General features: G+C 49.9%; 1 protein-coding gene across 1 annotated transcript; it reads right to left on the minus strand.

Annotated features, from left to right (window-relative positions):
- Window positions 1–507: 507 nt before the first annotated feature.
- Window positions 508–37,336, minus strand: TNFRSF21 (TNF receptor superfamily member 21). Its single transcript, XM_065631352.1, has 7 exons — window positions 37,095–37,336; window positions 30,556–31,210; window positions 27,675–28,172; window positions 12,436–12,701; window positions 6,120–6,173; window positions 3,124–3,343; window positions 508–1,755 (listed from the first exon to the last, which is right to left on the minus strand). Exons 1-7 carry the CDS (start codon window positions 37,146–37,148, stop codon window positions 1,526–1,528), a joined length of 1,977 nt encoding a protein of 658 aa, XP_065487424.1. The 5' UTR covers window positions 37,149–37,336; the 3' UTR covers window positions 508–1,525.
- Between the last annotated feature and the right edge of the window lie 21,783 nt (window positions 37,337–59,119).

The following is a 59,119-nucleotide window of genomic DNA, read 5'->3' on the forward strand; positions in this document are numbered from 1 at the left end:
ACCACTATGGGGATCAACATGTGTCCCCCACCCCGGCTCAGCATGGGGACCTGCCCCCTTGGGATGCACCTGCCTCCGGCTGCAGAGAGCTCCAGCAGCCACCATGGAGCTCAAGGCAGCACTGTCAACAGAAAGTAACCACTTTTTGGCCCCAAGGCTAAAGGGGAGAACTGCCTCACCACCCCAAAAATCGCCCTCTTCACCCACCCCCCCAAGCAGCCCCTGCTCCAACCCAGGTGTCCCTGAGCAGAGGCAGGTGTTAAGCAGGTTAACACAGAATCATGTCAAGTAACAAACACCTAGTATTTATTAATAAATTAGTACACTGGAAGGCAATTTTTCAATTCATTCCCCTCTCCCCCCACTCCCACCCCTTCCCACGGGGTGGCACATGCCACCCTCATATCATGATTTCTTCAAATTGAGCGTAGTACAGACTGTTCATTACGGGAGCATAATAGTTGCAAATATAATCAGACAGACTTCTTACGATGCAGCTTTTTTTCCCCCCAACCCCACCCCCCCTTTGTTTTTCCTTAATAAAAAGTGAAGTGTGATTTGAAGAGACTATTAAGACCAGGTAAAGGTCTTTGGAAAACCTATCGGCCACGTCTGTATAAAAAAAAAAAAAAAAAAACCAAAACAAACCACCAACCAAGAGACACGAGTGTAAAAGCAGAGCTTGGTTTAAGTCCTACAGCAGGAGGAGAGCAGGAGCACCGGCGGCCGCCTTTGTCTCCCCACATCCAGCTCCCTCCGGGGCCCCGCCGCTCCCGCACGCCGCAAGGCAAGGTAATTCCTTACATTCGACTGAAGGCAAAGGACCTTTTCATCGCCTCGAAGGTTGGTGGGACTAACCCTTTTCTTCGCTGTTAAAGCGCTTCTGCTTTAGCTTATAGGAGTGCGATGCATTGTCCGGGTGAAAACCATACAATAAATAACCGTGCTAGTAAAATCTCGGCAATGGATATGAGCTATACAATAGTACATTAAAATAAAAAAAGTCAGCTCAGGTGGGAAGCTTAGCTGCTTTAAGAGACGGTAACCAGCAATGAATTTTTTTTTTTTTTTTGCGTGTTTTTGCCATCTGCTGCTCTGAGGCGAAGGGAGGCGGTGGGAGACGGTCACTCCGAGCGATAGCTTTGACAGAAGAAGTGTGTTACAGAGCAATCCCCGATTTGATGTGTTAAATTACACCAGATTCGTGGTCTTTTAGTTCGTTAACTGTTTCTTTTTTTTTTTTTTTTTTTTTTTTAAAGTGCATTGACTGATCTGATTGGAGTGAGAACAAGGAGCAGAGAGGCTCGGGGAAGGGGGCAGAGGGTGCAAAGACTTGGACTTAGCGATAGTTAAGGTGGAGGGGTGCAGCGCTGGCAAACTGCTCCCCCTCCAGAAACCAGGGACACCTCAACAAAAATACTGGCCATATATTCTACAACAAAACCTGCCTGCATATTGTCGGTCGTCTTAACGAGCGCCAAGCTAGCTCTAGCAGATATTCGGAGAGCGTGCGGTGACCCAGTGCCTACAGTAAGTCGGGAAGGTGGCTATAGACAGAGTCCAGGAGGGTCTGGCTGGCTTCCTGGCTCTTGACTCCGGCGATCTCAAATAGCCTGTCCAGCTTGTCTTCAGCCTGCGGGATCTCCTCTATCACGTGGAGTTCCTCAGGGTTGAGGATGTGCAACATGTCATCAAAGATGGGCTGCAGGTCACAAGGGTCCAAGCGCACCTGGCGCAGGACGGTGTCCTTCTTTTCTGTGGGAGGAAAGGAGAAGGTGGTCAAGAAACCCCTCCAGAAACCTCTGCTAACCAGGGCTTGCTCTCCTTGGAGACCTCGGTCCATACTCGGGTGCCACCTCTGAAGAGGGACACGCAACCAGGAGAACTGAGTGAAAAGGTGGAGGGTGATGGGGAAGGGAGAAGATGTAGAAGCCAACACTGCTGAGGCACCTAAATCCAGGATCCTGCTAGAGCAAACACAGCATCTATAAATGCTGAATGGCCAATACTGAAAAGTGAAGAGGAAGAGGAGCCAAAAAAGCTGAATTCTGCTCTTTTGTGTTGTTTTCATTGGATCAGCTTCATTTCTGCACTCAAGTATAAATTCGGTAGGTTGACTGAGCTCAGTGTTTCACCATCATCAGAAGTTAAAGAAGATTAAATGCAGCAAGTTAAATGCAGTAAATTAAACCTCCTCAGAAAAGAGGGGGTGGCTAATGGTGATTGACATGTCAAGCCACATGCTGCAGCAAACAGGACCAAGGGTGGAAAAAATTCAGTCTTGAAATGACATTTTTCTGGTTTCATCTCATGCAATAACCCACAGGACAATGCAACAGCCAGAAGTCATAAGAAAACCCCCTCCAACACCCAGGGATGCTACAACTGCACTGGCAGCACTTCAAATACTTAAAAGCCTTTAAAGGTGTTTTCCCCTCTCAAATCTGTATCATCTCTGCTAACAGGATGTTCAGGTGTGGAATCAGGATGTGATATACATATGCCAGAGAGCCAATTTTCCAAGTTATTTACTTAAATGATATAGAATCGTAGACTCATTTAGGTTGGAAAAGACCTTTAAGATCTTAGAGTCCAACCGTTAACCTAACACTGCCAAGTCCACCTCTAAACCACGTCCCTAAGCACCTCATCTATACATCTTTTAAACCCCTCCAGGGATGGTGACTCCACCACTGCCCTGGGCAGCCTGTTCCAATGCCTGACAACCCTTTCCATGAAGAATTTTTTCCTGATATCCAATGTGAACCTCCCCTGGTGCAACCTGAGGCCATTTCCTCTCATCCTATCACTTGTTCCTTGGGAGAAGAGACCAACCCCCTCCACACTACAACCTCCTTTCAGGCAGTTGCAGACAGTGAGAAGGTCTCCCCTCAGCCTCCTGTTCTCCAGGCTGAACAGCCCCAGTTCCCCCAGCCGCTCCCCATCACACTTGTGCTCCAGACCCTTCACCAGCTTGGTTGCCCTTCTCTGAAGGGCTTTCACAGCCCTTCTCTGCTGGGCTGAGCCACATGTGAGCTCTGCCGCACGTGCTGACCACAGGGGACATGCCGTGGCATCCCTTTGGTCCTCCTGCTTCCCACTCCCCAGAGCTGATCTCGGTACCTTTGGTAATAAAAGAGCCCGTCCGGCTGAGCGCGGAGGAGCCGCTGGAGGTCGAGTCGCACCGCAGGAGTGGCTCCGCTTCGTCGACGAAGAAGCATTTCTTCTCCGAAGGAGAGGGCTCCACGGTGAGGATGGCTGCCTCGGGGGGCTTGGGGCTGGGGCTGGGCACGGGGCTGAGCGGGCTGGGACTCACGGGCAGCGCCAGTCTGTCAACCTCCACCTTTGGGGGGAAGAAAGAGAGGGAAAATCAACTTGGGGGGATGCTAGGCAGTGAGGTCACACTCAAAACCATCTGCATCACGGCTTTCAACACACCCCAGCCCACCCTTGGCAAGTGGTCCACGAATTCAGGTGGCGGTCTACTCCTCCTCCCTGGTGACCTGCTGACCCAGAATGAGCACTGGAGATGACCTGGAGTGGCCATCAGCACTGGCATTTGGCACCCTAGATCTCAACAGGCAGGAGGGGCAACGTGACCTGCACTCTTGGTAGGAGCAACCACAGCAGAGCATTTTAACTTGGTTTTCCTTCTCACTCTTTATTGGGTTTGTGTGGAAAGGTCGTCGCAGCGGCGGGGCTACAGGGGTGGCTTCTATGAGAAGGTGCCAGAAGCTTCTCCCATGTCCAACAGAGCAAAGGCCAGATGGCTCCGAGACGGACCCACTGCTGGCCAAGGCCGAGCCCGTCAGAGATAGGGGTAGCACCTCTGGGATACCATAGTTAAGAAGAAGGGAAAACAAACAAACAGAAAAACCTCTGGGACATAGCAATTGCAGCCAGAGTCAGGAGTGAGAATAAGTGAGAGAAACAACTCTGCAGACACCAAGGCCAGTGAAGAAGGAGGGCAAGAGGTTGCTCCAGGCACCAGAGCGCCTGCAGCCCATGGTGAGACCAGCTGTCCCCCTGCAGCCCATGGAGGTCCATAGTGGACCAGAGATCCACCTGCACCCCACACCGGAGCAGGTGGGTGCCCAAAGGAGGCTGTGACCCCATGGGAAGCCCACACTGGAGCAGGATCCCAGCAGGGCCTGTGGCCCCATGCAGAGAGGAGCCCAGGCTGGAGCAGGTTTGCAGGCAGGAGTTGTGACCTCGTGGAAACCCACACTGGAGCGGTTCATGAAGAACTGCAGCCCATGGGAAGGACCCACATTGGAGAAGCTCGTGGAGAACTGTCTCCCGTGGGAGGGAGCCTACGGGAGAGGCTGGAGCAGGGGAAGGGCATGAGAAGTTCCCCCCCGAAGAAGGAGAAGCAGCAGACACAATTGACCACAACCCCCATTCCCCATCCCCCTGTGCTGCTGAGGGGGAGAAGGTAGAGAAATTGGGAGTGAAGTTAACCCTGGGAAGAAGGGAGGGGTGGGAGGAAGGTGATTTTATGATTTGGTTTTATTTCTCCTTATCCTACTGTGATTTGATTGGGCAGCATCCCCACGTCCCAGCCAGGCAGCTTGGGCACCTTTGCAGGTCACCAGGTCCCCCCAGGCAGGTTGCTCAGAGGACCATCAAATACAGGGGTGTCAAACTCACGTTCACCAGGAGCCACATCAGCCTTGCGGATGCCTTCAAAGGGCTGAATGTAATTTTAGGACTGTATAAACATAACTACTCCTATATTTATACAGTCCTAAAATTACATTCAGCCCTTTGAAGGCAGCCACAAGGCTGATGTGGCCCCTGGTGAATGTGAGTTTGACACTCCTGATCTAATATTCAACTTCTTCCCAAACCCTGCATCCCTGCTTGACCTGTCAAAGCAGATTTGGAAGCCCTGTCCACGTGGAACCCACTCTCTCAACCCTCTTCACAACCTTGTTTTCTCCTCCCACAGAAGAAAGACCTGGCAATTCCTGCTCACATGCTTTTTTTGCTCGCTACCCAGGAATTAAAATGCAAAATTCAGATTAAAGGCTGCGGGACAGGAAGCCACTGAGCCACCCCTGCACTGGCATGGATGTGCCTGCACATTCCTCATCCATGTCGAGGAATTCGCCACCCACAAATCACATGTCTGCTGAGAAGTCCATTAGTTCATATTAAATTACCATTGAAGACTGTTCATGGTAGAATAAAAGGGTTTTTTCCCCCCACCCCTCCTCATTGAAAATAAACAGGGAAGGATTTGTTCTAGCTCAGCATGTTATGCAACAGCCATGTTAAAAATAAAAGTCAGCTTTAATTTTTAATTAAAAGAATCTGCCTTCTCCTCTGAAAGTCCCTTTCCAATAGAGCTCATCGACGAGAATGAGCCTATTGCCACTAATGGGGGAAAAGCAAGGGAAGCGCCAGGACAGTGTCTGGCCACTTTCCAAATTGCAGCTCGCTCTGATTTCCCCTTTAAAAACAACAAACATGCTTTAGGGGTTTGTTTTTCCTCATGCAATTCATCTGTTAAATATCCAGCCATAAACTTAACTCCTGATTTCCAAAAAAGGACCCAATAACTGAGGATCAATATCTGGGAGGGCAGGGAACAGCTGGTTGCCCCAGCTCTGCCTTCCCAGCAGAGAGGAAAAACCCTTCCCAGAAGCTTGCAAGTCATTTGGAGTTTAATTAAACAGCTGCTAAAGCTGGTTAAGGTGGGGGGGGTGGAAATCACCCGAGGTTATTTGACTGTAGGTGTCCTGGGAGCCCTAAGCTTTCCAAATAGCTCAACGGTTGCAAAGCTTACGAGACAAAGTCAACAGGATGCTCGGATTTGTGTTAATATTTAAACCGCGGGAAGAAAGTGAGTGGGAATGAGGTTTTGAAAGGCCAGGGAAAAGCAAAAGGTTGCTGCGAGGTGAAGCCTCTGGAATAGGTGTAAAAATACACTATTCATAGCCCGTGACTCATTTGTTTGAAACCACCTTGGCCGTCCTATTTTTGAGAATGGTGGTGCTCAGGCGAAACCAAGCTCTGGCTGGAAAAAAAAAAATAAAAATAATAATAAAAATCCCCCAAACAAAACAAACCACTCTGCAGCCCTTTTGCCTTTCCAGAGCCGCCGCATTTCTCACCTTTCCATCGTCCTTGCAGGGGTCCTGCGCTTGCCACTGCGGCTGCAGCTGCACCTGCACAGACAGACACACGGCAGACTGTCAGACACACAGTCCAGCATGAAAACCCAAAGGTGCCACGGTGGCTTTGACACATCAGCAACCTCCTGCAACCGGTTAGTCGTACCAGGGCGCCCCGCCAACTTATTTTTGAGTGCTGCAGCAAGAGGTTTGCAACGCCAAAGAAAAATATTCCTAAAAGCTCCTGTGTACTCGCAGCCCTTCAGGAATGCGGCTCAAGCACCAACATCCTTCTGGATCCCAATGCATCTGGGAGGATGCCCTAGGTGGCTCGGAGTGTCTGAAGGTTTTTCCTAAAAGAAAGAAGAAGTGACAGCAAGGGATGGGTGCAGAACATGACACAGGCTTGGGACTTTGTTTTCACAGCTGCTCCCAACAGCTCTGTTTGAACTGGTTGGTCCCTCTTTCTGCCCATGTTTTACTATACAGCAATAAAAGCTCAACTCGGACAAACAGACATGGCAGCTGCTGTGCTAATATAAGGAAGGAGAAGCCGCAGGCACTAAATACATCCCTCTCTCGGGTGATGCTTCCCTGAAATTCCTGCTGCAGCAACCGGGCGGTGAGAAAAGCCGGTGGCAGGTTTGCTGCAGCATCAGCTCGGCTTTGTGCAGCCGTGTTTGGGTTGGGTTTTCTTGCCTCAACACAAACAAGACTCAAAACTACTGCTGATTTAAAAAAAAAAAAAATACAAAACTAGGAAAATTTGTCAGGGAGCTGGGTTTAGAGAAGCAACCTCTGCAGAGGCTGGCTGCACACCCTCTTGGGACTGGGGATAAACTTAGCACCGAGGCCACTGTTTCCCTGATTCCCTGCCAAAAAGATGACACCCAGCTGACAGCAGCCCGATTCCCAGGTTTGGTACGTCTCTGTAGCAGATGTGGTGGGAGAAACCCCGGCACACGAGGCAGGGTGGGCTGGGCAATGCTGCGGATGCAGGTGGTGTTGGGGGGGATGCTCTTGCTATGGTGTCCCACACACAGGGAGGATCTACCTGGATGAGTAGCTTCATGGCACACATGGCAGTTGGAGGTCCACCCTCAAGGCAGACCAGACCTCGGGAGACAAAACACCGTTGGCCAGGCCACGAGGTCTCACTGAGGTGGCAGATGCTGCAGAGCAGGAGGCAACCCCTTTGGCCAGGATGAGAAGAGCACGAGGGTGCTCAGCACCCTGGGGTGGGAAAGCCCAAATGTCCTTCCCATGTCCTTCACTTCACTGAATCACAGAATGTCCCGAGTTGGAAGGATCCACAAGGATCATCGAGTCCAGCTCCTGTCCCTGCACAGGACAACCCCACAGGTCACACCATGTGTCTGAGGACGTTGTCCAGTCTCTTCTTGAACACTGTCAGGTTGGGGCCGGGACACCTCCCTGGGGAGCCTGTTCCAGTGTCCAGCACCCTCTGGGGGAAGACCCTTTTCCTCATGTCCAACCTGACCCTCCCCTGGCACATCTTCCTGCCGTTCCCTCGGGTTCTGTCACTGGTCACCAGAGAGAAGAGCTCAGCCCTGCCCCTCCTGCTCCCCTTGTGAGGAAGCTGTGGCCGCCATGAGCTCTCCCCTCAGTCTCCTCTTCTCCAGGCCAGGTTTCATAAGACTGCTTAACACCATCTCTGTGGCGGAGCTGGTGTTCCTCAACACAAGGCAGCCCTGGAGAAGAGCTACTCAAGTCAAGCCTCACCACAACCCAGACAAAGCCAGGACTGGAGAGGGTTTAGACGCCAAGACCAAACCACATCTATCCATAGAGGAAGCAGCTCTTCCCCACCAGCCCCAGCCATTTGTGGGCCAAGTGCTTCTCCAAGCAGGAGAAGATATGTTCATGAGAGCTCCTGGTGACTTCTCCTGTTTATGGATTTGCACATCTACTTTTTTCAACTCAAACCATGAGGAAGAGTTGACGAAGCCATGATGAAGAGTTTCTAAACTTAACTCCAGGTTAGTCAGTACCAAGTTCAGCATCTTCTGACCCCACCATCTTCTAGTTTCACCCTATGCTCCCAAGCCCAACATACTGCAAACACACAGACCAAAGGAGATGTGGCTACCACAACAGGGAAACCTCATTAACAACCACTTCTACTAAAAAGTTTACATTTTTGTGTTTATATTATTTATATTACTTTATAAATTAATAAATTCTTGTTTATTGCACGTTGTCCAGGCTGGTTCAAACCCAGCCTTGGGTTTGCCAAAAAACAACTTGTGGTTTAGAACAAACCTAGTCGAAAACAGCGATGCTCACTCCAGCAAAACCCAACCAGCCCTACCCCTGCCCTGAGGCTCCGGCCACTTGATCCTACAGCTTTGTGCCTCAAATAAAACCTGTTTCAAGTCCAGAAGGGAAAACTGAATACAATTTTGGTTTTGTACATGGCAGCCTGGGCATTTCCCAGCCATCGGACCACAGCCAATCCCCCAACTTGGAAATCCACCCAACAGCTTCACCCTCACTCCACCACCGATGCCTGATGTTAACGCAGTGCAAAACTAATTGCTAATAACTGGGTCCAGCCCAGTTCTGCTTTGCCAAAAGATGAAATGAAGGGGATGGGCCTGAATTTGGGGAATGCTGCTCCAGGTTCTTGCCCCTTCCCCCTCACCCCCGACAGGGTTTTGACCTGCAAAAGAGGAAGAACAGGAGCCAAAGGCACTGCCACAGCCTGGACACGAGGCTGCTTTCACACCCTCTTCTTCTCCAGCACCCTCCAAAAACCCCAGGGCTTAACCTCACACCAGACCCAGCCCTGACATATCTGCTGATTCACGGGATCATCCGTGATGTGCAATTAGCCACAGACCTAAACCTCGTTGGGCTCAGGGCTGCAGCTCCCCCACCTCCATTTCTCAACATCTCCTTTATTATTAAATTATTTTTTAAGCTTTGCTGAGGCTGCGCTGCTGAACACCCTGAGCAAGGCTGTTTGCTTCCCCTCCATCCATTCCCTAAAATATTGCAGCCAAGCCCAGATGAGCCATAAATAAAAATATAACAGCTTCAAGCATTGCTCACGGTAGGACATTTATGGTAGCAAACATGGCCAGCTGTCCCAGCAACACCCCCAGCAGGCATAGACACCTCTGGCTATCTGCAAAATGCTGTTACGCACCCCAAAAAAATCCAGTTACCCAGTGCCTGCGTTGTACTGAACTTTTCCACTTTTAACCCCAAAATGGAAAATCGCAATTTACTGCGATAGCAGCGGAAAACCTCTCCCTTTCCCCCTTCCACCCTCTAATTTTGCTGTTGTCAGCACCATTAATTTGGGTGTGCCTGCGCTCACTAAACATTGCCCGGGCTTGTGTGCCAGTGCCTGGCGAGCCCGCAAGGGGAGAGATTTTGCAAACCTCGAGCCTGACAAGTGTATGTGGCTGGGGTCAGCCTTTAGCAGGAGCCTACAAGTTAAGTGCACCCCAAAAAAACCTTCCCACAGCTGCTGCTCTCACCATATTTTCTGGATCAGCTGCAAAAACAAAAAACCACAAAAAAAACACCCCAGCAAAGCAATTCACAGGGCTAATCTCGTTTTAACCTAAATTCATTCAGCGCGACGCAAAACCAGTATAATCTTCCGCAGCTAAGAAAACGCAGCGAGACTTGAGCAGAGCCCTTCCCCACCCGATAGAAAATGTTCCTGCCATGTACAGAAACGCCCCAGGGACTCTCATTAATTCCTTTATTCCTATTGGGGGATGTAAATATTTGAATTTCAGAGCCTGAAAGGCTGCTGAAGGAATAGGGCATCACAGGAGGAAACAGCTTTGCCTCTGCAGGTTTCACAGGCTGAAGCCAGATGCCAGATAAAGGATTTGGGATGAGGATGTGATAGCAGTGGGATGGGATGGCAAACGAAGGCTGGCTGGGTTTAGGGTACCAATTTGCTGTCCAAGAGCTATGTCACCCAGTAACACAATTTTTACCTATGAGTTGGGGGTGTTGGTGCTTTCTCAGGATACAGGGCCATGGGGAGAGATGGGGAAGCGACCGTTTGCACACAGGGATGCCAGGTAAGGGCCAAAGGCATCACAGAGGGCACAACCACCCACATATCCTTCCCAAGCTCATCTAACACACATGGCACAGGTGAGATGCTTGCTGCTGCGTTGGGTCACCCCACGGGCTTTGCCCTGCTAGCTGCCAGGAAGATGCATCCATGTGCATTGCTTATGAGAGTCCTCCCTCCCTTCACAGAATCAGAGAATGGTTTGGGTTGGAAGGGACCTTCAAGGGTCATCCAGTGCCACCCCTGCCATGAGCAGGGACATCTGCACCAGCTCAGGTTGCTCAGAGCCCCGTCCAGCCTGGCCTGGGATGTCTCCAGGGATGGTTCGTCCACCACCTCTCTGGCCAACCTGGGACAGGGTTTCACCGCCCGCATTGTAAAAAATTTCTTCCTCATGTCTGGCCTGAATCTCCCCTCTTTTAGTTTAAAACCATTGCCCCTTGTCTTATCACAACAGGCCCTGCTAAAACGTCTGTCCCCATCTTTCTTATTGGCCCCTTTTAATTACTGAAAAGCCACATTAAGGTCTCCCTGGAGCCTTGTCTTCTCCAGGCTGAACAACCCCAACTCTCTCAGCCTCTCCTCATAGAAGAGGTGTTCCATTCATAAAACAACAAAAATTAGAGCTTTTTTGTTTTATCTCTTTTTTTCTTAAGCCTGCTTCTGCAGGGCCGGTTGCTGGAGAGGTGCAGTTCAGCATCCCCACCTGCCACCAATGGGGCAACCCACTCCTTCCACCAAACCAGTTTGGTGCAGAGAGAAACTGCCTCAATTTGTCTGCGTTTTGGACAGACAAATTACCAAGAGTCAAACTTGAATTAGCTCTAATTAAAGGCTTTCCGACCAGCAGATTTGGACCCCGTTGCCCAAACCATTTCTCGCAGCTTTCTACATCCCTCCCACGGCCACTCCATCACCGCCCGCACCCGCAGAGCAGGAGCCGATCCAGGGAGAGGAGGCAGACAGGTTACAGCAGGTAAAACCTGGCAGAAACGCAGCGTGTTGCCGTGCTGAATCTGCACCCCGGGGTGATTTTGAGTTTTGACATCCCACGTGTCGCTTCAGCGCAGCAACTGGTCCAGGACCCTCAGGGCACAAGAACGGCCAACACCTAAGGCTGATCATGAGGGATGTTCATGCAAAAAAGTCTGATCGGATGCACGGGGGAGAAGGATGTGCCAACTCAGGTAAATTTGTTAAGAAAAAACAACATATCCTTTGCTGAAACGAGCCCCATTACTCATGTGGACCCACCTGAGTCACCTGCTCAAAAGATCAGCAACCCAATTTTACCAGTTTCTAGGCAAACAAGTGAAAGCTGCACGGGACCATCACCTTTACAAGACCACCAAATTATAAGAGCCAAAAACCCAAAAGCATAGTGACAGCCAAGGCAGTGGTGGCCAAAGCAAACATGACTGAGGAACCTTCCAATTACTTACAGTCAGCTGAGACCCTGCCGCAGGATATTCTGCAGCAATTTATTTCTTCTCCCTAAATATGGGACAGCTTGTTTTGAGGCCAGAGTTGCCACAGAAGGGCAAAAACTCTAGAAGACAGTACACATGGACTCCCCCATGCCACCAGTCACCTGCTTGGAGGAAGCGATTCATTGCTCCACAACAGGAACATTTAGTGCTCAAGGATGCTTGGCCCTTCTCACAAAATCCTGGGCACTTAGTTAAAGCATTTAAGAGGAAGCTGAAAGGGGGAGGCTTTTTCCTCCATGTCCCCAACACGAGGGCTCAAGCACCAGGTCCTCATGATGACCTTCAAAGACACATGGAAACCACAACACATGGGACTACGGACCTTGTCAAAACTTGGACAAAGTTTTGAGCAAAATTTGGCAAAGCTTTCCTCAAAAGTAACATAAGACTTCAATATAAGCCCCTGAGAAGTTCTGAGAGGGGGAAGAAATTTTACACTGAGGGTGGTGAAACACTGGCCCAGGTTGCCCAGAGAGGTGGTGGATGCCCCATCCCTGGAGACATCCCAGGCCAGGCTGGATGGGGCTCTGAGCAACCTGAGCTGGGTGAAGATGTCCCTGCTCATGGCAGCGGTTGGACTAGATGAGCTTTTAACGTTCCTTCCAAACCAAACTATTCTATGATTCTATGGAGTCCAGCTACTTGGCTTTTAGCTAGGCTCGATGACACAGACAGGTCCCACACACCCATATCCTCACCATGGCCAGACAAGACACGCACCACATCAGACAAGAGCACCCAAAGCCCAGCCCATGGTTACCGGCGTGGTGTCCTCCATCAGGCCTCGGATCTTCTCCACCACGTCGTTGCGGCGGTGCTGGCGGAGGGCGCTGATGAGCTGGGCCAGGCTGGCCTCGGGCCCGCGGATGGTCCAGTGCTGCAAGGCGGCGTAGGCGCGCTCGTGGTCGGCCGCGTAGCCGTTGGAGAAAGCCGCCACCTCCCGCTCGCTGGCGTTGCAGAGGAACTGGTAGATGTCCTTCCACTGGCTCCCCACCTGGGCTGCCACCAGCTTCAGGATGTCGATGCCTGTGGGGCAGAATTGCTACACGTGAGGGATGGTGATCTGCAGCCTCCCAGCATTGCAAATCTAAGCTTTAGCAAAGCTTTTCCCATCCCCAAATAGCCAGACTTTGCTTTTCTTTAGGTGGTGTTTGTTTGGAGATTTTTGGGGGATCTCATCAATGTTTATAAATATCTCAAGGGTAGGTGTTAAGAGAACAGACTCCTTTCAGTGGTGCCCAGAAATAGGATGAGGGGCACTGAGCACAGACTGAAGCACAGAAGGTTGCATCCAAACATGAGGAGAAACTTCTTTCCTTTGAGGTGCCAGAGCCCTGGACCAGGCTGCCCAGAGAGGCTGTGGAGTCTCCTTCTCTGGAGACATTCAAACCCACCTGGACACATTCCGGTGTGATCTGCTCTGGTGAACCTGCTGTAGCAGGTGGGTTGGACTGGGTGATCTCCAGGGGTCCCTTCCAACTCCAAACATTTGTGAAAGACCTTTTGAGTTCAGGCTGCAAGGAGGTCTGCAGACAAGCAGCACACGTAACGTGCTCGACACCTCCTATGCAAGTAAGGGGTGACAGACCCACGGGTTGCTCCAACTGAGGCACACCCACCCTAAAATTAACCATATTAATTTAACTGTAAAATTTCCCGCGCTTTCCAGCACAGGAAAAACCCTGGTACTCGGCCACCACACAGCTGCAGGAGCAGGGAAGATGACAACACACTCACCTGTACATCTGCACCGTGGCCACCACTTTGGATTAAGAGGTGAGTCACCAAAGCATCTCTATAAAGATGAACATTTCCACAGCAGAGCACCTACGGCAGCTATGATTGCATGTAGAGCCATTTCCAGCCTAGACTGGTGGGATGACTCAGTTACAGGACAGGAGACCCTACCCCAAGCAAGTGTTGAGTGAATGGAAGATCTGCTATGGGATCTGAAGAGCAAAAATGCAGAGCCTCCCCCAGAAAAGCCCTTGAGACACATTGGTTCAAGATGGGGAGGGTTTCCTCCCTTTAGCTTTGGCAGCCAATGCAAACAGCACCTCATCCTTGCATCTCCTCACAGGACAGGAGTTAAACCCTCACATAAAGCCATAGTAACTAATTAACCCTGTTTAATCAAGCCAAGCAACACCTTGTTTCAAACTACCACATGAAGTATTGGTGTAGGTGACCTGCAATTAGAAACTCACTTTTTCCAGAGGTAACCACACCTGGGGTTTCCTCGTGGACCAACACATCTCCATCGCTACAGGGACTGTCTCTCCATCCCTCCGCAGGCATGACAGCGGCGACAGCAAAACCAGCTGCTTACGGAGGATTATCATAGCCAGAGTCTTTCCTGCTGACCTAAAATTTCACAGTTTCTAACAGTTTAGACCAAACCTCCCAACTGCACCTTCGGGTCACAGCCCTGATATAGCCAAATAGATAGATATAATAGGTATATATATATAAATATATAAACTATACAGCCTGACATAGAAATATTGATATCTGTTTTTATAGATATATTTAAACTATACAGCCTGATATAGAAATCTTAATATATGTGTGTATATCTGTGTATACATACATACTTTTATATATCTCTCTATATATTTTATAACTGTATGTATATACGCTCATATACGCACACGCATATTAAAAAAAGCTATACAGCCTGATACAGATTTTTTGACTCAAACCCTCCTGACTAATAAATCAAGCTTATCAAGACCTGCTATACATAGACTTTAGTTATTGCTTCTGAGCCAGATAACGTAGCCATGACCCCATGGTGCTCAGAGCGCCCGCAGCCGGTGTTCGACCTGGTCTACAGCAGAAACGCCGAAATATAACCCGCATTTTGCATATCCCTACCCTCCTCCCACCGTAACCAATAAACCTCCCTCTGCCCTTCTGATTTGCAGCGATGTGCATCTCTCATCATGGATATAGGAGGGTCAAGGTCTCTCCTGGCATAAGAGCTCAGCCCAGCGTGAGGGATGCAGCCTCCCAAAAACCAAACCAAGCACAGGGCTTGGTTTTAGTTTCAGAGAGACTCAGAAGAAGAATTTAAAAAGAAAAATAAAAAAGGCCCTTTTCATTATTCAAAATAAGCCCAAGACAAAGACAATGTTCCCCAGCATTTAGGAACAAGAAAAGGCTGTGAATATGCTATTGAGATTTATGATGGGGCTAATTATCTGAGGCACATAAATACATACTATTGTCCATCATGGTTCAACATGCTAGCAGGAATTAAGCCTGGCCTTGTTAACTCCTCCCGTTTCTCAAAGACAAATTCTTCTCCCTTGACATCCTTATGCTGGGGCTGGCTGTCAGTCCTGCGCAGGAAGGACAGACAGCCCAGGTCACGCCGGCACCTTTGGGTATCACACCCCTCTGTCGGTAAGAAGCCCAAAAGCCAACTCGGGTTTGAAGTCAGATCCTTTAAACCAGCAAATTCAACCAGTTTTGGCATAAAAATCAGCAAATCACTGGGTTTACGCAGCCAACGTTTAATTTTATAATTTTATCACTCGACCCAGGAAAAAAATATTAATCCCTGACTTTGAGGGTACAAAGAGCTCTGCAAGGTTTGTGCACCAAGGTAACAACTGCAATGCAAAGAGGGATGAGCAGGTCTGCTGCTGCCTGTTATATATCTATATATCGATATAGATATATCTCAGTGCATTAGTTATTATCTCAGCGTATAAGTCGTTATGTCAGAACTTTTTCTACCCTCATACTCGGGGATTTTTTTTTCCTAGGTTGAGTGATATATAGATAATGCTGCCCATTTATATCTATACATGTATAGAGACATATTTAAAAAAATAAAATGCTGCCCATTTTATACATAAAACAAGCAGAGCCAGGTCCTCCCAACAGTGCTGTCCTGCAGCAAGACAAAGCATTACAGCCAGGTGGAAGCTTTGCCCACATCCATTCCCACACACATCAGCCATATAGAGGCATTAAAACATAATTTGCTGTTTTATGACCTCTGCGTGGCACACCTAGTCCTCCTGGAAAAGGAAAAGCCCATACACTACCTGCTCCCATCTACGTATTTAATACTAATAAATCTCAGTATTTACAGCTGCTGTACTGATGAGAAAAGTTTTCAGCTGGTCACAACTTGATTTGCACCAGTTTTATGCGGTGGCACGACATTTATGTCCTAATGTTCTCGCACAAGATTTATGACAAAGCACTCATGCTCCTACTGACATTTTCAAGTTCAGTATATTTAATCTCACTGTTCAATAAAGCGGCCCCATAAACATGTTTATATCCCTTAGCAATAATATCCCAGGGCATGAGAATGCACCAGGCAGCAGAGGACTTAATGGCGCGTAATAATCTTTGGAGAACAAATGTTCCATTAAAAACAAATTTGGAAATGTCTACCTTAATACTATAAGAACCTTAAACTCATTTTCTTGCAGCTATTAAATGAATTTAAGCCCATATGTTCGCTCCATCCACCACAATATTGTGCAAACAAAACCCCAAAGAGATATGGAAGAGAGACAGATGTGAGCGCAGATTTGGCTTCAGTCAGAAAACCACTGCTCCCTCTGTTCTTGAAAAATGAGATTATAACCATTACATGACAAGTTGTGGCTGCACGCTGCCAACTATTACTGCTCAAGCCATTTACAGTAACTTAATTCGCTTGTTCAAAAATAAAATAAAATGCTAATGCTTATAATAAGCTTACAGTCCTATTATTTCTATATTTCCGGAAGCCCTACAGGTTACTCTGTAGAGCACTAATAGTGCCAGAGCATCCTGTTGGGATGGAAAGGTGCACACCAGGGTGCATGGAGCAAAAAAACCATTTCCACCTCGGGTACCAGGTCCTCCTCACCCACCAAACCAGGTGGGCCTTCTCCCACCACACTCATCCACACGCCAAGGCTGGAGACAACACTCAAAGCCCTCCAGGCCCCAGTAACCCAAACTGAAGTGGCAGAGCTCGGCGGGGATGGTGCTTTAACCCACCTGTTTCATGTTTCACACGTGAGGCTGGTCACAGCCACGTCAGTGCGATGCTAAAGCTGCTCCGAGCTTGCAAATACCAGAGAACAGCCCGAGTCCCTCTCCTATTTTTGAGATGGGCCATGGGAATGGCCTGGGAGAGCTGCCACCGCCCTGCTGCTAATGCAGGAGGCACCACCACCCCCTTCATCACCACCAGCAGGAACCATCACCGTTTATCGCCCAGCGTCACTTGCCTGAAAGGACACCGGAATTAAAGAGGAGCCCTTGCTGTGAAGCCTCCTGAGATGAGTCCAGCAGAGCTGTGTGTGCAGTGGCCATCCCAGAGAGGGCAAAGGCAGCATCTGAAGGATGCAGGACATCCATCATGTCTTGGGTACCTGGACAAGTGGCATTTCAACTGGCATGGCCTAAACATTGCGATGAACCAACTCTGTATTATAAAGGTGGTAATAAGCCTGCAGCGGTGAAGAACTCCCCTTCAAGCCAGGACAAGGCCTGTACACAAGGAAAGGCAAAGCCTGAGGGTGGGTGTATGTACACGGGAACACGGGTGCATGCAGGGTGCACTAAAGTCACCGGGTTTGTTCATCCTGGAGAAGAGGAGACTGAGGGGAGAGCTCATGGCGGCCACAGCTTCCTCACAAGGGGAGCAGGAGGGGCAGGGCTGAGCTCTTCTCTCTGGTGACCAGTGACAGAACCCGAGGGAACGGCAGGAAGATGTGCCAGGGGAGGGTCAGGGTGGACATGAGGAAAAGGTTCTTCCCCCAGAGGGTGCTGGACACTGGAACAGGCTCCCCAGGGAGGTGTCCCGGCCCCAACCTGACAGTGTTCAAGAAGAGACTGGACAACGTCCTCAGACACACGGTGTGACCTGTGGGGTTGTCCTGTGCAGGGACAGGAGCTGGACTAGATGATCCTTGTGGGTCCTTCCAACTCAGGACATTCTATGATCCTAGGCAGGCCTACAGTCAACAGAGCAAATGTAGACAGTCCTGCTCGCACGGGCAGGATGGACAGATGCCTGCAGAGCAGTGCAAGCGAGCAGCAACGCTGAATATGTGTTCAGCTCATCTGATGCTGAGCTGAAAGAAGGACCTTTGTGGAGAGGCAGGGCAGGTCTATAAACAGGTCTCTCGCCTCCAACCATGCTGCTTGTCCCAGTCTTCCTCAGAAATGTTATTTCAACAACCTCCAGTTGCTTATTTTGGATCTGATTCAAGGTTTTCCCCACTTGTTTCCAACTCCTTTGGATGTCTCCTGCCTCACTGCATGTGCACAGTTTCACATAGACAAAGCAGTCACCCCTTCCACTCATGAACGTTGCTGAGGTGGTCATCACACAAGTGCATGGGACTCAACCATGCTTTAATGGTTTGTTCAGGATAAGCCTCACTCATCTCTGACATTGCTTTTTCACATCTTCAAGTAAACTTGAGAAGAGTGGAAGAGCTAACCCACCAGAAGGCTACACCCAAGCACCTGATAGCAGATACGGTAAAGTCTAACCACAGCCCAGCCACAGAGGAGCTTTGGTTCCTTCCTCTCCCCACCCTCTCACAAACAAAAAAACACTATTATTTTCATTTTCAGAGCTCAAGCCAAAAGTAATTTGTTATTTTTCAGAAAATTGGTCACTGAGAAGCTGCCACCTTCAAGGAGAAATCTCATGCTCAAGTCTACAGAGCCCTCCCAAGCCATGTGTCCTCTGGTCCCACTCATTACAAAGGGATTTGCACAGAAGGGTTAACACAACATCAGTTCAAGTCTTATACAGCTGGGAAGGAAAGGCCAGGAGATCCTTCACAACCTGTGGCACACATGTGGTCTCATCTAGTGAGCAGCCCATCTGCCCAGGCTTCCAGAGCCAGCTTCATGAACTTCCAGAAAGGCTGGATTTCAGGAAATCCACACTCCGTCCCTTCATTCACAGGGATGAGTCCCACCAGTGCGCCCATGACACCTGCGGGAACTGACCTCCACCATCCCAGCACCAACCTGAGCTAAAGCACCTGGAGCTTCCGCCACCTGCCTAGTAACACAGGTATCCCAGAGCTGGGCAATATTAATTGCTACATCCACTCAACACACAGACCAATGGCTTGTTCATCAACACGATCCAGACCTCTCATAATATAGACATTGAAATTCAACTTTTCTCTGCAAAAGGACACAATTTGCCATCACCGAGTCCTCACCCTACATGGGAAGAGCTGCCATTTCATCACTTTCTCCATCTGCCCATTCCAGAGCACATGACACCATGTGAAATGATAAATCCTGACCGCAACAAACTGGCTGGATTTCGACACTTGCACAGACCCGGAGGATGAAACATCATGGGTGGAGAGCACAGCTCAAGGGCACACAAGTCAGACAGGAGAACCACCACGGTGATGCAGCCCAACCCTCCCTTTTTCAGATAAAAGCTCCAAATCACTGCGAACCGAGCTCTGTGCCTGAGCTCATCCCACCCACCTCCTCCAAATATCACCCTGACTCATGCAAAACAGCCACAGCCTATTTTTACCTCCCAGCACACACCAAGCACCTGCATGAGCAACTGAGCCAGGATGCAGCACATCCCAGCTCCACTTGACAGGACACGACAGCTCAGCCAAACCAGCATGTAGAAATCCCAAATCCCTCACACAAATACCTTTCTGAAATGTGAAAGTTTCACCATTCTCCCCACAAAAACAGGGCAGGTTGTTGGAAACTAAATGCAAACCTCTCACCCAAATATATTTCATGTCCTAAATGAGGAGGTTTGGAAGATGCTCAAGGTCCTGCACTTGGGTTGGGGCAAACCCCAGTACCAGTACAGGCTGGGGATGAAGGGATTGAGAGCAGCCCTGATGAGAAGGACTTGGGGATGCTGGGGGATGAAATATTGGACATAAGCCGGCAATGGGCGCTTGCAGCCCAGAAGGACATTTGTATCTTGGGCTGCATCACCAGCAGCATGTCCAGCAGGTGGAGGGAGGTGATTCTGCCCCTCTGCTCCACTCTGGTGAGAACCCCCTGCAGTTCTGCGTCCAGCTCTGGAGCCCTCAGCACAGGACAGACATGGACCTGCTGGAGAGGGGCCAGAGGAGCCACAGGAATGATCCGAGGCTGGAACAGCTCTGCTGGGAGGACAGGCTGAGAGAGCTGGGGTTGTTCAGCCTGGAGAAAAGAAGCTCTGGGGAGACCTTACAGCAGCCTTCTAGTACCTAAAAGGACCTACAAGAAAGATGGAGAGGGACTTTGAACAAGGACATGTAGTGACAGGACAATGAGTAATGGATTTAAACTGAAAGAGGGTAGATTTAGATTAGATATAAAGAAGAAATTCTTCCCCATGAAGGTGGTGAGGCACTGGAACAGGCTGCCCAGAGAAGCTGTGGATGCCCCATCCCTGGAAGTGTTCAAGGATGGGTTGGATGGGCCTTTAAGGAACCTGGTCCAGCAGAAGGTGTCCCTGCCCATGGGAGGGGTGGCGGAACTAGATGGTATTTAAGGTCTCTTTCAACCCAGACCATTCTATGACTCTATGATATAAATATCCAGACACCCACAGATGCCAACCTAAGGATTAAATTCGCGTCCTGTATTTTTTTTCCCCAGACGAAGCCTTGGTAAGCAAGGAAATAAAAAATCTGCCTTGTTATTTGAGGAGTTATGTGTAAGAGCCATGTGAGAAATCACAGCCCACCCAGTGCAGAAACCAGCACTGGGGTTTTTTTGGCAAAAAACTCGTGGACTCAGTGTGTTTTTCTGCAAGGACAACCCTCCTCTCCCTGCCGAGCTGCCCTGCCTCCAACACTCACACCTACACCTTAATGGGCAAGGCACAAATCCAGATCCCCTATTAAATTAATCCAGGGGCCTCCTAGGAATTTTAACCATGGAATAATTTTTTTTTCTTTTTTTTTTCCCCCCATTTTTTAAGCAGATTTGAGATCAAATGTACCAGCTCCCCAGGGCAGATCTGCAGAGCCCTGCACACATTGGGGATAGATGGCTCAGTTAGCAACACGATCAAGCACTGGTCTTCAGGCCTGCTAAAGCAGCAAGGCTGAGTAGCAAGATATGATAAACCTGCACATGATTCAGTTTCCTCCTCTTTACACAGAACAGCAGCCTCCCTCATTTGCATTTTCCAAGGCTCCCTTTCACCATTGAGCCTCGGTCAGCTCCTGCATATGCCCTTTGGAAACCACGCAGCTTCCCAAAAGGTCAAGGATGAGTTTGGGGCCAATCTGAGCAAAGTTTTAAACCAAGTGCTTTAAGGAATATGTTTTTTCAAATAGTCCTGAGACACCACCCCACAGCTCCCACAGCAGAGCTCTGCGCTGCAGATGAAGGGTTGTTTCATCCCACCCTGAAGTGGAGCATCATGTTAATGTTGGAGCAAATATAGCTTAAGACACAGAGCTCCTGTGCAGCCGAATAAGCTCCAGCGAGGGAGTATCCCTGTTTAAATGCTCAGCTGTGCCACAGCATCCATGTTGTGCCCAGCATACCCCTTCCCCTTCCAATTTAACAAGCTCCTTTTCTGCCTAGGTCTCACTTTGCAGAGGTGGACAGGCTGATGTTAGAGGACCAGCAGTCATCCGTCTGTAGATCATTAAGCTGCAGATACCAGAAGAGAGACTCCTCTGAAATTAAAAAAAACCAACACAACCACAAACAAAACCCAACACATTCTGCCTCTCTGTTTTGGCAGGTAGACAAGACATTAATCCCTCATCTCACGCTCTGCCTGCCAGAGTCATATTAGGGTTTGCAAACAAGCACAAGGCTGCTCCTCGCCAAGCATAACCGCAATTACCAAATTATGTGAGCAGCAATGGGCACACCTGCCCTCCTGAGACGCTGCCAGCCATCTCTGCCCTACCTGTGGTCTGGGCACAAAACCTTGAGGTCACAGTTGGAGACTGGTGACGCTTTTAAACCCATCGCTCCTCCCCATGCTCTGCAGATTTGCAGAAGAGACAGAGTCCCCATGGGTGTGTTTCCACAGCAGCTCCTCCACCCTCACCCTGCTTCCCAGCGTGATGCTCCTGCCACCAAGCTGTGACCTGCTGGGAAGCTGATCGAAGGGAAAGAACACCTCTGCAAAACAAAACCACTACACTAGGTGCCTTTCATCTCATTTACCCATATGAGCACTAAGGAAGGGTCCTGAAGTAGCATCCAGTGCCAGGGAGTCACCCTGTAGACCTGCAAGTGCCATCCCTGCAGCTGGGTTTCCCTATTTAAAATCGCAGTTGACTAGGAAACAACATCAGGCTTAAGAATATCCACTGCTGGGTTGTTTCCATGCACTCTCTTCCCTTCATTAGGGGATGGATCTACAGAAGAGATTACAGTTATGCGTGGGCTTGTTCAGTCAATGTGCTGTCTCTTTAAAAGAAGAGAATCAAGTAATTTTACTCTGATAAGCATCTTCCAACACTAAACATAAATGAGTATCTGATTCCACATGAGGACAAGCCTTCAATGACCCAAGATGTCCTGATGCGAACTGCCAATACACCCGCTGTTCGTATTCACAGGGGATGCCCTGGAGCTGCAGCACAGGGCCAGGCTCTCCAGGGCACAGGGCTTTCCAGCAAAGCTCTTGTCCCTCTTCCAACACCCTTACCGACCTCTTTTGGAGCAGACCAAGCTCAGGCTTAGCCCTGGTTCTACAGCAACTGAGCTACTCCCTACAAATCGCCAGCAGAGATGATCCCAGCTCCAAGTGTGATGACAGCTGAGCATCTCAACAGCTGAGCAACCAAGACCCCAAATCCCAACACTCTCCCCATCTTTTCAGCCTCATCCTTCAACTCCCCACTCTGCTTTCGATCCTGAGCCATTTTCAGTACATGCTCGTCTACCTGCAGTCAAGCCTCAGCTCCATCTTGGCTGCAAAGAACAGTTTATTTCCCCGATTATTCAACCAGAGGCTTTCTGGCTTCACTCTCACCACCCACTGCAATAATGTGCAATTACCAGACTTGAAGAAAAATAAAAGGGAAGCGGCATCTCATGCCAGGCCAGCACTGCCAAGATCTGTTCTTCAGCCTTTTAACTCAAAAAAAAAAAAAAAAAAAAAAAAAAAAAAATCACCAAACTCTCTTCTTCCCTCTTAGCATGTCACTTCAGGTAGCTTCTTCTATACACAGGAGGTTTCATCCAAAACCACACCATTTTACAGTCTTTGCCTTTCATCTTCTGCTACTCAATGGCTGAAAGTCAAAGGCAACACTACCAGCAATGTCTGCAAGATTACTTCAAGTCCATCTCCATGTTTGGCATAGACTGATGACAAATTTAGCATTCCCAAGACATTCAGGAGAGAGGCTTCAATTCTCCATTTTTATTACAAGCTCAATTCCTTGCCTTTGGCAACAGATGAAGAAAGGAATTGGGTATTTGCTAAAATGAAGGGATTGTTTAGAAGAAAGTGCTTCCAGTGTGTAGGCTGTTCTTGATCTCCTAAAGAAAGCCGTCATACAAGGTTAAAACCGCAGAGCTCTATCAGCCCAGTACCCACGTCATTCAGGCACCACACTGATTATTTTTTCTCTGGAAATCTTTGGCAAACTGCTTTTCCCCTTTGGATTCCCATCTGCGGGGCTACCATATAAGAGCCAGTTGAAGCAGCAAGAGGTCCATCTTCTCCAACTATCACTACACCACTGGTGTTTGCTCTACCTTCTTGATTCCATGTAGGCGAGACCTTGGGGCTCTTTCTTGGGAGAAAGAGGACACTGGGACAGACGTGGAGGTAGGCTGGCTGCTAACTCAGACCATTAGTCATCAGCAGCTCTTCCCAGACCTCTGAACCATTTAATCCTGGGAGAATCATCAGCATTTGCCGCCTTGGCTGGAACACGTCCACATTGAGGACACGGGTCTTGTTTTAACACTGGCCTCCCAAGCTACTGCTATTTTTAGGTCGGGGCTGTTATTTAAGGCATGTATTATGACCAGAGGGAGCACAAGGCAGAGCCACCAGCTCATGGGAAGATGAGGACAAGCAAAACGCCCCATGACAACAAATGCTGCCCAAGACTGCACACATATCTCAACTATTTAAGCAATTCAGTATATCAAGTGCCACCAGGAACTAGCCAAGAATCTGAGCAGCTGCTTACACCCTAAAATCCTCCTCTTTTGGGATGTAGCTCAGCCACAGCGAGATGTCTTTGCTCCAGCACTGAGCAGGGCTGCTGTCACCCAGAACTGATGGCCTTGAAGCCATCACTAATAAAATCCTCCAAACAGGCAAAGCCTCGGGTGCCTGACCAGCGTGACGGGAGGTGCGAAAGGTGCCAGAGCAATGGCAGCCGCCCAAGTACAGCTCCTCAGAGCAGAGGCTGCAGCACCTACGTCAGACCCGGTCTTCCCTTTCAAAGGTTAAAGCTGTTTACTGAAAGGATTAGGAGGGAGGAGATGGTAAACTAGGAGGAAATGGGGGGAGACTGCGCGCAACAGCCACGTACACAGGCTTCGCCCCAGCAATAAACACACCCCAACCCCTTGTTGGTGTGACCGCCAACGTATAGGTGGGGAGGTTATATGGATGTTGGCACATGGTCAGCACCAGAGCCCAGGACTTCAGCCCCAGAAGATGATTTCTTGCCCTCCACACCCCTAATGCAACCACAAACGAGGCTGGCACCTGAAGACCTGTGGAGAAGCTGTGGTCCTCACGTCTACGGAGGCTTCGCTCTGGCTGCTGACCATGAAGGGATCCGCATGGGAGGGGCAAGATTTCCTCTCTGTGACAGCCTGAAGTTTGCTCCTGGCTGTTTTCACCCTTATCTGAAATGCTGCCTCAGGATAAAGCCTGATTTGGGTACAAACACTGCTGGAGCAGCAGAAGGCTGAGCCATGACACTGCAGCTCTGCAAGTACATCTTAGCGCAGGGGTGTCAAACTCACATTCACCGGGGGCTGCATCAGCCTCACGCTTGCCTTCAAAGGGCCGAACGTAATTTTAGGACTGTATAAATGTAGGAGTAGTTACACTGATACAGTCCTAAAATTACATTTGGCTCTTTGAAGGCAATCATGAAGCTCATGCAGCCCCCGGTGAAAGTGAGTTTGACACCCCCGTCTAAGCAGAACAGGCAGTTAATAAAAAAAAAAAAGTCACTCTATCTTCTCTTGTTTCAAGTAAACAGAGTCTTAAGAGTCAGATTCTTCAACAGGAAAACCAAAGAGGGATTTACACACCATCACAGAGGAGAACAATTTCCATATCTGACACAGCAGAGTACCATCACCAGGAAAGAACTAATGAGCCATGCCCTTCCAGCTAAACCCAACGCAACTTATGCAACACCAGTGCTGCAGTAAAAGCAAGACAAAGCATTAATTGGTTTGCGCTCGTCTGTCTGCCTTCATTGCACAAAGTTCAGCTGAGGATATTCAGAGGCAGGAGGAAGTCATGGAGCCACCCAGGCCAACACGGAACCAGTGTGACCACTGCAAGAATGACTGGGAGGGATGTGCCAAACCACCCAGCCCGGAGCCCCGAGAAACAGGGCTGAGAGAGCTGGGAGTGTTCAGCCTGGAGAAGTGAAGGCTCTGGGGAGACCTTATTGTGGCATTTCAGTAATTAAAAGGGGCCCATAAGAAAGATGGGGACAGACTTTTTGGAAGGGCCAGTTAGAATACGACAAGGGGTAATGGTTTTAAACTAAAGGAGGGGAGATTCAGGCCAGACATGGAGAAGAAATTTTTTACGCTGAAGGTGGTGAGGCACTGGCCCAGGTTGCCCAGAGAGGTGGTGGATGCCCCATCCCTGGAGACATCCCAGGCCAGGCTGGACGGGGCTCTGAGCAACCTGAGCTGGTGAAGATGTCCCTGCTCATGGCAGGGGTGGCACTGGGTGAGCTTTGGAGGTCCCTTCCAACCCAAATTGTTCTATGATTCTAATTCATCTCCAGACCTGAGGGGCTTGATCAGATACTGGGCCAGTTTATCAGCCAAATGTGGTTTTGCTGTTACATCCAGCTTACTTCCCAAGACGAAGGGAAAACTTGGCCAATATCTTGTGAATCTGATGCACTAGCTGAATCCACCTGTTAAAGGATGACAGAGAAGACTGGAACAACTCATCTTGGGAAGCACAACATGACCCATGAACAATGCTGACCCCAGAGAATGACAATATCTGGGAGGTGGGGTTATATATAAGTGGGTTAGCATTGCTCACATTGCTCACCATGTATCACCTTCTCCTACCTGCAGTTTCTTTAGCCCGAATCGTTCCTGGTGACCAAACACACAGCACTGTCCACAAAGGCAGCTCTCATGTGGCCTCCAGAAGAAGGGCCAGCTGGGCCTTTCAGCACAGGGTCTGAAATGCCAGGTTAGAAAGCAAAGCAACTTGGTCTGGTCCCTGCACTTGAGCACTCCCCAGCCTGTTCAAATTAAGCCTCTGCTCTGAGATAACATTTGCTGCACAAAAAAATAGGAAAGCAAGAAATTCAACAAACTGATAACTAAGGTCATGTGGAAAAAAGTTACTACAAGTTAGTAACAACCAGCTGTTTTTGGCCAATGAGCCATGGCCAAAGCCATGCAGTATTTCTGGCAGCACCCACAAATAAAGATGTTTAATAAGGTTCTGCAACCCCGTTGTAGATCACTCACCATTGCCCCAAGGACCACACTTTGGGTACCACAGATTTTAGGGACAATGGAGTGCAGTGGTTACTGGAAAAAGTAATTGCAAAGGGAAAAAAAACACAAGAAACCACATCACGAGAATTCAAAGGAGTTAAAAGGAAACCAATAAGTAAAACAAACACAAGGGAAGGCACAAAACTAATTCCAACAAGATCTTACTGGTTCTATAAATGCATTAAACGAAGGCAAACAATGTATAGGTTTATTAATCAGCAGGAAGGAGAACAGAGTACGACAGAAGACGCCCTACTCAGAGCTGCCTTTGCTTTGTACTTAAGCGCTCAAGGATGACTTGCATCAAGCACTGATCTCTCTTAAACCTTCCAATCTTTTTTCAATCCATTCTTTGTGTGCCCCTGCCTTGTTAAATGTGCTTTTCTAAAGGTTAAGTGTGAAGGGAAGTTTAAGGTTGAGCAACCTCAACCCAAAACGAGGCCTTGTCAGGGCTGTCTGCATAGGATAAGAAGGGTCAGAATTGCAACCGCAGCTTTGCGGAGGAAGAACCACACATCCTACTAGGGAGATCATGGCAGCTTGGTGGTTCATGCCACCATTAATTTATCATTGATTTTTACAGATTTCAATATAATAACCAAAATGGGTCATCTTTACAGTTTAATCAAAAAGCTGACAGCAAGACATCCACCAAAAGAAGAGAAAACAATACGAAGTGGAGCCTCCAGAAAGACCTCACGACACTGATGGAGTGGTATGCCTCTGTGACACGGTCTTTAAGGACAACCTTCCAGGCTCCAGCATGGACAAAGGTCTTGGAAACAGAAACCAGTGGTGGGGATTTAGGGCTACGAACCTGAAACTGAGGTGCTGCCAAGAGGTGGGGGATGACTCAGCCTTCCGGGAACAGATGGGGTGAGGGAAAAAGGACGACATGAAAGACAAACAGACCCCCGCCTGAGTCACCAAGAAAACAAGCAGAGTGTGAAACAGAAGAAAACTGGAAAGGGGAGGGGGAAAAAAAAAAAAAAAAAAGAAAAAAAAAGAAGCCTTTGCTCAAGATCCTTCTACCAAGGATGGGTGGGAAAGAAAAGGAGAGGAGCTGGGGCAAGCAGGTGACATTCCCTCCATTAACCCTTCTTCTGGGAGCAGAGACACAACACAGGAACAGGGACAGGGAAAAGCCAAGGATGAAGAAACATTTGAGGAACCAGTGTGTGGGTTCTGTCATTGCTACAAGACCCAGCAAGTCAGAAGCGCAACCAGTCACTGGACATGGGAGCAGCCTTTCCAAAGCATTGCGTGGGATGTTGGAGAAGATGCTAACACCCACAGCCCTCAGTTACTACCACTCACCATGCCCATTGCAGTAGTAGATCCACTTCTCCCTGTTCTGTGTGGGGGTGGTGGACTTTTTCATAATAGCTTTCTCCACAATGGCACTGGGATCTTGCCTGGGTCCCTTCTTCAGAGTCCGTGAGCTCTTCCTGACACTGCAGACGACAATAACCACCAGGACCAGCAGCAGGAAGAGGACGATCATCCATGGCAAGTGTTCGTTGATGTCAAAGTGCTGGTGGACATTCTGCTGACCTCGCCGGGGGGGCCTGTATGGCATGCTGGACTTCTCACCCCCCGACATCTCCAGCGCTGACTGCTTCTCCAGCGCTCGGCTGGTTTGCTTGTGCCGGTAGCTCTGTGCCTGGCCGGTGATGCCAGAACCAGCGAGGGTCCTGCCGCCACCGTCCGTCTCGTTGGCAGAGGTTTCGTTGTCGTAGCCCGTTGGCTCCGTCGTGCCACTGGATGTGCGTGGCACAGGAGAAGGGACGAAGTCGGGAACCGAAGAGTTCAGACCTGCAAGAGGAGAGGAAAGTTCAGTGTCATGGCACCGGAGACGCGATACGGCATCGTGTCACGGTCTGAGACTTGTCTGAGCCTCTGCTCAGCCAGCAGACAGAAACCCAATGCCAGGCAGCGAGAAAGGGAAGAGGTGAAGTTGAGGTTTGGCTCTGGGAACAGCTGGGTATAGTTACAGAGGAAGGTTCAAGGTAAAACTGACCCTTGTTGGTTAAGGCTAGTGGCAGCCCACTAAAAAAAACGAGTTATTAAAGGCATGTTGTCAATCTGTGTTTGTCCCACATTCAGTATCTCTGGAAAAACCACTTTGAGGGAGTTGATTCTTCTTTCTTAAGTTTATGAACATTAGTTTTACTCCAGTTGTGGAATCTGGTACTTGGGCTAGAAATAAGTAACAATTTGAAGGCTTAGTATCTCTCTAGTGGGTTTTGTCAAGGAAGCACAAACATTTTTATCAGCACCGCAAGCAGCTGCAGATGCATCAACTATGAAACCGGCTTCTGAAGCAACAGAAAAAAAAACACAACTTCCTCCTAAGATCTACTTGCCATCTTTATTAAGTTTTCTTATCAACCAACAGCTCTCCGGTCCCAGCCAGTTGCATGACCAAAGCCTGGTGAGAAAAGGAAGGGCTGTTGTGGCAAGAACTAGAGCTTACTTTGGAAACTTGGCTTTTGAAGATCATATCTCACCCCGGTTGAGCCAAAGACTGAGTGTAACCAACTTTAACCTGATTTTGCTTCTGCCTTGGTTACCCAAAACACTCTGACTAGAACGCAAACAGGTAAAATGCTTTAACTTTTACCTAATTGTCTACGATTGATTTCAAAGGTCAGGGAACACCCTCCCATCCTCTCCCAATGACACATAAACATCATATCAAGTTTTGAGACCTAACAAAGGAGAAGCACTGGGTGTCTACCACTGTCAACACTTCCCTGCTATTGTATTTACCAACTCAGGTGTAAAGACCAACAAAAGTTTCATTTTTTTATTAAAACACCCCATTTGAGACACTGTAAAGAGGCAGCTTCTCAGGAAGTGCCGAGCACCACCTCAAATGGGGTCCCACAGCACCACTGCCACCAGCCATGGCTAAAGCGTCTCCATAAAGACTGTGATGACCATCGTTTCCAATTAAACGAGAGAATGAGAAAGTCAGCCTGGTACTCCCCACTGGTGATAACTAATGGAAATCTCGCAGGTTAAAGAAAAAAATTTACGGCACAGCACAGGCTCCTGGGAGGGCTGTTTTGGCAACGGTTCCCATTCAAACCAATATGCTGGCACATCACAGGGCGAAACTGAGCAGGGAAAGCACGGGCAGGAAAGCAGAGAATCCCTCAGGGAAACAGCCTGATGGAGCGAAGATCCTCTCCTGCTGGGGTTTTCTGGCTGCACACTGCTCAGGTTTGCCATGAACACACAAAGACTTGTGCCAGCACAACATACAGATGGGAAAAGTGGCTGAGGAACGTGACGTCCTTTCAATTCAAACAGCAGGACAGGCAGGAGTCAAATCACGACCGAAGTCTCAGTGAAAATGGTATTAAGCGTGGTTTAACACCACTGAGGGCAACCTGATGCACTCTGGAGCTGCCTTCTGGCCACAAAGCAAAAGCATCATCCACGCTTTAGACCAGGCTGCCCTTTAACAGACTAAACCCAGCCTTGACTGAGGCAGGAACACAACCCCATGACCAAAAAGTACTTGCCAGCATTGTGCCCTTGTGGCCAAGAAGGCTAATGGGACCTGGGGGGGATTAGAAGGGGGGTGGTTAGTAGGTCGAGAGAGGTTCTCCTTCCCCTCTGCTCTGCCCTGGTGAGACCTCATCTGGAATATTGTGTCCAGTTCTGGGGCCCTCAGTTCAGGAAGGACAGGGAACTGCTGGAGAGAGTCCAGCGCAGGGCCACAAAGATGCTGAAGGGAGTGGAGCATCTCCCGTGTGAGGAAAGGCTGAGGGAGCTGGGGCTCTTTAGCTGGGAGAAGAGGAGACTGAGGGGCGACCTCATCAATGTTTATAAATATATAAAGGGTGGGTGTCACGAGGATGGAGCCAGGCTCTTCTCGGTGACAACCAACAGTAAGACAAGGGGTAATGGGTTCAAGCTGGAACACAAGAGGTTCCACTTAAATTTGAGAAGAAACTTCTTATCAGTCAGGGTGACGGAACACTGGAACAGGCTGCCCAGGGAGGTTGTGGAGTCTTCTTCTCTGGAGACATTCAAAACCCGCCTGGACGCCTTCCTGTGTAACCTCACCTAGGTGTCCCTGCTCTGGCAGGGGGATTGGACTGGATGATCTTTTGAGGTCCCTTCCAATCCCTGACATTCTGTGATTCTGTGAAAAACATGCCTATGTTTTAGTGGCGGACCTTACCTTTGGGAAGCTGAGAGGTTGGTGGAACCTCATAGGGCTCTTCATCTGCTTCGGTGCTTGACGAAGTCAAAGACGTGTTGGGAAGAGACGCTGGAGAACCACAGACATTGTCACTCTCCTTTGTCCCCGGCTTGATGACCACCATGTTTTTCGCAAAGCAGTCCGTGTACGTTTTGCACTTCATCACACTAGAAGGCACATCAGAAAAGGTACCACGAGGGCACGGCTTGCACCTCACGTCTTCCGTCTCAGTTCCTTTCTTGCGGACACCCCAGCCGACCGGGCACACCGTGTAAGGGACACAGGTATCGTTCGTCTGAAACGTACCCGATAGGCAAGTGCACTCGCGGTCGGTCAAGGCAGTACAACGAGTTTTCTCGATCATTGGCAGTTCGCAGGGTTTTCTACAAGGGTGGCACCGCTCTATGCCGTTCTCATGCTTAGTAAAAGTCCCATCTGGACAAGGGCTGCACTCTCTTAAGGTACTCTTCGTACAGTGTTTAGACACGTAGGTTCCTGCGGGACATTTGTCGCAGATCAGCTCTTTGTTGGTGGCACGGTCGAGGTGGCGGTACTTGCCGGCGGGGAGGCTGATGGCGTTCTGCTCGGAGGTCAGCTTCGACTGACCGTCAGCAGTGCCCAGGAGCACAAACAGCTGGAAGACAGACAGGAGGTTGTTAATCAATAACAGCACGCGACCGGAGCCCTTTCTGCCAGCGATCCCTCGTGGGATCACGAAGCACATCCCAGAGCTGTGGGACCACGAAGATGTTTCCGCACCCAAGGGGAGGGACCTCAGCGAGGTCGGGGTGGAAAAGAACCGGTGCAGATGGCAGCACGCTCTCCCTGACACACCGCCACCTACGACTACAACTCCTTAAATTTGACACCACACTTCTCAGCGAGACTAAGCATCATTTACACCGCAACCCTGCCAGGGCGGTAAATACTGCTAATTGTGTTTCAGCAGTACGTGCTACCTGGCCACCCCTGGAGAATTCAGAGCAGCTTTTGCGTTTCAAGGCTGAGAGGTTCCAGCACAAGCCAAGAAGACCAAAAAAAAAAAAAACCAACACCACCACATGCGCAGGTGGCAGCTTTGACCTGTAAAGCTTTCGTCTTCTGTATTTGTTAATCTGCACTTGTTCAAATAGTTACCTTTCCAAATCGCACACCTGGATGAAATTGGGGCTAGTGGGTGTTACCGGATTATTTCTCAGCCCCTCTGCCCTTCCATAATTTATACAACCCCACGCAACCCTCAGGGTTTGGTGAGACCGCAGGGGATGTTCTTCTTCGAGCGTCCAACCGCATCTGAACCATCTTCAACCCAGATGTGTTAGCAACAGAAAGAAAACCCGACGCTATTTTTAAGCCGTTTGAGGAGCTCTGCTGTAACTCAGTTCCTCATTGCATCAGACACAGGTAAAAGGTTTTGAGACACTGAACTACACCCAGCTGGCCTTGGCTAGATGATGGCTACAAATCTATTTACCTATTTCAAATCCCAGGGCTTTATTCCCTTAATTCCTTTGCATTGAGGCTGCTCCACCTCCAAGAGATGCCTCATCTACCGAGCAGGACTTCTGCTTCCTCCAGAAGACCACGGATTCAACATCAGGTATGCCAGCGGAGATAAGACACCAAGAACAAAAGGCATCTCAAAAGAAAGGCTGACGCAACCTCATACAACATACAAAGCAACAGAAAAAACATTTTCAAACAGCCGCAGGCTGGGTTAGGAGGAAGAGAGAGGAACGAGCCAACGTTACTTTGAATTTCCAAAGACGCTTTCCTACACTGAAGGTAAAAAGACCAGAGACCCTAACGCTTTTTAACGGCACAGCCAGGCACATAAATCACTTGGCTATGTTATACAAGCCCTTATTTTTGCTCTGCTACCTATTCTGGGCTACAAGCCAGCAAGAAAACATTCATAAGGGGGGAAAAAAAAAAGCGCCTCCCAACAAGATGACTCTGCAGAAGACACATCGCAGCAGAGCCGCAAGCCGCGCCGCATCATTTTTGGTGCAGTCTCTTGCTTCCTGGAAACACACAGCACATTTCTGTCTCACCTGCTAAATAATTTACAGCTTGGGATTTGTACAAAACACTTTTTTTTTTTAAATTATTTTTTTTTCCCCTCCTGAAGCAGCAATTACAGAGCAGGCAGAAGCAGGCAAGCCCGCAGGAGCTGATGAGGATCCTGCAGCGGCCGGGCTAATTACAGCACGTCAAATTAAAAACAAAAAGCGGGGCTGCCTTGGCAGGCGGCAAAGGCTTACAGGATGCACTCTATTTTTCCCCTCCTTAAGACACGATTTAACGAAGTGCTTAGCTGGCTCTAAGGAAACCTGCCGCCAGTAATCCTCATGACGCAACCCTGAATTAGCAAACCAGATGTAGCAGGATCCCGGCGGGGTCACCTGTGTTATTCATCCTCCTCCCCATGCCAGCACAGAGTGGGACAGGGTGTCAGGAGAGGCTGGAAAAGCCCTGGTTCTCCTGCCACGGATGAGCTGCATTGCCACCAGCTCAGATCCTGATTTCTCTCTCTGCATCAAGCAGAGAAACCCACCAACAACCCTGTTACAAGTACGTGCCACGGGTCCCATCCTGCTCTCCCTTTTCTGCTCACCTCCAGCATCTTTCCATCACTCGTCTGGGTAACCAAAGCCCATGGGATCTGCACTACTGTAACAAGACTGGGTTTGTTTTTTGGTTGGGTTTGAGGTTTCTTTTCAAACCTATCTCAAGCAAAGATGCACTGGTGCTTTTGAACATCTCCAGATGTTCAGCTGCACATGTGCTTCCAAGCTTAGGGACAACAGCAAGTCCCAGTGGGGGAAGGCTAAGCAGAGCTGAGCATCTGCTACTTATCATAGAATCATTTCGGTTGAAAGAGACCCTCAGGGTCATCAAGTCCAACCATAACCTAAGTCTGGCACTAAACCATGTCCCTAAGAACCTCATCTCTGCATCTTTTAAACACCTCCAGGGATGGTGACTCCACCACTGCCCTGGGCAGCCTGTTCCAATGCCTGACAACCCTTTTCGTGAAAAACTTTTTCCTGATATCCAATCTAAACCTCCCCTGGTACAACTTGAGGCCATTTCCTCTCATCCTATCGCTTGTCACTCGGTAGAAGAGACAAGCACCAAACCACCACAGAAAAATGGAATCAGTGCAATACAACACTAAAGAGCAGATTTGCTTTCAAGATATTTCAGTGGTGTTCTCCGTGCCCAACACAGGAGCAGCTCTCGACAATGAAGCCAAGAGAGTCAAGAAGGACAGGGTGACCACGATCCCAAAGAACATCCCCAGCTCAGCATTGACACTCTGCACCGCTCCGGCAAAGGTGCTTCCCAGCCACTTTCACCTGTTCCAACATGCCGACGTTTCATGGTACAAGGAAAGCAGATCAGGCTGGAGAACACTCATTTTCACCCCCCACATCAGGGAAACAGCTCAGACAAGGGGACCTTCATGCTCAGCTGCCAACAAACCCTCGAGCCACAGCTGACACAGGCATGACCCACCTTACCACCCCCCAGCTTGATGTCTCCATCCCAATGGTTGCATCTAAGCCATGCCTCCATCACCCTCTTAATTAATTGCATGCTGCAAATGGGTAATTTGCACGGTTAATAGCTTTTTAGGGGTCACAAGCTTCCTGAGCACACGCATGGGGGACGTGGCTGGGAATACAACAACTCATTTGGGACCCAAACTCACTTGGTGGCCCAGTGAGGCACAACACCGAGAGAAAGTTGGCAGGTCTACAGGCATTTGTGTCCTGAAACAGGGTGACACCTCCAGGCAGTCACAATCTCAGGCTGTGTACAGTGCCACCCTGCTGCCAGCCCTGCAGGGAGGCAGTGATAAACCTAAAAAAAATATTAAAAAAGAGAAAAGGCAGCTCAACGCAGGACACTTGACCCTGGTAGAGAACAGCAGGACCAGAGAGCTGTAAGAGAGCAGAAACCGACAGTGCTAAATTGATACTCTGGGGAACCGCTTCTGAGCAAAATCAACAGAATTTAGTAGAAATGGCAGCTGGCTCCATGGCAGTGCCCTGGCACAGGTCGGGGACGGGCCGCACAGCCCTTCCCAAAGGTCAGCTGCACCCTCCGCCGACCAGCACCGGGAAATCTCTTGCGACATTTAAGGAGGGAAAAAAAAAATAATAATAAAACAAGTCCAGAAAGACAAATAAACTGGTCTGGAAGTTTTACGGTAACTTTGCAGCCAGGAGGAGCCCATCTCCTGCCCTGCTTACTGTAAAAAGGATCAAGTTACTTGCTCTGAAAAAAGTTGCCTGTGAGGAGAGTACCAAGGAACAAAGCAATTTTCTGCTTCTTGCAAAGCATCCAGCTATTTCAGCTGGTTTGGGGTTTGTGAAACCAAGAGTCCGGGGCTTACCCTGCTCAGCAGTCCCTTTATTACATCTCGAGAGCAAAACGCAGGCAGCCGAGTGTGCCAAAACGGCAGCACCGGCACATCTGGTCTCCATGAAGGAAAACCCAGCAGCTGTTCCTGCAGCCAGAGCCGACCAGAGCTCACAAGCATCCCTGGCTGCCACGGTTTTGCTCCAAGCAGATGAAATGCCCAGAGTCCCCAAACCTCCGAATCAAAGCAAGGTGACATCGTGCTGGGTATCAGAGGAGATACTGGAAACTATCTTGCACCTGCTGATGGACACGCAAAGCCCACACCAAGTAAGGGAAACCACAACCAACACCAACCTTACACAACTGCTGCCGAGCGGCTATTGCTCAAAAACCAGCCAGGCAGATTTGGGGTTGCTGCACCACTAAGAGACCCACCAAATATTGATTCGAAGTTACTTCCCTCAGGCTGGAAAAACATTAACTCTTCGTGGCGCTAAAGGGAGTTGCCCAAAATTTTGAAGATGAACGTGTCAAATGAAGAAACCTGGGCTGGTGGCCAAGGGAGCATCCTGCCAGCCCACAAGCCAACGGGAATTTTATCTTACAGCTTGTTTGCTTGTACAATCAGCACACGCAAAGTTTGAGTAACACGCATTCGCAAGCAATGCACATTTGCTCAGTCTCGGCTTCATTTTGCAAAATTGCTGTTGCATTTCCCTATACATAAGGAATGTCAAACCCATTTTCACCAGGCGCCGCAACAGCCTCACAGTTGCCTTCCAAGGGCAAATGTAATTTTAGGACTGTATAAATTTAACTACTCCTACATTTTTACAGCCCTAAAATTACATTCGGCCCTTTGAAGGCAACCGCGAACCTGATGCAACCCCTGGTGAAAACGAGTTTGACATCACTGCCTTATATCACTCCTTTTTCCCCCCCATCCCCTTCTATACCCACCACTCCCAACTGACCTCCAGGATCCCAGCTGGAGCTCCATATCTCAAGCTTCCCATCAGCATCTCATCTTCCAGATGTGCAGCAGTGCTCGCCTCTCCCAGTGGGAAACCAGTGCTCGAGAGCGCCCAGCCAGCACCGTGCTGCTTCGCTACTGCACGAAGTCACCCTTCGCCTTCCAAGCAACGAGGCTGTTTCCCAGCTAATGCTCTCTCAGCTTTAGATTATTTTTTGTTTACTCGGATTCCTGCCGAGCCAGCACCAGCTTGCTAAGATCCACCTTGAGTTCAAGAGCAAGTGCACTCCTCGGTTACACAACCCAGCCGCAGCAGCTGCAGCGTGTGCCTGACACACCGAATTACTGTCTCTCGCCAAAAAGACAGGATGTAGCCCCGAAGTGCTGACTGGGAAGGGCTCTATTTGGAAAGGTAAACCTGAGGGTGAACCCAGCAGAAAAACATTTCTGTGTTAAGCCAGGGCGGCTACCTGCAATTAGTGTTGGTGGTGAGTTTTGCTGCCTGCCCAAAGGGTGGCAAGAAAAGCAGCTGGAAGGGATAGATGGATGGACAGACTCCAGACCAGTGCTGAGCTTTGGGAGCAGGGCAGGAGGGTGAAGCAAGGATCCGCTCAGACCTCGAGGTGTGGCACAGCCCTGGATGAAGCCTCTGGGGAGCATGCTGCCCTTTGCTGCCTGCAGTAAAGCAGAGACGGGACAGGATGGAGCCGGGGGACGGCAGAGGATGGAGCCGGGGGACGGCAGAGGATGGAGCCGGGGGACGGCAGAGGATGGAGCCGGGGGACGGCAGAGGATGGAGCCGGGGGACGGCAGAGGATGGAGCCGGGGATGTCAGACGCAGCCTGTGCCCGCTGGCAGCGCTGGCGGTGCGGGGGCCGGGGCAGGCAGCACCGCCGGGGTGGGCACCGGGGAGCACCGCACAGCCCACGGCACCGCGGACAGGAGGCGGGGGGGCCGCAGGATACCCAAATACACACGTATCGCCCCCAAAACACACCCTGCCCACCCGCCCCAAAGCAGCCGAGCAGCACGCACCCCCCGCGCGGGCGGGCAGCCCTGCACTGCAGCACATCCCCACCCCCCGCACCGCGGATCTCGCGCGGGCGGCGCCGCAGGGACGGACCGACACGGCCCCCCCACCCCGCTCCGCGCACACACACTCAACACTCACCGCGAGGAAGCCGGCGAGCCCGGCGGCGCTCCGGCACGCCGCGGCGGCCCCCATGGTGGCGGCCGGAGCCGGGGCCGCCGCGCAGCGCGGAGGGGCTGCGGGCGAGGCGCTGCCCGTCCAGCCGCGCTGCCCGTTCAGCCGCGCTGCCTCAGGCGGCGGGGCGCGGGGCCGGCGGCGGCCGGCGGGGGCAGGCGCCCATGGCGGCGGGGCGGGGGCCCTGCCGCCCGCCGCGCTCCCACCTGCCTGCGGGGCCGCGGGCTGCGCTCTGCCGCGGCGGGGCGGCGCGCACGTGGGGCGGCGCGGCGGGGCGGGGCGGCCTTTGTGGCGTCACCCGGCCGCGCAAGGGCGCCCCCCCGCGCAGCGCCGCGCAGCGCACGCGGACCCCCCCACTCGTGGCACCGCCCGCATCTGGGCAGGAGGAACCCCAGGGTAAGCTGGGGAATGAGCTGTTGGAGAGCAGTGCAGGGGAAAGGGACCTGGGGGTCCTGGGGACAGCAGGGTGACCGTGAGCCAGCACTGGGCCCTTGTGGCCAGGAAGGCCAGTGGGACCTGGGGGGGATTAGAAGGGGGACGCTTAGTAGGTCAGAGAGGTTCTCCTCCCCCTCTACTCTGCCCTGGTGAGACCTCATCTGGAATATTGTGTCCAGTTCTGGGCCCCTCAGTTCAAGAAGGACAGGGAACTGCTGGAGAGAGTCCAGCGCAGCCACGAAGATGCTGAAGGGAGTGGAGCATCTCCCGTGTGAGGAAAGGCTGAGGAGCTGGGGCTCTTCAGCTTGGAGAAGAGGAGGCTGAGGGGTGACCTCATTAATGTTTATAAATATATAAAGGGTGAGTGTCACAAGGATGGAGCCAGGCTCTTCTCAGTGACAACCAACAGTAAGACAAGGGGTAATGGGTTCAAGCTGGAACACAAGAGGTTCCACTTAAATTTGAGAAGAAACATCTTATCAGTGAGGGTGACAGAGCCTGGCCCAGGCTGCCCAGGGAGGTTGTGGAGTCTCCTTCTCTGCAGACATTCAAACCCGCCTGGATGCCTTCCTGTGTAACCTCATCTGGGTGTTCCTGCTCCGGTGGGCGGATTGGACTGGATGATCTTTTGAGGTCCCTTCCAGTCCCTGACATTCTGTGATTCTGTGTGATACCCCCCCTCGCTCCCCCACCTCATAGCCCATGCGCTTTCCCCAAGCAGCCTGCGCAGCTTTCGCGCCGGTGACCGCTGTCCCCGGGATGTGCGAAGCCGTGGGGCTGGGGGCGATGCTCACAGGGGCTCTGCGGGAGCGAGCGCCCGGCCCCGCCGCCCCAAACGCATCCTTGTGCTGGGAATCTGCGTGTTGAGCATGTGGAAAACAGGGGTCCAGTGCGGTACCGGGGCACTCGCTGCCTGTACCTCCGTGCCGGGGTTCGGTTTTGGGCCCCTCGCTACAGGAAAGACATTGGGGTGCTGGAGTGAGTTCAGAGAAGGGAAATTAAGCTGGTGAGGGGTCTGGAGGACAAGTGGGATGAGGAGCAGCTGAGGGAACTGGAGGTGTTCAACCTGGGGGTTTCAGCCTGGAGAACAGGAGGCTGAGGGGAGACCTTCTCACTCTCTGCAACTGCCTGAGAGGAGGTTGTAGCATGGAGGGTGTTGGTCTCTTCTCCCAAGGAACAAACCATAGGACAAGAGGAAATGGTGTCCAGTTGCACCAGGGGAGGTTTAGATTGGATATCGGGAAAAGGTTTTTCACAAAAAGGGTTGTCAGGCGTTGGAACCGGCTGCCCAGGGCAGTGGTGGAGTCACCATCCCTGGAGGGGTTTAAAAGACACGTAGATGAGGTTCTTAGGGACATGGTTTAGTGCCAGAGTTAGGTTTTGGTTGGACTCTATGATCTTGAGGGTGTCTTCCAACCAAAATGATCCTATGATTCTCTGCAGGGTTGCCTACCTCCCAGCTGCCTGAAACCCTAGGGATGGAAGCGCTGTGTAGGAATGCAAAGGAAATTATTTTTTGCTTTGTCTCCACCCCATGTTGCCTTGGGCTTTGGGCTTTTGGGCTTTGTTTGCTCTCCCTCCATCATCCTCCTTAAAAATGGGGTGGGAGAAGCTCGTCTTCCCATGGTAGTTTTGATCAAGTGGAGCTCAGCCATCCTGAGGCTGAGAACATGTAAAAGCTGCAGGGCAGTGAGTGTTCAGCAGCATCAATTTTTGAGGTGAGATTTTTATGTTCTTTTTTATTCTTGTTCTGCAACTCAGACTAGATATAAGGAAGACATTTTTTATGATGAAGGTGGGGAACCACTGGCCCAGGTTGCCCAGAGAGGTGGTGGATGCCACATCCCTGGAGACATACCAGGCCAGGCTGGACGGGGCTCTGAGCAACCTGAGCTGGGTGAAGATGTCCCTGCTCATGGCAGGGATGGACTGGATGAGCTTTGAAGGTCCTTTCCCACTGGAAGCTGAGGGTGGCCGCAGCACAAGCAGATCCTGCAGCATCTGAACAGGGTGTGCAGAGCAGGGTGCTGGTCACAATGTCCATCAATGGCCATGGCAAGTGATGGAAAAAGGTCCAGGTCTATCCAGGGAGCCACGAGGAACAGGAGATGGGGTCAGAGACCGGACTAGAAAGGCTGCAACATAATTCCAAGGTCCTTTCAGGAGACAGGAACAGAGATGATGCTTCAGGATGGGTCCAAGGTCTGACCAGGAGACCGGGACAGGGGTGGAGGAGGCCCCAGGTAAGGCTGATCAGGGCCTTCAAGGCTTATGAGTGCACTGAATCAAGGCATTATATGACTCTCTACATTACTGGTTGTCTACTGAGGAAAACATTGAAATAATTGATTTCCAGAGCCTGCAGAAATCATGTTGACCAACAGTCACGTTCTGGAGGTATCCTGAAGGCAGATGGAACAAGGGAGGTTTTCAGTGCCACATCAAATAGAACAGCACAGAACTCCCATGAACGACAGAAAATCTCAAAAAAAAAAAAAAGAAAAAAAGGTGGTGTTCTTGCTTGACAGGAGTGTGAGTTTCATCTGAGCCTTTCTGAAGCCCATGAGAAGCCTCCTCTTGATTTCAGGGAGGTTTGAATCCAGCTGGAAGGCTCCTCTCCCAGCCAAAGTGGACTTTTTCTCCCTGTACTCCATATCTAATCTCGGAAGGGAGCTGGAAGCAGCAACGGCCCTCGGGAGCCTGGGAATGAGCCTGGAGAAGACCTTCCCTCCCAGAGCTGGGGTGGCAGTGGCAGGACTGCTGTTCCCAGGAGGGAACAAGCCAGACTTACGTCACATGTGCAGGATGAGGACCTTCCTCCACATCTGGCCCTGCTGCTGTGCAAGTGCTGCAGAGCCCCACGTTGGGCTTTGCCTTCCTCCGGGGCCACCAAACTCAGGAACAACGTGCTCTTCCCAGGAGGTCAAGAAAGGGAAACCTCATCCCAAATAGAGATCACATGCAGAGCAAGACGCAGTAAGGCTGCCCAGAAGGAAACCTGGGATGCCCATCGCTGCTCTTTATCCAAAATAAATTGGGCAAATTGAAGGTGATAACACAGCAAGGTCAACACTGGACTTGGGGATGGTAGAGGGGATTTTAAGTTTAAAAATGTACAGCTTTGATGCAATACAAGGACAAGTCTGGTCCTGCTGGTGCGGAGATAACTAGGTTGGTTGTGCCTGGGCTAGAATAGGGTTTGAAATGCCCTGGCAGCACCGAACCACGCTGGATTGTTCAGATTTTATTAGGGAAAAGCAGAAAAATAATCATCTGGAGGACAGGGTGACTCAGGGGATTGGCAATAAGATGGATCATGTTACTGCCGTGGAATGGATTCCAATTAGTTACATCCGCTTCTAATTATTATTGTTTACACAGAACTTAAAGGCAGTCCACAGATTATCCAAAAAAGCGTGGGCTGATCTGTAAATCCCCCATCCCACCCCCCTCGCAGCCCTTGTAATGACAAACACCAGTCACGCTGCCGAGACTGGTTCATACTGGCTGTGGCATAAATTGCTTATTAATGTCCAATTTGCTGCATCTCCCTTTTTTTTTTTTCTTTTCTTTGAAAGGAAACTAAGGAAGCGGGTGGCTGAGAATGAAGTTTCATATTAAGTGTTTTTGGTGGCAACAGAAGTTTGAGAAGTTCCTCCTCACCTCCCCACATTCGGTTCCTTTTTTCCCCTTGTGCCACCCCATTGTCATGCAAGTACAGGCCCATGGTATCAACCAGGTCAGTGAACTGGTAAGTCTGTTAAAAAAACAAACAAACAAACAAGAAAGAAGGTGTTTTTAATCAGAGTTAGTCAACCTCACTGCTTATGTTGGTCAGAGACCCCTGGGTCTTTGCTAAGATGGTGGCGGGAGGCCAAGCGACCGATGGAGGAACATCCACTGACCTCATTTGCCACCAGAAACCATCTTCTCCTCAACAGTGAACTCTCCTCTCCTGCGAGGAAAAGCTAGTGGTCCTGCTTAGTCATCTGAGGCTGTTTAAAGCACATTAATGAAATAGGAGGAATTGTTTCGCCAAAAGAAGTTTTCTTGGGAAATGTTAAAGAACATGCTACAGAACTGTCACTTGCTTCATCCTGTGGAAAGCAGATGTGTTCTGGGAAGCCATTTCTCATCACTTATTTGGAATAAAAGAAGCCAGGCTAACAGGGCAGATGTAATTTACTTTCAGACTTTCTCACTCTCTGTACATGGACCGTCGCTTCCACATCTCTTGTAGAAACACAACACTTCTGTGTTCTGTTGCTGTTATGGGAAAGTAGCTCCAATTCATATAGAAACCACAGTTCTCATTTGCATTAACATAAATTGGGAAGTTGAACGAACATAGCCCGTGGACTTCCCTGGGTGAGCGAAAGGAGAGTTTGGGTGGGTGTTCTCACCCTTCTGGCCCTTCTTGTGATCTCCAGGAAATTGGGAAAGGAAACATCTACCAAGAGCAGATGTTCCCAGCAGGAACATACATATATATACACACACGCATATATATAAACACAGTGCTTTCTAGCAGGATCCATGGCAAATGCAGGAAGGTCTTTTGGGTGGTTGAGGTGAGATGAGAAAACGTTGGTCTTCCAGTGTGAGATGATACCCGAAAAAGAGCATGAGAATGTCCTCCAGATCAGCGGACAGAGCAGCTCCCCCGTGGCCGTTTGTCCGGACTGGGACAGAGTGCACTTCTGCCGTCTCCTTATTAAATGAACTTTGCTCACCTTCTGTTGTGGGAAAACAAAATCATGTTCTCTGTTGCAGAGCTAAGATGAGTCTGGGTCTCGCTGTGGAGAATCCAGTTCCTGCCTTAAATTTTTGCCAGCAGCAAGTTGCTTTTGTATATCATTTTGATTCCACTGACTGAGAAGCATCTTGAAGGAGAGAGATTTCCTTAATGCAGGTGTGTTATCACTGATGGATCTCCTGCCTAGGTACCCCAGGGGTGGCAACTGGGAAATGAAATGCAGCCCCGGTCGATGCAGGTTTGGTGGCCATCACTCGTGAGCTCATCTGTCTTCTGGAACCATAGAATCATTTTGGTTGGAAGAGACCCTCAAGATCATAGAGTCCAACCGTTAAGCTAACACTGGCACTAAACCATGTCCCTAAGAACCTCATCTAAACGCCTTTTAAACCCCTCCAGGGATGGTGACTCCACCACTGCCCTGGGCACCCTGTTCCAATGCCTGACAACCCTTTCCAGGAAGAAATTTTTCCCAATATCCAATCTAAGCCTCCCCTGGTGCAACTTGAGGCCATTTCCTCTCATCGTATCGCTTGCTACTTGGGAGAAGAGACCAACCCCCTCCATGCTCCAACCTCCTTTCAGGTAGATGCAGACAGTGATAAGGTCTCCCCTCAGCCTCCTTTTCTCCAGACTGAACAGCCCAGTTCCCTCAGCTGCTCCCATTACACTTGTGCTCCAGATCCTTCACAGGAAAGGGCTGATGCACGTCTGAAAAGCACGTTTTCCCAAAGGACTTTAAGAAAGGAGAAGCTCAGCAGCTGGTGACAGGGTTAAATGCATAAACATGACCTTAACCCTGTGCCCAGAGTAACACCTGTGGGATAACCAGCAGGTAGGACAGGGAGATGAGGCTGCACATGATGCACAGCTGGTGCTCCATCTTCACCTGTGGCAAGAAAGGGGACTGGGGCACATAGCACGGTAAGTCCCTTCCAGGCCAGTGGCCTGCTGTAAAGTAGTTTCCCTTCTGCCCCAGAGCAGCGCATAATGCCAGTGCTGCAAAGCAGAACAGTTTATCTCCCTCTCAAAGGCACGGCTGACTGTACGCCAAGTTCCGTGCAGGTGGAACAAGCCCAGCAGTCAGGTCTATACATTTCAAGGGAAAAATAATGAACGCATGTAAATTTAAGGCTCCTTTTTGGGAGTTTTATCCTTTTGGTTATACAGTCTTGTTTTGCAGGAGGTCCTTTGGCTCAGATGGGGAGTGAGGCCCAGATCAAGCCTGAAGGCTCATCTCAACCTCACCAAAAATCACGACGACCCTGGGCACATCATGTAGTGCCCTTGTTCACCCTCCTTCTTCTCTTTGGGTGGAAGTGCTCCAGGGCTGAGGCTTGAACGATGCCTAACAAAGCAGAGCCTTGCTCTCAGCTGAGGCATCCTGATGGTCATGAAGCTGGAAATGAAAAATGATGAAGATCATTTTTATGCATATATCTGAAAGCCTTGCAATGTCCCTGAGCTTACACTGGAGAAATCAAAGTAGTGAATTAAGCAGTGTATCCATGATCAGAGAGTTGGCAGCAAAGCTGAGAGCTTCACATGAAGCAGAAGACCACGTGTTGTCTTGCTTCTTTGAGCCCAGCGCAGCCCGGCTGGGATGTGGAGGTGGCAAGAGTGATGGGTGGTTTGCAGAGCTTTCGGAGAGCACTGCAAAACTCAGCATGAGTTTCCCAAAGCCAAGTGCTTTCTTGGGAGGGTTGTGTGCTTTTGTAGGTTCAACATCACGAAAGTACAGCGATCAACCTCCCCCCGCAAATCTGTGGCTCATGTCAGCTGTGGACACAAGATCCCTTTCATGTCAGATTACCCGGCGCACGTGATGCTGCCGGCTTTATGCTTCGTGTCGCCTGCAGAAGGACCGTCAGAGTGGCACAGGCAGCCACTGCCTAATCCAGCTTAAATCCTCCTGGTACGGAGATGAACCAGCAAATAACTCCCACCACCTCTAACCCAGCAGGCTCCATTTCACTCGGCTCAGCACAATGCTTATTTTTGCTCAAGCTAGAGCTCAAAGCCAGCTGTACAGACTTGGGGTTTTTTTTTTGCAGCCCCGGGAGAATGTCATTTCCCAAGTGACCTTGCTCGGCCACCCCAGCTGCACCCAGCGGGGGCGGACTTCATTGCTGAGTGATCATGGATAATCTTAGTCACAGCTTAAGGTCTCCTCCCACCTCACTGATTTCAGGGGGACCCCACGGCTCTGCTGCCACAGGGCTGAGGGCACACGGGGTTGTGCCAAGGGGGCTACGTCCACTAGATAAGGATGCTCATGGGGGGAGGATGGTCGGCATGAGAGTAATTCACAGGGACTCTGCTAACCCTGTACTGTGCATGATATTTGAGCTTTTTGTGCAGGATACAGAGTTATCCAGGGTGGTCACTAAGGGTGACTGCAAAGAGCTTAAAGTAATGTCAGACCAGGCAATACAAGCACATGTAAAACTCATTGTCCTTGAAGAGGGACAAGGACTCCCTCCACAGGGGTTACTGCCACCTAGGAACAAGATCCCAGAGCCTTTTGGAGACTCCCCCGAATATCAGGTCTCAGCACAGCATCAGGTGAGGAAGGCAAACAGCCTCCCCTGCATCTGTGAGGATGATGATGGGTGTGGGGGAGCCCCTGGATGGGGAGGGCTCAGCAGACACGGTAGCACGGGGAACATGACGCTGAAGTCACGGATGATACAGAGAAAGCCAATGGGGGAATTAGTAACATATCACTCACAGCATACGTAGGTGATGGAAACTGGAAATGTGCCAGGTCTCTGAATCACCAGGATTTGTGCAACCTCAGTCCCGGGTGTTCCCCGCCACGTCGTCTGAGTGCTGCTTTTCCCTGGAGCAGTTGATGATGGAAAACACATCCCAAGCAGCCTGCTGTGACTGTAGGCAGCTACCTGGGGTCCAAGCTGGATGTCCTCGGCACTGTGGGCAGCGGGGCAAAGTGGCTTGGAGATAGTGAGATGTTTGCATCTTTCTTTCATGGGCTTCCACAGGCCAGCACAACTATTTAAAAGCCTTGCCCAAGTTTGGCTGATTTAAATCAGTTCAGGTTATTTAATCATCACATAAGCAGTCATAGCTTAAAGACTAACTTATATACTTAATGTTGGCTAGAGTATCTTGGTGGGTTGTATAAGGAGTTGGTTGTGCCATGGAAACTGTTAATGGAAAGACCTGGGGAGCAAGACCTCCAGCACAAGGGAGCTCAAACCTTGCTTTAAGCACCAGTTTAAAAGGCAAGAAGAGCATGTAGGAAACTCCCTGCAGTCTGGCACTCTCCTGCCTTCACGCATTTTTACTGTGTGCAAATCCTCCTCCAGGAAATTTAGTATTAGCCCTGGTGCTAAATAACTCTGGAAGAGAGCATGGTTAGCACAGGTTATTGCTGGAGAGAATAAGGCTTGATGTGTAAAGCAGCACAGAGGTCACAGGGAAGCTTATGTGAAGGACACGTCCCTCCCATCTCACCAGCCACCAGGTGCTTTCTAGGGACTGGGCAGTTTTTCTCTGTTCCCATGTCAGCTTTTCAAACCCTCTTCTGGGATGGTTTCTGGTCCTGCTTGCCACTGCAGTAATGCTCAGGCTGGATGAGAAGGAGACGAGAGGATAAGTCCCACTCCCCGAGCAAAAATCGCCTTCAGCGACGGCTTAAACACGTCAGCTTGCATTGACCTTGAAAGGGGCCTATAAGAAAGATGAGGGCAGACTTTTTAGCAGGGCCTGTCTGGTAGGACAAAGGATGATGGTTTTAAACTAAAGGAGGGGAGATTCAGGCCAGACATGAGGAAGGCATTTTTTTACATTGAGGGTTGTAAAACACTGTCCCAGGTTGCCCAGAGAGGTGGTGGATGCCCCATCCCTGGAGACATCCCAGGCCAGGCTGGACAGGGCTCTGAGCAACCTGAGCTGGTGCAGATGTCCCTGCTCATGGCAGGGGTGGCACTGGATGAGCTTTGAAGGTCCCTTCCAACCCAAACTATTCTATGATTCTGAGTCTATGACCTCAATAGCATGCCACTGCCAAACACAGAGGTCTCATTCCTGTCCTTTCTCCTGCAGCTCCAGGCCACCAGCCCGTCCTCTCCTCTGTCTTAGCCCTCACGCTGGCTGATTCAGCGCTGACTTAGCAGAAACCTGTTCTCTTGTCTTGCTCGGTTATTTTGTGCCAGATTACTAGTTTGGGTGTGTGGAGGCTGTGCAACACCAAAGCTGATGCAAGGGAGAGTGAACAGGGGGGCTGGGGGTTGAGGGGGCTGGAGGATGGTCTCAGGCAGGATATTTGTGAGGTTTGCTCACTATGGAGGTAAATGATATCAGAGCCTATTTCCAGGTGATATGGGATCAGAGGAGAAGCAGAGATGAGTCCTTTTGGGGCTACAATGCAACCTTTCTGGCAGCAAGAGGGCAATTAAGGAACCCTTGATTTCTAAGGATCCTTACAAACACATCACTAATCTCCAGCCAGAAACCTGGGAAAATTTAATCAAACCAGCCTGGGCAATCAAGGGACTGCCCTGCCCTGCAGGCCTTTCCCCACCATCCTGCCTCTGCTCTCCTTCCTCGACCGCCATGCCCCAGCCATCCTTCCCCTGCTTCCCTTCCCAGCTATCCTTCCCCACTTGTGAACTAAGAAACTTAAGAAAACAGCGCTTCTCCAAAAGGAAGAGAGGCCAGGGAAACAGGAAAGCAGATAATATAACAATAAACAACCACCCCGTCCAAAGTACACAAAGAACTGCTCAACTCTCCCTTTCTCTTTGCTTTTCCAGAGCCTCCCAGGAAAGCTGGCTACTGCCTCCGTCCCGCAGCCTCCCACTGCGCTCAGTTCACTGGTCTCAAGCCTCAGGCTGTGCATTTCTCACAGGCAGCAGATATCCAGCCAGCCAGCCAGTCAGCCATCCAGTCAGCCAGCCAGCCAGCCAGCCAGCCAGCCATCCATCCGTCCATCCATCCGTCCGTCCATCCATCCATCCGTCCGTCCATCCATCCATCCATCCATCCATCCATCTCTCCAGCCATCCAGCCAGCCACCCCCATTAGCCACAACTCATCATTAGCTATTCAGTGATGCCCTTAGCAGGAATCCCGTATTGTCCTCTCTCAGAAAGCTTCCTATATAAAGTCAAACCCAAGGGCAGCCCATTTTCTATGCAGCATTTCTGATGGTGGTTTTCTTGAGCTAAGGTTCTGAGGTCCTGGACTGAAAGGAATTTGCTCTCTACAACTACCTGAAAGGAGGTTGTAGCATGGAGGGGATTGGTCTCTTCTCCCAAGTAGCAAGTGATGGAACAAGAGGAAACATTTCTTCACGGAAAGGGTTGTCAGGCATTGGAACAGGCTGCCCAGGGAAGTGGTGGAGCCACCATCCCTGGAGGTGTTTAAAAGACGTGTAGACGAGGCTTGTAGGGACGTGGTTTGGTGCTAGATTTAGGTTATGTTTGGACTTGATGATCTTAAGGGTCTCTTCCAGCCAAAATGATTCTATGAATTTGACCCAGGAGCAAGAGTGCTTGTGGACCTTCAGTTTCCACCTCTGGGTTCACCTTGCGCTCAAGCAGGAGTGGAAGAGGAGACACTCGGAGCAGGAGCATGGGGAGATGCATTTCTGTCTGCAATGCCTGATGAGTGACGTGGTGCCAGGCAAGCGAGGAGCTGTTCCCCTGCTCATTATTGTTACCAGATAACGGGAGACTTTTACGATGGCTGGTTTTGGATAATCAAATGCTGATCGTGACAGAGGAAGGAGGACTGCAGTCCTCATCCCTCCTGCGCCCCGCGTTAGGCAGGGAGGGGGAGTGGGCACAGCCCCCTGTCCTCTCCCCCAAGGCTTTGTTCCTAGGGGTGACGTGCAGCATCCCAGACGTGACTGTGGATCCCACCCCCCCGCGATGTTCTGCTCCGTCTGGGGTTATTGTGCGATGCCCAGAACAATACGTTGTGGTTAGGGATGCCTGGGAGAGCGCTGGAAGGCTCCCTGCTCCCCCTCTCTCTGCTAGTGCTGGCGGGGGAGGCAGCTTTTGGCCATCTGGTAGCTGCGGGTTTGGTGGAGGTCCCACAGCAAGGGAGAAGAAGCAGTCACCAGTGCTGTTCCTAGAGAGGGAGGCCAGCGTTTGGCAGTGACTCAGCCACAGATGTGACTTGGGCACAGGATGCCCTCGGGCACTGTAGGACCACAGGACAGCCCATGTGGGAAGGGACCGCAGGAGGTCTCCAGTCCAACCAGCCAGCTCTGGGGTCAGGCCAGGTTGTCCAGAACTTTACCCAGCCAAGTCTTGGAAACCTCCGAGGTTGGAGGCAGCACAGCCTCTCTGGGCATGCTGTATCGGTGCTGGACTGTCCTCATTGTGGGACCATTTTTCCTCATATGCAGTCTGAACCTCTCTTGTTTCATCTTATGGCTGATGTCTGTTGTCCTCCCACCACGCATCACTGTGTAGAGCCTGCCTTCATCATCTTCATATCCACCTTGCTATCAGTTCCCCACCAAAGCTGTCTTTTCTCCGACCCTGCACCCTCAGCCTCTGCTCCCAGGCCATGTGCTGCAGTGCCCTGAGCATCTTGGTGGCTGTTTGCTTGTGTGAGGTGTGTTTGGCTCAGGATCTGTTAGTCATCTTAGAATTATAGAATCATAGAATAGTTTGAATTGGAAGGGACCCTCAAAGCTCATCCAGTGCTACCCCTGCCATGAGCAGGGACATCTTCACCCAGCTCAGGTTGCTCAGAGCCCCGTCCAGCCTGGCCTGGGATGTCTCTAGGGATGGGGCATCCACCACCTCTCTGGCCAACCTGGGCCAGGGTTTCACCACCCTCAGTGTAAGAATTTCTTCCTTATATTTAGCCTGAATCTCTCCTCTTTTAGTTTAAAACCATCACCCTTAAAACCATCACTCCTATCGTAATAGGCCCTGCAAAAAGTCTGTCCCCATGTTTCTTACAGGCCCCTTTATAGTATAGAAAGGCCTCAATAAGGTTTCCCCACAGCCTTCTCTTTCTTCTCTTTCTTTCTTCTCTCTTTCTTCTCTCTTTCTTTCTTCTCTTTCTTTCTTCTCTCTTTCTTTCTCTCTTTCTCTCTTTCTTTCTCTCTTTCACTCTTTCTCTCTTTCTCTCTTTCTTCTCTTTCTTCCTTTGCTATGTGCAAGTCCTTTGGCCAACAAGTCTGTTGGGACATGGTCATCCCATTTGGAAGGCAGAATAAAGTTCTTGTTTACTAATTAGCCAAGGAGTGACTATCTTTAAAGGCCATATGAAGTGAGACATGTAGGAAAATATCCTTTCTTTTCTGTGGATGAAGACAAAGACCCCTTTGGCTGCACGTCTCACCCTCATCATAGAAGGTCCCTTCCCCAGACCAGAGTATTTATTCCCAGGACTTCCCTGCCCCAGGGCGGCTCATTCATCTCTCGCAGACAGAACGGAGCCTGTCACAAGAGCAGATGCAGAGCAGGCAGAGCTCCCCGTGAGATCCATCACCACCAGAGATGATAAACAGATGGGGAAATCTGCTGGGAAAGGCATTGACGTAAGAAGTAGGTGAGAGGCTGGAGCATTGTCCCCAGGGAGGTGCAAACACGCTGAGAAAGCTGGACACAGAGACCACTGCACAATGGCTCTTTGATTCCCCCAGACCAGAGCTGCTAATGGACCATTTCCTCTCCCAGCCCTCCCAGCAGGTCCGAGATGTCTTGCCCTTGCGTTATCTCTTGCCCTGACTTCTCCTCTCTGGGATTTTCTCTGACCTCCTTCAGCAAGCTGCTGGGCTTCAGTCATCCCATGTTAGCATCCCTCGTAGCATCCCTGTCACCAGAGCTGCTGTGGCAGGAGGCATCGCTCTTCAGAGGATGACTCACCACTACAACACGTGTATGGAGCATGGCTCCGTGGAAAAGCCTCAGTCTTCCCATCTGGAGGAAGAGGTGGGGTCAGGCACTTCTCCAGGACCTCAGTCTGGCCTGACAGACCTCCTTGGAGGGGTTTTCACACCAGTGCTGCACCCTACTTCATCAGTCTTTCCTGGAAGAATGGAGCCATCCATGCAGTTGCCATCCCTGCAATTATTTGTGTATTTTGCACGATATACCTCTCCTTTTCCCTCTGAAAATTAAATGGGGAGCAGGGCCCCCACTGCAACCCACCTTCTCCTGGCTGCCAAGAGAGCGATGCCTCGGGCCATCACACCAGGCACCTGTGGGACAGAAGCATGACCAAGGAACTCACCCCTGCAATGTCTGGGTGCTGAGCTGGTTTTTACCATTAATATTAAATTTTAATTACTAGGGCTGAATTTTAATAGAGAAACTGCATAATTCCACTTTACATCCTGGCCCCAAGGCCAGGTCTTTAGCATCAAAGGGTCCCTAATGATGAGGTTAGGGCTTTTTTTTGGCTAATGCAACAAAAGTTCTTATTGGATTTGGAAATACAGGAAATAAGTTGCCCTGTGGGGGCAGGGAGGGAGTTACCAGGGATGCCTGAGATGCAAAACTGCCGGAAGGCTCTGACAGCCAGACATATATTGCTGTTTATAATACTTAATAGACAGCAACACTACAAAGTCCTTTCTTTATTCATTTCTCTCCCTAGCCCTTCACAGCACGCAATAACTTGGAATTATAAATTAAACATGCTCCTTGTTTTAATATATCATCTATTTCTTATTCCACGATCCTATAATAGGCTTTTAAATTGCCTGTCATAGAATCGTGCACCCTCTTCGCAGGCTGGGAGTGCGAGCGTAACCATGAGTTCATTGGCCCATGTCAGAATTAAATGGTGCTTTTAAATCTTCACATTAACAAAAGCAAGGAACACGAGCGGGTACATGGAACAGTCTTCATTAAGGAGAATTGTTTTCTGTGTCAAAAAATGAGGGAAACCAGGCCAAAAATACAAATGTATTTTTTTTTCTTTGCCCCCACTAAACAGAAAGGCATTACACAGTGTTTTAATTATTGCTGGGTTTATTTTCAAGTGATGCGTATCCAACGGCTTGAACCCAATTAGAGTCCAGAGGGCTGAGGCAGAGGGCTAGAAGACCCATGCCAAGGGTGGCCACACACCCATGAGTTGATGCTTAAATTGGACCATCCAGTGCCAGCCCCCAGTCCTGCTTCATTCACTGCAGGAGATGTGGCTGCTCTTCCCTGCTCCTGTGCTCAGCAATGCTAAAACCTGTGCTGCTCATTCGCAGAATCATAGAATAGTTTGGGTTGGAAGGGACCTTCACAGCTCACCCAGTCCCACCCCTGCCATGAGCAGGGACATCTTCACCAGCTCAGGTTGCTCAGAGCCCCGTCCAGCCTGGCCTGGGATGTCTCCAGGGATGGGGCATCCACCACCTCTCTGGCCAACCTGGGCCAGTGTTTCACCACCCTCATTGTAAAAAATTTCTTCCTCATGTCTGGCCTGGTTGGGTGAGTCCAGCTGAGATATCCCTGCTGGAGCTGGGAACCCCAGGCAGGAGAGGGGACCAAGGGGGAGATGGAGAACGGGGCAGCAGGTACCACTCTGCTGCTGTCTCCAACCTTGGTGCACCCACATGGTCAGCACCATGTGCTGCTCTGGTGCCTGCACCCCAAAGCTGGTGTGCTGGGGGAAGAAAGGCCAGAAAAAGGCAATTAGATGGTTAATGGACATGGAGCAGCTGCTGTGTTGGCATTTAATGTGATTTCCTCTTGCAACACTGGAATATCTGCTCTTCATAACAGCTGGCTGTATCCTGGAGCTTTTATCACAGCTTCTTCCTGGCAAAACAAAGTTAAATCCTTCAACCTTTCTACTTTTTCATATCTTAATCTTTTTTAGTTAATTAACATATTTTTCAAAGTGTACCCTAAACAGGAGACTTGGTCCAACTACAACCTCGTCAGCACAGGGGAAAGCTGAATAATTACCTCCTCTGCCTTACACACACCAGTCTTGTTATTGCATCCTGGAATGAGATTTACTTCCTCTGCTGGTGTTTTCCCAACAGCAGATTTCTCATTGCCATCCTTTGTGACTTGCTTTACCTCCTCGTTTCTGCCACACCATCACCTGGTAAGAGCTCCCTGGTGGGCACCAAGCAGTTGATATCACAGCAGTTTGTCCTGGTTTTTATTTGGTTTCATCTTGTTCCTGTCAGGCTTTTTCTCCAATTTTTAAGGATCGGTTTGAATTCTGATCTGGTCCTCCTGGTGCTTGTGATTCAGCATGACCTGCATACTTTAGAAGTGTGTAGCCTGGGCCAGCATTCAAGTTAGTAAATTAAAATACTGAATAGAAGCACCTTTATGCCTAATCCACACTCAAAGTCTCCTCCTTGTCTGGCAGAAAACCATTGTCGGTGACTCCAAGTGTCTTTTATTCAATTGTTCCTAAATTCACTTTCCCATATTTCCTTAATTTGAGAGAATTTGTGAAATGTCAGACAGGACTGTTTCAAAAGCTTTACCTAAATCAAGGCATGTTTTGGCTAACCAAGAAGCAGCCCGAGCTGAACATTACTCTGGTTTAGGCAACTTATTCTTGACAAAATTCACCTTCTCTTATTACCCCGATATTCTCCTCTGGCTTTGTATCAACTGTTTGTTTAATAACTTGCTCTGGGAGCTCTCCAGGGCTCAAAATTAGGCTCCTTATGTGTAATTCCCCTCTTTTTAAAGACAACTGTTGTACCTGCTGGTTTCAGCCCTGTGGGACCTTTCATAGTCTGGGGTGGCTGGGAAGACCATCGTGATTGCTTCCTCCACCTGTGCTGATTCTGCCTTCTCCATCCCACCTAAACTGTCTCCAGCTGGTTTCTTTCTGCTCCACTCCTTGGTTTTTGATTAACCTGTAATTAAAGTGAATCAGCTGGCAACAAGGAACCTTTTTTGTGAACGCAGCACTGGCCTTTTCTGAGTCATCCTTTGGTTTCTCTCTTTTCCTCTTTCTTTTCCTTCTGACGTATTTATAGATCCTCTTGTTGCCTTCCCACCCTTGTTAGCTGAAACTCTTTCATCCCTTCCTATGTGGTTTCGCAATGGGGTGGTTTTGGCTGCAAATGGCCACAGTTTCCACCCGCCCTGTGTTGCTGACCCTGGGTTTGCAGCAGGACCACGGCGGGCAGGGTTGGTGGTTGCGTTTTCTGCCTTTCTCCCGGCAGGATAAAGCACCCAGTGCCTTTACAACTTTTCCCCGCACTGTGTTGGTTGTCCTGCTTCCCCAGGAGCTTCCCCATGGCTTCCTCACCTGTCTTGAAATCAGCTGATTTGGGTCCAGCATCCCTCTGCCCTCACATCTCCCAATTTGTGTGAAAAATGAATTCTGCCACTTTGTGATTGCTCTCCCCAAAAATCACTCTTCCCACCAGTTCCCAGATGGGTCCTCATAGTCACAGTCCAACCTATGTAGCTGTTTGTCCCCATGAGCTGGAATTTCATCGCCAACATCCTGGAGAACTGGTGGACTCTGTCCTTGCCTGTCTCATTTCCAGTTGTGGGTAATGAAAATGACATCCTTCACTTTGGCTGTTCTTGATAATCGGAAAAATCTCTTCGACCTCCTCCTCACATCTCCTGCCAAGGACACATCCCAGGCACAGCTGCCTCCCTCCCAGCACTGCCTTCCTTTCCTCCACTCTTCCCAGATTTCCTCCCTAAGGACATCGGTAGGTTCCTGTGCTGTGCTTTGGTTGTGTATAATGTCATCATCATGGCTATGCCTTAAGAATTCATGTCGTACCTATTTATTTCCTAGATTCTTGGGGGAGGTTGCATAGACATAGTAGATAATCACTGCATTGCCTTTTTCCCTTCGCCAGGTCACTCTTAGCACTGGAATTTCTCCAGGAAAACTGGATCATCCCATCTCCCGTATTTATGTACCCCTGCCCATGGCAGGGGGTTCTCAGCTGTGAAAATTCAGCCACCAAAATCTTCATCCAAAGCCAGAGCTTGCTGACATGTCTCACACCACTCATCCCAATGACAACTCAGGCTGGAGGTTGAGTTTTCTTTGGTTGGAGTGAGGACCATGCACCTCCCAGCTTTGATGTCCTACTTGCGTCCAAGCCTGAGCACTGAGCCCTCTTTGGTTTTCTGGCCACCTGGGAAGCCTTGAGCCCCTCTAAACCCCATAGGCACCAGAGGCTGGTGCTCACAGATTTCATCTTCCATCCAAACCAGCATGTCAAGCCAACCTACATCACAAACAAGAGACCCAGGATGTAGAAGAGAGGTATTTAGAATGAAAATTGGGTTCTGAGATTGGCGCTGAACAGTTGAAGAAAATGTTAGAGTTAGCCGTGAGATGCTGCTGCTAATATTACTGGCTGGAGCAAGAGATTCGAGCACCCTTCCTCTGATTTTATTCTGCAGTTCAAGAGTTTATTTGCCGCACATTGCAAAATAGAGCCCTTCATCCCTCCCCATTTTGTGTTGAACAAACAATGCTATGTCTCTCCTGCCACTGCAGTATTAGAAAAAACTGGGTCATGCGTATAATTCTGCAGAGGGAAACAAAAGGCCATTCTGCCCCGGTTGGATCTCATATTTATGGATGCTATGGCACATTATGGTAATTCTCACTTGAATCCAGCATATAATTAATAGCTAATAATTTGGCAGTGGCATTTTTACATGCAGATTTGGGGAAAGATTCATGTCACAGTGGACAAGACAGTAAAATATGACTCACATGTAAAACTGCTTGCAGACTTTCCAAGGTACCAGATTCCCGTCACGGCTTTGCCTTCTGGTTTTTCATGCACTCTCCCATTTTGAAGGGTGTTGTTGATAACTAATTCTTTCATTTTTTGTATTCTGCCCCATTTTTAAAAAATTACGAGCATGTCTGCATGCAAAACAGGATGGCCAATGAATTTATTAGAAGTATAATGTCGACATCTGTTCTGTACTCACAGCGGGACAATTTCAGGAAGGCGGTAAATTGTGGAGACACAGGAATATTCTCGCGTATACTTGCTTGTAGGTTGTACATGTTGATTTTATAGATGCTCACGTACAAATCGGAGAAACTCAACTTTGGCTTGGTGAACAGGCTGAAATCACCAGGAGTAAATACTGGTGTAAATTCATTGATTTCTGGCACATTTCAATGTTTCTTTGTGCTCTCTGTGCATTTAGCCAATTATTATCTCTTGTATATGCACTCAGTGACTTGTTACAGTAACGGCAACTCAGGCCAGAGAGATGAAAATAAAATTTAAAAAAAGAAAAGGAAAAATGTTTCCGTGGCTGTGGCTGAGAACAGAAGTGTTCCTGCTTTGCTGGAGTCGGGATGGGACACAACCGCTCCCCTCCGGACAAGGCTGGAGCAAAGAAGATGATGAAGCAAAAATCACTCCCATTACCACTCTGGGATTACCGGTCATAATCCTGCGGGGTGAGACAAGGTCTTCGGACATAAACGTTGTCTTCCAATCGTGTCCATTCTTGCATGCTGCTGCGTTTTTCTGGCAAATCTGGGGTAACATATGTTCTAGGAAAGCGATGCTACAGACCCCCCTCTACTTCCCCAGGTGCACATACAAATCCGCATCATTACGCATCACCTAAACACTAAATTATCTGCTGCACCTTTTTGTCTGTGCGTTCGTTTTTCAAATAACAGGCAGCTAAGGCTGTGGGTCTGCACTTCTCCATTACAACATCTCCCAGTACTGCAGTGCCTATACACAGATATGATTTAATCCCCAAAACAGCCTCATCAAATAAGGCCCTATGTGTATTATTTCTTCTCATTGATGCTCCAAATAAATTGTGTGACTCAAGGCACTTGCAAGTGCCCCTGGACGCGCTGCCCCGGAGGGGAGAGAGCAATTTGGGTCTGCTGATGATAATTAAAAATAAGCGTTTTGCCACTCTAACTCATGGGCTTTTGGGGCTTGGGCAAATGACATGTCCTGTTCCCAGCCTGCTCTCTGCCCAGTTCCTTCCTTGCTGTTTTTTTCCTCTTACTGTAGCTGTTTTGCTTCAGATGCAAAGAAGGAAAAATGTGAGTAGAAAGAGAAAAGGTGATGCATACACACATTTCATTTTTAGGGACCTTTCACTGGATTTCATCCTGTCTTTCATTTAACACACTGGTGGCATTTCCATATTCCCCGAAATGCCACCTCGGAAAGAAAACACATTAAGAAATAGCTCAACCTAAAGAGTGAGGAGCTGGCAGTGAATGTGCAAGGCAGCCTGCAGGCACAGGCGTCCCTCTGTGCCCAGCCGTCCCCAGGAACCTCTGGGCTGCAGTGGTGAGATGCAGCAGCTCTGCACTGCAGATCACGGAGGCTCCCGCTCTTCAGTTTGATCCGGCTGCCACTTGCGAGCAAAGCTGAGCTCTGGAAAGCAGGAAATATTTTTACATGGAGGTGCTCCCCCACCCCCTCTGGCTCTGCTTGCTCTGCGCGCTGTTCCTCTAATGCTTTAGTGGCTTGCCATTTCTAGGAAACTGCAGGCAGACATAGAGGAGACCATAATAATAATAATAATAATAATAATAATAATAATAATAATAATAATAATAATAATAATAATACTGAAGGCAGTTAGTGCTGGGATGCAGACAGCTCCTGGTTCTGGGAAGCTCCCAGGACCAGGCACACCAGGGCAACAAGAACCTGGACAGACTGCTGAATGAGTTTACCCTTCAGATACAGAGGCTTTGGGGCTACTATCGCACATCCTTCACTGAGGAACTGCTGTTTATAGCCGTAAATTGGGTGACTGGTGGTCTCTGCTGGGAGCCAAATATCTCTGCAATTGTAGCTGACAAGCTTGGTACAGACAGGACAGCCCTTCTTATCCCCTAATCTGCATATGGCTCTAGACCTGCGATGGCAGTTTGGGTGTGAAGCTCAGCCCGTAGGGGACATCAGCCCAAAAGCGTACGTGGCGTTTTGTACCCTAAGCCTGGCTGGAGGCCTCACCCACCGCTTGTGTTTGCCCTTCCCAGGGGAAGGGGTGGGATGCTCCAGAACCACACGTTTGGCCCAAACACAGCCTCAGGGCTCTCTGGCTTCAGGCTCAAGTCCAGCTCTGGAGATGACCTGTTTCATGCTCTTGGGCAAATCCTTGCCACGGGGATAATCATGCCCAATGCCAGTCTCCGAGGGGAGCGCAGAGGCTTCATTAGCTGGTGTTTAGGAAAGGCTTTGAGCAGGAAAAGCGTATTCAGTGTTAAAAATGAATGAGCATCAGTAATGCTAAAAATGTGTGTGATAGAGAGGGAGAAAAAGATGATATCGGAGGACAAAATACTCAGGGACCAAAGAGCTGGCCCAGACAGAGCAAAAGCTTTGCTAGTGCCCAGCCGCAGGGCATGGCTGTAGCCTTGGCCCTGGCACAGTGTCCTTCGGGGACCAGTGGCCCAACTGGCTTGTCCCACCTTTCCTTGGCACACAGAGCAGTGGAAATCTGCTCATCATCCTTCTGGGGACTGGCAAGCAGGAGGTGTGCCAGCACCACTGTCCTCTCATCATCCCCTTGTCCCAGTCCTGGGACTTGTTGGGCTGAAGACACCTCCCTTCTCCCTTCCCCTGAGAAATGGGTGGTCCAGCAAACATCTCATGCTTCCCTCCCCACCACTGCCCAGTCTTACACCTCCAGGCTTCCCCAGCCTGCAGGGCTCCTGTCCTGAGGATGAACCTCTGCCGTGCCCAGGAGGACATGGTCAGACGGGAGCAATGGGGCAGATTCACAACAGGCTTAAATGGAGATGGTAGTGGAGAAGGTCAGGTGACTTTTGCGTCGCCATCATTGTAGATCTGAGCTTGGCCCGGGGTCTGTAACAGTCCCAAGGGACTGGGTGTGAAGGAGGCCTTTGTCAGGTTGCCTGGAGCACTGGTCCTTCAGCTGGTCCCAGAGGACTCACCCACAGTCCGTGGCACTGAGTTTCCCTCAGGAAGAGATGACCGGCACCTGGTCAACTGTTTCGTGATGAGTGAGTCTTTGTGCCTGGGAACTTCCGATGGAAACTAGCGGAGTATGGGATATGCCTTATCACCCTGGCTACTCCCCACCCGCTGCCCCTCAAATGCTGCCCGTTGTAGCTTCTCCTGGCATCTGATTCTGCTTCACCCTCACAGCATTACAGTCTCTCCCACCTTGAAATGGGAACGCAAGCCTCTATCTGTCAGGTTCAACAAGCAGATTTTCTTATACAAGGTCTGTAACAAAATTACTGAGCAGTCAGCAGGTCCCACACAAGGAACAGCCCCGTGAAGCCTGTTTCATTCCCCCTCTGGCTTCTCCTAAGACCAAATATCATCCTTGGTCCAAACCAGGAGGATGCACTTTCCTTGTCTACCAGAGCAGGTCAGTGTGGAGATCTCACCACAGGCAGCCACAGCCCTGGGCTTTTGTTGTGTTTGTGGTGGGGTTAGCTCAGGCTTTGCCATGAAGAGCTGGCTGTGAAAAGACATAGAAAGGAGGATGTTTCCTACAGCTGAGAGCCTGGATGCAGCCATGACTGAGGAGGCAAACCCACTGACTCACATGGTTTCCCTGCTGCTCCTCACGCTGTTGAGTGACAGCCGGCTGAACATGAGCCAGCAGTGTGCCCAAGTGGCCAAAAAGGCCAACAGCATCCTGGCTTGTATCAGGAATAGTGCGGCCAGCAGGACCAAGGCAGTGATCGTGCCACTGTACTCAGCACTGGTGAGGCCGCACCTTGAATCCTGTGTTCAGTTTTGTGCCCTCATCATAAGGAGGACATTGAGGTACTAGAGAGAGTGCAGAGCGGGCGATGAAGCTGGGGAGGGGTCTGGAGCACGAGTCTGATGGGGAGCGGCTGAGGGACATGGGGCTGTTCAGCCTGG

Source organism: Caloenas nicobarica, chromosome 3 (assembly GCF_036013445.1).
Source record: "Caloenas nicobarica isolate bCalNic1 chromosome 3, bCalNic1.hap1, whole genome shotgun sequence".
In the NCBI taxonomy this organism is placed as follows: domain Eukaryota; kingdom Metazoa; phylum Chordata; class Aves; order Columbiformes; family Columbidae; genus Caloenas; species Caloenas nicobarica.

Bases quoted from the DNA above. Each gene is read 5' to 3' on its own strand.
- TNFRSF21 (XM_065631352.1), bottom strand. From the start codon at position 37,148: ATGGGGGCCGCCGCGGCGTGCCGGAGCGCCGCCGGGCTCGCCGGCTTC. The intron at 6,174-12,435 runs GTAACCATGGGC...CTGTCTGTGCAG, and splicing joins TGATGGAGGACACCACGCCG to GTGCAGCTGCAGCCGCAGTG. The intron at 1,756-3,123 runs GTACCGAGATCA...TTCCTCCCACAG, and splicing joins GGGCTCTTTTATTACCAAAG to AAAAGAAGGACACCGTCCTG.